Raw genomic sequence first — 71895 nt, 5'->3', positions numbered from 1 at the left:
GAGATATGCCACAAGGCTTCATCCCAGGTATTTCTCTTTGATTCTTCATGCGGAGAAGGAAAGTTTCCACTCTATTGTGGATGCTGCTAGAAAGATGGAGGCCAGTGCCATAAGTCAAGGTGTAGTCAAGGCACAGTCTTCTGGTGTTAAACCAGGTTCCTCCTCACAGAGTACAGCAAGTGCAAGTAAGAAGAGATGGGAGAAATTCAGAGGAAAGAGAGGCAAGTTCTGGAACAGGCTTAAGTCGGGTCTGGGAATGAGTAGTGGCTCCAGTTCTGGCGCAGATTTTCCAGTGTGCAAGAGGTGTGGCAAACAGCATAGAGGAGCTTGTCAGTTGGGATCCACAGCCTGCTATAGATGTGGGCAGGAGGGACATTATGCACGGGAATGTCCTCAGGCGACTTTGGTTGCACCATCCCAGCAGATGAGTACGGGCAGTGTAGTACAGCCAGTAGCTTCAGCCATACCACCAAGCAGTGGCAGAGGAAGAGGAAGAGGGGCAGCCTCTTCATCAGGGATGGGTTCCCGAGGTGCAGGTCCGTCAGCCCCAGCACGGATTTTCACCCTGACTCAGCAGGAGGCAGACACGTCGAACACGGTGGTGTCAGGTAATCTCATCATTGGGTGTTCAGAGGTGTATGCTTTAATGGACCCCGGTGCTTCTCACTCTTTCATTTCTTCTAGAGCTGCAGAGAGGTTGGGTCTGATGGTGTCTGAGTTAGAGTGTCCTCTATGGGTCAGTGGACCCAAATGTGATCCATCTTTGGCAGAGTCAGTCTGTCGGTTCAGTCCAGTGTGCATAGAGGGTAGATACCTTCCAGCTGACCTGGTGGTTCTAGAGTTGACAGATTTTGATGTCATTCTAGGGATGGACTGGTTATCTACGTATGATGCTACCCTGAACTGTAGAGACAAGGTAGTCAGTGTCAGAGACCAGGATGGGTCAGAGTGTGTCTTCAGAGGAGACAGGAGAGGGACACCTAGGGGTTTGATATCAGCCCTCCAGGCTCGTAGAATGTTAAGGAAGGGGTGTCAGGGGTTCCTAGCTTATGTGAGAGAGCTAGACAGTCAGGTTAGGGAACCATCCTCAGTACCAGTTGTTAGAGACTTCCCAGATTTGTTTCCTGAAGAGCTTCCAGGACTACCACCGGATAGGGAAATAGAGTTCGAGATTGAGTTGATGCCCAATGCCAGACCGATCTCTATTCCTCCCTACAGGATGGCACCAGCAGAGTTGCGAGAGTTGAAAGAGCAGTTACAGGATTTGGTAGCTAAGGGTTTCATCCGCCCGAGTACCTCACCCTGGGGTGCTCCAGTATTATTTGTCAGAAAGAAGGATGGACCTCTGAGACTTTGTGTCGACTACAGACAGTTGAACAAAGTCACTATCAAAAACAAGTATCCGTTACCCAGGATCGATGATCTATTCGACCAGCTGGCAGGAGCAGGTTGTTTTTCTAAAATAGATCTGAGATCCGGATACCACCAGTTGAAGATCAGGGAAGGAGATGTATCCAAGACTGCTTTCAGAACCAGATATGGGCATTATGAGTTCCTTGTGATGCCGTTCGGGTTGACTAACGCCCCTGCAGCATTCATGGATCTCATGAACAGGGTTTTCAGGGAGTACTTGGATCGTTTTGTGATCGTCTTTATTGATGATATCTTGGTGTACTCCAGGAATGCAGAGGACCATGCCCAGCATCTGCGGATAGTGCTGCAAACCTTGAGAGAGCATGGCTTGTATGCCAAGTTCTCCAAGTGCGAGTTCTGGCTAAGGAGCATTTCCTTTTTGGGACATGTTGTATCAGAGGACGGTATAGCAGTAGATCCCAAAAAGGTAGAGGCAGTAGCCAACTGGCCTACACCCACTACAGTGACAGAGATCAAGAGTTTTCTGGGTTTGGCAGGCTACTATCGGAGGTTTGTTCAGGACTTCTCGAAGATAGCTGCTCCTATGACCAGACTGACCAGAAAGAATCAGAAGTTTGTGTGGTCAGAGGAATGTGAGGAGAGTTTTGCAGAGTTGAAGAGACGGTTAACTTCAGCACCGGTGTTAGCTCTGCCGATCAGTGATGAAGATTTCACAGTGTTCTGTGATGCATCCCGAGTGGGATTAGGTTGTGTGTTGATGCAGAATGACAGAGTGATAGCTTATGCTTCTAGACAGCTGAAGAAGCACGAGCTGAATTACCCGACACACGATCTTGAGATGGCAGCTGTTATCTTTGCACTTAAGATGTGGAGGCATTACCTCTATGGGGTAAAATGTGAGATCTATACGGATCATAAGAGCCTGCAGCACATCTTAAGTCAGAGAGAGTTAAACTTGAGGCAGAGACGGTGGGTAGAATTGCTCAGTGATTATGATTGTAAGATCCAGTATCATCCGGGCAAGGCTAATGTTGTAGCTGATGCCTTAAGCCGAAAGTCACTTGGCAGTTTATCCCACATTGCAGTAGAGAGAAGACCGGTGGTGAAGGATTTCTACAAGCTCGTGGAAGAAGGGTTACAGTTGCAGTTATCTGGTACAGGTGCTTTGCTCGCACAGATGAGAGTGACACCAGTGTTTCTAGAGCAAGTGGCTCTGAAACAGCACGAAGACCCCGAGTTAGTGAAGATTGCCAGGACTGTTCAGTCGGGCAACAGTGCAGAGTTCAGATTTGATAGTGAGGGGATTCTTCGGCACGGTAAGAGGTTATGTGTACCAGATGATAGCAGTTTGAAGGCAGACATTATGAGGGAAGCTCATAATACGCGGTATAGCATTCACCCGGGAGCCACCAAGATGTATCAAGATCTGAGAAGGGTGTATTGGTGGCCAGCAATGAAGAGAGAAGTGGCACAGTTCGTGTCAGCCTGCGAGACATGTCAAAGGGTGAAGCTAGAGCACCAGAAGCCGGCTGGAATGCTTAACCCACTGCCGATTCCAGAATGGAAATGGGAGAACATAGCGATGGATTTTGTAGTGGGGTTACCGGCGACGTCTAACAGACTAGACTCCATATGGGTGATTGTGGATAGACTCACTAAATCTGCTCACTTCATTCCAGTCAGGAGTAACTACTCTGTGGACAAGTTGGCGCAGGTGTATGTAGACGAGATAGTAAGGTTGCATGGAGTTCCAGTGTCGATAGTATCAGATCGAGGACCTCAGTTCACCTCCAGGTTTTGGCGGAGTCTGCAAACGGAAATGGGCACAAGGTTGGATTTCAGCACTGCTTTCCATCCACAGACAGACGGTCAGTCAGAGAGGACCATCCAGACCATTGAAGATATGCTGAGAATGTGTGTGTTAGACTTTGGCGGTTCTTGGAGGCAGCATCTACCTCTGGTGGAGTTTGCCTACAACAACAGCCATCATGCTAGCATAGGGATGGCTCCTTATGAAGCTTTGTATGGGAGGAAGTGCCGAACACCTGTTTGCTGGGAAGAGGTAGGAGAGAAAACTCTTGCAGGGCCAGAGTTAGTTGAGATAACCAGCAAGTTAGTGCCTATCATCAGAGAGAGGATCAGAACAGCTGTAAGCAGACAGAAAAGCTATGCAGACATCCGTAGGAAGCAGATAGAGTTCCAGGAGGGGGATATGGTATTGCTTAAGGTGTCTCCGATGAAGGGAGTGGTTCGGTTTGGAAAGAAGGGTAAACTGGCCCCACGGTACATTGGTCCCTTTGAGATCTTGCAGAAGATCGGGCCTGTATCGTATAAGCTAGATTTACCGGCTTCTATGGAACGAATTCACCCGGTATTCCATGTTTCTATGTTGAGAAAGTTTGTGTCAGATCCAGAGAAGGTTCTTAGTGAACCTGAGGTGGAAATCTTAAGTGATCTCACCTATGTAGAGCAGCCAGTGCGGATCCTTGACACCCAGATCAGAAAGCTGAGAAACAAGGAGATACCAATGGTGAAAGTTTTGTGGAACCACCACAACCTAGAAGAGTGCACTTGGGAGACTCGGGAGTCCATGCTCCAGCAATACCCATATCTGTTTTAAGGTTAGTTTTTCCCCTTTTCTATGTGTTTATGTTGTGTTAGGGACATTCGGGGACGAATGTTCTTAAGGGGGGGAGAATGTAATACCCGGCTCGAGTCCGGCATCGGAATTCCTGTAGTCCGGTGGAATCTCGGGTGTCGGAACCCTCGAGAAGGGTAATGCATATGTTTTCCAAGGTATTTTCACTTGTTTTCATGTTTTGAAGTGTTAAAAGACTTGAGTTTTGAAAGAAAAGCAACAAGGGAGAAATGCAAAGGTTCGGCCGCCGAAGGTCACTTTCGGCCGCCGAACATTGCATGGTTGCGGCTTCACGTTCGGCTGCCGAAGGTGGTCTGGCCAGCCACCTATAAAAGGGCCAAGGGTCGGTGGAAGGAGGTTATTTCTCCTCCACTTGCAGCCAGAGGTGAGTTTCAGCCTCTCCTACGTTGACTTTCATGTTTTCCATGATTTTCATCAAATCTTTCAAGAGTTTTAAGAGTTTTGGTGATTTATGAAGGTTTTGAGCAAAAGAACCAAGTTTTGAAGCTTGGAGCTTTGGAAGAGCTTTTCTTCATATCTCCACGTTAGGATCCTTCATCCTCAAGTTGTGTAAGAGGTAAGTGAAGATCCTGAGCTTCTTTGATGATTTTGAAAGGTTTTATGAAGTTTGTATGGGTAGTATGCATGTTTAGGTTTAGGTGAGGTTTTTGGTGATTTGTGGTGTTCCAGCATGTTTAAGTGTTATGTGCTATGTTTGTTTGGGGTTTTAGGGTAGTTTTAGACCCCTTTGTGCATATATATGTGTATATGCTAGTTGGGAGTAGTTGATATGCATGTTTGTAGGTTTTTGGGCAAAGTTTGCATGAAACAGAGCAGGGTTCTGTCCTTCGGGCAAAACCAGGTTCGGCCGCCGAAGGAAGGTTCGGCCGCCGAACCCTTTGTGGAGGCAGTTCGGCTGCCAAAGGTTGCCCCCGAAAGCTAGGCTTTCGGTTTAGAAAGGGACTTTCGGCCGCCGAAAGAGGGAGTTCGGCCGCCGAAAGTGTGTGAGTTTCGTCTCTGGACGAGACCTTCGGCCGCCGAAGGTGCCGCCGAACATGCATGAGTTTCGTCTCTGGAGTGGGGTTTCGGCCGCCGAACCTGCCGCCGAAAGTGCCCTGTCCAGCTTTCTTTTGCATGTTTTATGTGATGGTTTGAGGATTGTTTAGAGGGGTTTTGGGGAGTTTCTTAGAGATGTTCTTGAGTGAGTTTAGTCCCTCATTTGAGTCCACCTGTGTAGGTACGGACCAGAGGAATCAGGGAGGTCAGCAGTGAGTCCAGTGTCAGAACCTGCAGAGTCAGTTCAGAGATAACTACAGGTGAGTGGAATTTAACTTAATGTTTTAATATGAGAACTGAATATTTTATCATGCTTCATGCATCATGAATATGCTTAGGGTGAGTGCATTAGTGTACACAAAGATGATGCATTGCATTTATCCTTGTACTTGGCATTGCTCCTTGTACATTGCTTATGTGAGACGGCACGGACTTCGTGAGGATTCATTAGCCCTCAGAGGAAAGACCTGGAACAGCCCTACGGGGACCAGGCATAAAGACCTGGAACAGCCCTACGGGGACCAGGCACATGGTACTTAGGTACCCCAGATGAGATAGAGGGAGTTTTGATCCGTCCGGCCGAGGTTATGTGATTATGTGTTGCATTCCATGAGAGCATGTTTTATCACCTGTATTTGCCTATTCTACTCACTGGGCTATCGTAGCTCATCCCTCTCCCCTAACTTCAGTTGTGCAGGTTCAGAGGTCAGAGAGAACTCAGCAGGGTACAGGAAGAGTACAGAGTTTGTAATAGCTAGTGTGGACATGTAAATGTATAGAGATAATGTATATGTATAGTGTATAGAATGGTGCTTGATTTATAAGACTTGTAATCCCTTTGTGGAGTCACATGATCAGTTTATGTATGTTTCTTTATTGTTGTATGTTTATGAGCAAAACCAGGCTTAACATTATGAGTTTGATCCGCCTAGAGCCATGAGGAGCTCTAGTAGGGATTAGTAGAGCACAGAGAGAGTGCATGCACAGGTTAAGCCTTGGAATGAAGAAAAGTTTTATGTTTTTACAGCAAATGTATGATCATGTATGGGATTTCACAGGTATACAGACAGGATAGCAGGCTTACTACGGGTCCCGGCGACCTTAAGTCGATCTGGATCCTAGTGCCGGTGGCAGTTCGGTTTCCGGGCTGTTACAGATTGGTATCAGAGCCCTAGGTTCATATGGTCGGACCTATAGAGAGAGAGTTGGGCTCATAGAGAGGTTTAGCAGGTCAAGCACCATAGGAAAACATGTCCACTAGGATAGGATGTCAGTCCTGTCCTATATGCTGATGTGCAATGCCATGAGTTATGCATGTGCATGTTTTTGATGTGTTGCTGATGTGTTATGTGATTTGTTGTTTTCCAGAGAGTGAAGATGCGAGGAACTCGTCGATCCGCGAGATTGACTGGAGTCCCACCTGTAAGTGAGGGTACAGCTGCTCGTCCACCTGCCTTGCCAAGGGCAAGATCTCACAGGTCAAGCAGGGAAGGAACGTCACGAGACCCTAGAAGGTCTTCTGACGAGAGCAGGAGAGGAGTAAGCAGAGGGGGAAGGTCAGTAGAAGAAAGAGGTGTGATGGAAGAGGATCAGAGTAGAGATGCAAGCATGGGTGTAGGAAGGTCAGAAGAAGGTATGGGGGAGTCCCAGGGAGGCATGCAGGCCTCGGGGTTTGGCTATCCACCCTTTCCACAGGGCCCAGAGTATCCGATGGGAGGCACGTCGGATTACTCCAGTTTTGCCCCATATCCACCCTACATGCCATATATGCCCTATCCTTCCTTTTATCCACCATATCACATGTATCCACCCCCACCTGTTCATCCAAGTCCAGTACAGCCTGAAGTGAGGGAACCAGTTCCTCCACCACCACCTCCTGAACCAGTAGCCCCTGTTGTGGAAGCACAGCAACCCAGTTCTTCAGGGGGAAGTAAGGTGAAGATGACCGAGTACTTAAAGTTGGATGCTCCGAAATTCAATACAGGAGATGATCCCTTTGAGTATCTCAGTGCAGTCAGAATGATAACAAGTGAGTTGGGAGCAGATGATGGTAGAGCCATTGAGATGGCAGGGTTCACGTTAAAGTGTAAGAAAGCTAGAGAATGGTTCAAGAACTATGTGGACCCGAGACTTGAGAGTATGACATGGGAAGAGTTCGCCAACGAATTTGCTGGATGGGCTTTTCCTGACAGTTCCAGGGAACTAAAGGTTGTGGAGTTTGAGCAGTTGCGACAGACGGAGGAGATGAGCGTTGATGATATACAGATAAGTTCCTGGAATTGTTGCCATATGTCGGTCAGGCATATGATACAGATCAGAAGAAGGCAAAGAGATATGCCACAAGGCTTCATCCCAGGTATTTCTCTTTGATTCTTCATGCGGAGAAGGAAAGTTTCCACTCTATTGTGGATGCTGCTAGAAAGATGGAGGCCAGTGCCATAAGTCAAGGTGTAGTCAAGGCACAGTCTTCTGGTGTTAAACCAGGTTCCTCCTCACAGGGTACAGTAAGTGCAAGTAAGAAGAGATGGGAGAAATTCAGAGGAAAGAGAGGCAAGTTCTGGAACAGGCTTAAGTCGGGTCTGGGAATGAGTAGTGGCTCCAGTTCTGGCGCAGATTTTCCAGTGTGCAAGAGGTGTGGCAAACAGCATAGAGGAGCTTGTCAGTTGGGATCCACAGCCTGCTATAGATGTGGGCAGGAGGGACATTATGCACGGGAATGTCCTCAGGCGACTTTGGTTGCACCATCCCAGCAGATGAGTACGGGCAGTGTAGTACAGCCAGTAGCTTCAGCCATACCACCAAGCAGTGGCAGAGGAAGAGGAAGAGGGGCAGCCTCTTCATCAGGGATGGGTTCCCGAGGTGCAGGTCCGTCAGCCCCAGCACGGATTTTCACCCTGACTCAGCAGGAGGCAGACACGTCGAACACGGTGGTGTCAGGTAATCTCATCATTGGGTGTTCAGAGGTGTATGCTTTAATGGACCCCGGTGCTTCTCACTCTTTCATTTCTTCTAGAGCTGCAGAGAGGTTGGGTCTGATGGTGTCTGAGTTAGAGTGTCCTCTATGGGTCAGTGGACCCAAATGTGATCCATCTTTGGCAGAGTCAGTCTGTCGGTTCAGTCCAGTGTGCATAGAGGGTAGATACCTTCCAGCTGACCTGGTGGTTCTAGAGTTGACAGATTTTGATGTCATTCTAGGGATGGACTGGTTATCTACGTATGATGCTACCCTGAACTGTAGAGACAAGGTAGTCAGTGTCAGAGACCAGGATGGGTCAGAGTGTGTCTTCAGAGGAGACAGGAGAGGGACACCTAGGGGTTTGATATCAGCCCTCCAGGCTCGTAGAATGTTAAGGAAGGGGTGTCAGGGGTTCCTAGCTTATGTGAGAGAGCTAGACAGTCAGGTTAGGGAACCATCCTCAGTACCAGTTGTTAGAGACTTCCCAGATTTGTTTCCTGAAGAGCTTCCAGGACTACCACCGGATAGGGAAATAGAGTTCGAGATTGAGTTGATGCCCAATGCCAGACCGATCTCTATTCCTCCCTACAGGATGGCACCAGCAGAGTTGCGAGAGTTGAAAGAGCAGTTACAGGATTTGGTAGCTAAGGGTTTCATCCGCCCGAGTACCTCACCCTGGGGTGCTCCAGTATTATTTGTCAGAAAGAAGGATGGACCTCTTAGACTTTGTGTCGACTACAGACAGTTGAACAAAGTCACTATCAAAAACAAGTATCCGTTACCCAGGATCGATGATCTATTCGACCAGCTGGCAGGAGCAGGTTGTTTTTCTAAAATAGATCTGAGATCCGGATACCACCAGTTGAAGATCAGGGAAGGAGATGTATCCAAGACTGCTTTCAGAACCAGATATGGGCATTATGAGTTCCTTGTGATGCCGTTCGGGTTGACTAACGCCCCTGCAGCATTCATGGATCTCATGAACAGGGTTTTCAGGGAGTACTTGGATCGTTTTGTGATCGTCTTTATTGATGATATCTTGGTGTACTCCAGGAATGCAGAGGACCATGCCCAGCATCTGCGGATAGTGCTGCAAACCTTGAGAGAGCATGGCTTGTATGCCAAGTTCTCCAAGTGCGAGTTCTGGCTAAGGAGCATTTCCTTTTTGGGACATGTTGTATCAGAGGACGGTATAGCAGTAGATCCCAAAAAGGTAGAGGCAGTAGCCAACTGGCCTACACCCACTACAGTGACAGAGATCAAGAGTTTTCTGGGTTTGGCAGGCTACTATCGGAGGTTTGTTCAGGACTTCTCGAAGATAGCTGCTCCTATGACCAGACTGACCAGAAAGAATCAGAAGTTTGTGTGGTCAGAGGAATGTGAGGAGAGTTTTGCAGAGTTGAAGAGACGGTTAACTTCAGCACCGGTGTTAGCTCTGCCGATCAGTGATGAAGATTTCACAGTGTTCTGTGATGCATCCCGAGTGGGATTAGGTTGTGTGTTGATGCAGAATGACAAAGTGATAGCTTATGCTTCTAGACAGCTGAAGAAGCACGAGCTGAATTACCCGACACACGATCTTGAGATGGCAGCTGTTATCTTTGCACTTAAGATGTGGAGGCATTACCTCTATGGGGTAAAATGTGAGATCTATACGGATCATAAGAGCCTGCAGCACATCTTAAGTCAGAGAGAGTTAAACTTGAGGCAGAGACGGTGGGTAGAATTGCTCAGTGATTATGATTGTAAGATCCAGTATCATCCGGGCAAGGCTAATGTTGTAGCTGATGCCTTAAGCCGAAAGTCACTTGGCAGTTTATCCCACATTGCAGTAGAGAGAAGACCGGTGGTGAAGGATTTCTACAAGCTCGTGGAAGAAGGGTTACAGTTGCAGTTATCTGGTACAGGTGTTTTGCTCGCACAGATGAGAGTGACACCAGTGTTTCTAGAGCAAGTGGCTCTGAAACAGCACGAAGACCCCGAGTTAGTGAAGATTGCCAGGACTGTTCAGTCGGGCAACAGTGCAGAGTTCAGATTTGATAGTGAGGGGATTCTTCGGCACGGTAAGAGGTTATGTGTACCAGATGATAGCAGTTTGAAGGCAGACATTATGAGGGAAGCTCATAATACGCGGTATAGCATTCACCCGGGAGCCACCAAGATGTATCAAGATCTGAGAAGGGTGTATTGGTGGCCAGCAATGAAGAGAGAAGTGGCACAGTTCGTGTCAGCCTGCGAGACATGTCAAAGGGTGAAGCTAGAGCACCAGAAGCCGGCTGGAATGCTTAACCCACTGCCGATTCCAGAATGGAAATGGGAGAACATAGCTATGGATTTTGTAGTGGGCTTACCGGCGACGTCTAACAGACTAGACTCCATATGGGTGATTGTGGATAGACTCACTAAATCTGCTCACTTCATTCCAGTCAGGAGTAACTACTCTGTGGACAAGTTGGCGCAGGTGTATGTAGACGAGATAGTAAGGTTGCATGGAGTTCCAGTGTCGATAGTATCAGATCGAGGACCTCAGTTCACCTCCAGGTTTTGGCGGAGTCTGCAAAATGAAATGGGCACAAGGTTGGATTTCAGCACTGCTTTCCATCCACAGACAGACGGTCAGTCAGAGAGAACCATCCAGACCATTGAAGATATGCTGAGAATGTGTGTGTTAGACTTTGGCGGTTCTTGGAGGCAGCATCTACCTCTGGTGGAGTTTGCCTACAACAACAGCCATCATGCTAGCATAGGGATGGCTCCTTATGAAGCTTTGTATGGGAGGAAGTGCCGAACACCTGTTTGCTGGGAAGAGGTAGGAGAGAAAACTCTTGCAGGGCCAGAGTTAGTTGAGATAACCAGCAAGTTAGTGCCTATCATCAGAGAGAGGATCAGAACAGCTGTAAGCAGACAGAAAAGTTATGCAGACATCCGTAGGAAGCAGATAGAGTTCCAGGAGGGGGATATGGTATTGCTTAAGGTGTCTCCGATGAAGGGAGTGGTTCGGTTTGGAAAGAAGGGTAAACTGGCCCCACGGTACATTGGTCCCTTTGAGATCTTGCAGAAGATCGGGCCTGTATCGTATAAGCTAGATTTACCGGCTTCTATGGAACGAATTCACCCGGTATTCCATGTTTCTATGTTGAGAAAATTTGTGTCAGATCCAGAGAAGGTTCTTAGTGAACCTGAGGTGGAAATCTTAAGTGATCTCACCTATGTAGAGCAGCCAGTGCGGATCCTTGACACCCAGATCAGAAAGCTGAGAAACAAGGAGATACCAATGGTGAAAGTTTTGTGGAACCACCACAACCTAGAAGAGTGCACTTGGGAGACTCGGGAGTCCATGCTCCAGCAATACCCATATCTGTTTTAAGGTTAGTTTTTCCCCTTTTCTATGTGTTTATGTTGTGTTAGGGACATTCGGGGACGAATGTTCTTAAGGGGGGGAGAATGTAATACCCGGCTCGAGTCCGGCATCGGAATTCCTGTAGTCCGGTGGAATCTCGGGTGTCGGAACCCTCGAGAAGGGTAATACATATGTTTTTCAAGGTATTTTCACTTGTTTTCATGTTTTGAAGTGTTAAAAGACTTGAGTTTTGAAAGAAAAGCAACAAGGGAGAAATGCAAAGGTTCGGCCGCCGAAGGTCACTTTCGGCCGCCGAACATTGCATGGTTGCGGCTTCACGTTCGGCTGCCGAAGGTGGTCTGGCCAGCCACCTATAAAAGGGCCAAGGGTCGGTGGAAGGAGGTTATTTCTCCTCCACTTGCAGCCAGAGGTGAGTTTCAGCCTCTCCTACGTTGACTTTCATGTTTTCCATGATTTTCATCAAATCTTTCAAGAGTTTTAAGAGTTTTGGTGATTTATGAAGGTTTTGAGCAAAAGAACCAAGTTTTGAAGCTTGGAGCTTTGGAAGAGCTTTTCTTCATATCTCCACGTTAGGATCCTTCATCCTCAAGTTTTTAAGAGGTAAGTGAAGATCCTGAGCTTCTTTGATGATTTTGAAAGGTTTTATGAAGTTTGTATGGGTAGTATGCATGTTTAGGTTTAGGTGAGGTTTTTGGTGATTTGTGGTGTTCCAGCATGATTAAGTGTTATGTGCTATGTTTGTTTGGGGTTTTAGGATAGTTTTAGACCCCTTTGTGCATATATATGTGTATATGCTAGTTGGGAGTAGTTGATATGCATGTTTGTAGGTTTTTGGGCAAAGTTTGCATGAAACAGAGCAGGGTTCTGCCCTTCGGGCAAAACCAGGTTCGGCCGCCGAAGGAAGGTTCGGCCGCCGAACCCTTTGTGGAGGCAGTTCGGCTGCCAAAGGTTGCCCCCGAAAGCTAGGCTTTCGGTTTAGAAAGGGACTTTCGGCCGCCGAAAGAGGGAGTTCGGCCGCCGAAAGTGTGTGAGTTTCGTCTCTGGACGAGACCTTCGGCCGCCGAAGGTGCCGCCGAACATGCATGAGTTTCGTCTCTGGAGTGGGGTTTCGGCCGCCGAACCTGCCGCCGAAAGTGCCCTGTCCAGCTTTCTTTTGCATGTTTTATGTGATGGTTTGAGGATTGTTTAGAGGGGTTTTGGGGAGTTTCTTAGAGATGTTCTTGAGTGAGTTTAGTCCCTCATTTGAGTCCACCTGTGTAGGTACGGACCAGAGGAATCAGGGACATCAGCAGTGAGTCCAGAGTCAGAACCTGCAGAGTCAGTTCAGAGAGAACTACAGGTGAGTGGAATTTAACTTAATGTTTTAATATGAGAACTGAATATTTTATCATGCTTCATGCATCATGAATATGCTATAGGGTGAGTGCATTAGTGTACACAAAGATGATGCATTGCATTTATCCTTGTACTTGGCACTGCTCCTTGTACATTGCTTATGTGAGACGGCACGGACTTCGTGAGGATTCATTAGCCCTCAGAGGAAGACCTGGAACAGCCCTACGGGGACCAGGCACACACAGAAAGACCTGGAACAGCCCTACGGGGACCAGGCACATGGTACTTAGGTACCCCAGATGAGATAGAGGGAGTTTTGATCCGTCCGGCCGAGGTTATGTGATTATGTGTTGCATTCCATGAGAGCATGTTTTATCACCTGTATTTGCCTATTCTACTCACTGGGCTATCGTAGCTCATCCCTCTCCCCTAACTTCAGTTGTGCAGGTTCAGAGGTCAGAGAGAACTCAGCAGGGTACAGGAAGAGTACAGAGTTTTGTAATAGCTAGTGTGGACATGTAAATGTATAGAGATAATGTATATGTATAGTGTATAGAATGGTGCTTGATTTATAAGACTTGTAATCCCTTTGTGGAGTCACATGATCAGTTTATGTATGCTTCTTTATTGTTGTATGTTTATGAGCAAAACCAGGCTTAACATTATGAGATTGATCCGCCTAGAGCCATGAGGAGCTCTAGTAGGGATTGGTAGAGCACAGAGAGAGTGCATGCACAGGTTAAGCCTTGGAATGAAGAAAAGTTTTATGTTTTTACAGCAAATGTATGATCATGTATGGGATTTTACAGGTAGACAGACAGGATAGCAGGCTTACTACGGGTCCCGGCGACCTTAAGTCGATCTGGATCCTAGTGCCGGTGGCAGTTCGGTTTCCGGGCTGTTACAATACCATCGCTGGAATTTTCAAACAAAACCCATTGAGATTCACATGGCAAACCGAGAAAAGCTAATAGACAAACAACAAGGAAAACCAAGAGAGAGAGAGAGAGAGAGAGAGAGAGAAAAGACCTGAGAATCGCTAATAGCATCTAAAAACTACACGGTGAAAGTCAGAAAGAGGCACATGCCGATGTGAGAAGGGAATGCGATACAAGGGCAATCCACCAGGTGTAGAAGAGAGGTGACATGTGCGAGTTAACCAAGGAGATGAAGACCCCAATGAGGTGGGTGACCAATCTCAAAAATAGACCACCGACACCACAAAATTAGTTAGTAAGATGAAATCTTCAATAAAGTAGGTGATCGGTCTAAAAAAAAGACCGCCTTACCACAAAATCGGTTGAGGAGATGAAGACCCCAATGAGGTGGGTGACCAGTCTCAGAAATAGACTGTCGGCACTACAAAGCCGGTTGGAAAGATGAAGCCCCCAATAAGGTAGGTGACGGTCTCGGAAATAAGACTGCTGGCACTACAAAACTGGTTGAGGAGATGAAGATCCCAATAAGATAGGTGACCGATCTCGGAATAAAACTGCTGGCATCACAAAACTGATTGGGAAGATGAAGCCCTAAATGAGATAGGTGACTGGTCTCGAAAATAAGACCGTCGGTACCACAAAACCAGTTGAGGAGATGAAGCCCTCAATGAGGTAGGTGACCGGTCTCGAAAATAAGATTGCCAACACCATAAAATCGGTTGAGGAGATGAAGACCCCAATGAGGTGGGTGACCGATCTCAGAATAAGATTACTGGCACCACAAAACCAGTTGGAAAGATGAAGCTCTCAATGAGGTAGGTGACCAATCTCGGAAATAAGACCGCCGGCACCACAAAACTGATTGAGGAGATGAAGACCCCAATGAAGTGGGTGATCAGTCTCTGAATAAGACTATCGGCACCATAAAATTAGTTGAGAAGATGAAGCTCTCAATGAGGTAGGTGACCGGTCTTAGAAATAAGACTGCCAACACCATAAAACCAGTTGAGGAGATGAAGACCCCAATGAGGTAGGTGACCGATCTCAAAAATGGATTGCCAGCGCCACAAAACCGGTTGGAAAAATAGAAACCTTAATAAGATGAGTGACCGGTCACAAAAATATGACTACTGGCATCACAAAACCGGTTAAGGAGACAGAGATAATGCTGAAGGCCCACCCTAGCAAGGCTATAGGCCAAAAGAAATAAAATAGAGGCACAATGCCGACTTCAAGAAAAGACCTCGGTGTCTACAAGATCCAAATAAAAATAAAGCTAAGGCATGGTGCCTATATCACAAAAGAGCTCGGCTCAAAGGCAAATAAGGCTAAAAGCCTGGGTTCAACCTCACAAAAGAGCTCGGCATAAAGAAAGCTTGATCCTGACCTCACCAAAGAGCGTGGTTCATAAAGAAACAAGACTAAAACCTGATTCCGACCTCACAAAAGAGTTCAAATGAATAATCAGGACTAAAGAGCTCGGCAAAAAGTTAAAATGCTTGGAAGACGCTTGAAGGCAAATGGCCCGGAAAGTGCTTAAGGGCAAAGAGTCCAGAAGATGAAAAAGTAAAGGCGCTCCGATAACGAGTCAGGGCTAAAGAGCTCGGAAGGAAAAAAAAGCTAAACAGCTCGGATGAAGACTCAGGCTGAAAGCCCACAAGAGAACATAGAGTAAAAGTGCTCGGACTATGGTCCAAGGCTAGAAGAGCCCGGAATGCGACAAAAGCAAGAAGAGCTCGAACAGAAAAAAATCAAGGATAGGAGCATGAAATATATAAAAAAGCAGAAATGCTCATAAGCGGACTAAAGGCAAAAAAGTTCGGAAGCATACTCAGGGCTGAGTACTTAGAAGACGCAAAAGAGCGAAAGGCTCAAAGAAAGGAGTCAGGGTTAAGAACCCGAAAGAGCAAAAGGATTCAAATAAAGAACGCAAAGAGCAAGGAAACACGGAATAAAAAATCAGGGCTTTGAGCTCCAAAATGCTTAAGGCGAGATAGCCCAGAGGAGTAAAAACGCTTAGAAGAAACTTGAGGGCAAATAGCCCGAAAGGCGAATAAGGGCGAAAATAGCCCAGAAAGCGTTTGAGGGTAAAAATATCCGAAAGTTATGAAGAGCCAAAGAGCTCAAAAGAAAGAATTAATGCTAAAAAGCCTGGAGTCGGGCAAAAATCAAGGCTAAAGAGCTCGGAAAAGAGCTAAAATGCTCATAAAAATAGTCAGGACTAAAGAGTCTGGAACGATATAGAAAATCAAAGAACTCGGACGAATGTTCAGGGTTAGAGAGCCTAGCAAAGAGTCAAACCGTTCGTAAAATCAATCGGCTGAAACGCTTATTAAAAGACCTAAGGCTTAAAGACCGAAAGACGCCTTAGAGTAAAATGCTTAGAAGAATACTAAAAAAGATAGACCATTAAGGCCAATTTGGAAAGGCAAGGCTAGAAGGGTAGAACACCCAAGTCGGACCTTCCAAAAGAAAAAACCACCAAGGTCAGACTTTTCATAAAAAAATACCACCATGATCAGATCTCCCTAAGGGATGATTATCAAAATATAAGATTTGCTCTCTCGATTCGGTCTATGTTAAGTTGACCAATTCTATTGATCGCACTTTTCTTCGAAATTCATAAGCATTAAACAAATGAACATGTGGCAGCGAATTAGCAGGACGGGTTTTCTTCTCCAACGGTCATGAATAATCGTCAAAAAAGCAAAAGGGAAACTGATAACATATAAAAAATAAGACCCTCAATATCGTGACACGTGTACACATGAATCGAAAGTCTTTCCATATGGTCGGATTGGATAGTAAAATGCCCGATCTATTGAGTACAGAGAATCAGACTAGCAACACTGCTGAGTTTACCCAAGCCCGGAATGGACAGACCGACCTCCTCAAAGAGCGGAAGGGACGAACAGACCGACCACCTCAAAAGCCCATACTATAATAAGGTTTTGAATGTCGACGTAGCTGACCTCAGTAATCAGAAGGAGCTCATTTTTATGTAGGTCGGATGAGCCCGGCATAACCCGATGAAGTTAGGGTAAAGATGCCGACCTCCTATGAGCTGGTCGCCTCCTTGGTTCAGCACATGGATCATAAGTGCACATGTAGAGTGTATGAACCGGCCAGCTTCACATTTGTTGTCCTATAGCCCATCATTAATGTACTACCTGACACACCTTTACAAAAGCATCTCTATCACATCAGAAGGGGACATGACACCAGAGACATCAATTCAGAGGTATTTATACACTGGATTAACCCTAAAAAAGGATATCTCCTTCTCTGAAAATGGACCTATCTCTCTCTCGGTCACACAAAAAGAACCCAGGACCACTATTCTCTTTTCTTTTCTGTTTTACTTCCTTTAACTCTATAAAATTCTCATATCTGACTTGAATATCGGAGGGTCTCCACCGGAAACTTATCCAGTGGTTTCCTGACTGTCTTTTTCATCTTACAAGTCTCATTCCTTAAAGCCAAGTATAGAAGGATTTAACAGACCGATTACAAAATAATGATCAATCCAGCAAATCAGACTTCTGTCTATGTATCTTCATCTGGACGCTTCGCCAGATCTCAAGATAATTTAGAAGGTAAATTTATTTGAAATTAAATTAATATAAAAAACTCTAAATTATGGGTAAAATTAAAAAAATATATTTAATAATAATATAAATTTTTAATATTATAAATTTTAATTTGATGAAAAAAATTTAAAATTTAAAAAAATTTACAATTATACTCTAATCTTTTAAATTTTTATTAATCATACTCTTTTAAATTTTTATTAATCATACTTTAAAATTCGTTGTTTTTGCAACATCACCTGTCAATTTTATTAGACATAAAAATAACGATCGATAAATTTAGGATAATATATGAAATTTAAAATTTAATTGATAATTAAATTATTACCTATTGCAATTTGAAAAAATTTGTAAAGAATAATTTTTTTTTAATTAAATCTTTAAAATATTAAAAAATATATTAATTTGGATCTATTGATATTGCAGAGTCACTCTGGTGATCCGACGGCCTCAGCATCCTAAATCCTTGCCTCAAAATATTGTTTCTTAAACCCTAAACCCCCATTTTGCGCACTTTCCTCGCCCTTCACTAGTCTTCATTTCGATTCTCCAAAAGCTCGAGCATAATTTTGACACAAAATGGCTTGGCGCAGTGGAGGATCGCTCTCGCGTGCTCTCATCTCCGCTTCCAGGGCTCCATCTCGCCTCTCCTCGCCGCCGCTCCCCCGCATTCGTCCCCCGCCCACTGCCTCCCCTCGGCTCCAGTCCCGCCGCCCGTCCTTTGCTACCTCCAGGTACTGGTTTCTGTTAATCCCTGACTTCTATCACGGAAATGCTGAATCATGGGAGAAAAGTTTCAATTTTGGTGTTTGAAGATCTAAACCATTATCGATTATTTTCTACTATGTGCTCCTGTTAATTTTTAGTATGGTTTATTATTTGGATGGGTGGTCCTTTAAAAGTTAGACTTTCATTTTGAACTTATAAATTCTATCTCCATTTCCAATGATTTTTTTCTTGTAATTTCTTTATTGTCTATGAATACGCAGCAATAAGATTGTTTAGATTAAGTTATAATTTTTTGGATTTGGAATCGATTAAGTATTAATTCTACTGAATTCAGTTTCACGCTGTCTTCAATGGAGGTTTCTATTTAGTTTGACGGATCAATACATTCTTTTGTATCCTGGAAAAAACATTTTCTTTCTCTCTTTCCTTTGCTGTCCATCTTAGCATAACTTCTCACTCTCTATTGGTGTTCTGCATATAATAATCTATAGGTATATGCTTCTGATTATGACTACTTCTTGTATTCCTTGTAGGAATATGGGAGAACTAGGATGTATGCAATCATTCTTGCCTCTGCATAGCATGGTGTCTACCAACCACCTCACATCACGCCTCAATGCTAACTTGCGGGCTTTTTGCGAGCTGTCTCATGGTACCTTCTACCGTACTTGTCAGGATCGCTAGTGGTCTCTTTGTGAGTTACCATTTCTAGGGCACACAAAAAAAATGAAGACAGAATGTTTTTGAATTGTTGTTATTCATAAGGTGTTACTCTGAATAACTTCAATTGCAAACTGGAAATTCTCTCATTGTTTTTTCAGTAACTTAAAAATTTATGGCTGATTGATCAAATGAGCAAGAAAGTGGTTAGGTTTTTGTTTGTTTTCATAAAACTTTGTTAATGAGAAGACTTGGGATTGGGATTGATAGGGAGGAATGGAAAAGACGGGTGATGCACGTGGACTTTCAGTCAGCTAAAGATGCAGGATTTTTGCAACGATAGTATGTTTCTTTTTTTTTTTTGTTCTTTGTTACTTGTTATTTAAAAATGATTAGAAAAAAAGTTACTGAATCATTAATCTTGTAGAGTATTGGATAAGAAGATGAACTTTAGTCATTAAACTTTGAGGCATTTGGTAACAAGCTTTGTATGTCTAACATAAAATGTTGACAATGTATAATGAATCTAAATTCTTGTGCTGGAAGATCTAGTTTTGGTTTATGCATGTCCATAAAGAACTAGAATGTGGAAAATTAAGGGGGAAAAAGAGCTCTTTTTTCTCATGGGTTTTTAGTTGGATATGCATTGATTTAATATAAACTTGCTAATGCTTGATTATTCATGATACTTTTATTTCCTTTGCACAGTGTTAGACTTGGTTTAGCACTCCTCCCCCTCCTTTTGGCCTATATTTCCACTTTGGCTTTTTGCTAATTACTGGGGGAGAAATAAGAGATTGTCGCATTTTGTGTAATTCTAATTTATGCATTTAGGACACTACCTTTTAATGTGAAAGAAAGGGCGTTTTACTTGTGTCTTCCTATTTCTTCTTTAAAATGTGTAGTTCCTCTTCAAATTGATAGAAGTGTAACATATGGTGTATATGCTTATCTAGTGCTATTCTTTGAAAATTTTATCTCAAATGAATGCACATGTATATGTGTAGATATAGATTGAGGAGTTCACACACCCATGCATCAGCACACATTATTGTGTGCTTGTGGTCAGGTACATGTCTTCTATCCAACTACAGCTGAAAATATGAATGAGACTTGAATCTCTTCATCCTGAAGAAGCAATCAATGCTGTTATCTGGTCCTTGTTGGTGTTGGTGAATAAATAGTAATTAGGAAGTTGCATTCAATCCATTTGTGCACTTCTTGGCTTGTGTATTGCTTTGCTTATCTTTTGCAGTGCTTCCCTTGAGGTCACTTCCATTTTAAACCTAAAGGGTTCTAATGTATATCCTCCTTCTGCTCTTAAGAATTATTAGTAAATGATCTATGTTTATGAGGGAAAATGCACTTTCTGTGGTTAATAATCTGAATCAAGCATTTTTAAGTGCAATATTCATTACAGTTTTTTTGCAAGAACATTGTGGTTGGACAAAATCTTTACATCTTTTCTGTTGGAATTATGTCTAATACATTAAGTTTCTTTTTATTCTAAATAAGAAGCACTGGTGACATAGAGCTTCATTATTGTCTAGTGATTCATTTTTCACCAGTCATATTTATGTTTCGCCTCCTCTTTCAGTATTTGGAAATGACTCTTAAAATTAAGGAACTTTGTTGAACCACTGAGAGACTATTTCATATGGGAATTTTACGCCAGGTGGTTTGACTTGTATGAGAGCTGTGATGGAAATAAACGCTGCTCATATGTAGTTGCATTGACCCCATTCAAAAAGGCATACATCTTCTTGTATGAGTATTATGATGAGCTCTGTGATTAGACAAATGCATTGATATTAGCTCAATCTTTAAAGTATTTTACAAGAGATTATTGAAATCTTACTCTAATTATGAAAATTCGCATGTGATTAATATTTGATTCATATCATTTGTCCCGTTTCAGCATGCCTAACAAAATACCATAGCCTGGGCCATCACATGAAATTCCAGTTCTCTTGTTTAATTTTCTTATATTTTTTCTCTTACGGCTATTTTCTTGTGCAATTCACCTCAAAAGACTTTGTTTTGGTATGATTCTGATCAAATTGCTCATTCAGAGTGCATCACTTTGAGCATCTTTCCAAGTTTCTGATTGTGGACCCTTTTTTTTTGTATGGCTACTGTGCAAGGCTGACAAGATTGAATTCCGTTTTTTTAGTGCTTCAATACATTATTTATTGCACCAATCATTTTTTTTTTCTATTTTGCTGAGAAATTAAGATTAAGACATGCTGCTTTTCAGTCACCATATATCTGGTGACAGGTACATTTCACCTTATATTTCTGTTTCATTTTCCTTTATGGGCATGAATGTTTTTCTGCAATATCCTTTATGCATGTTCAAATTCATCATCGTTAAGGATGGTCAAATATGGAGTATCATGACACATGATTATTCAGATCTAGAATTTCATACACAGATTTTTTAACCATTTATTACATTGTTTCAGGTACTTGAAGGGCCGTTGGATATGTGCATGAAAGTGCAATGACATACTGAGGGAGTCAACAGAGTGGGTGCACCATTGGGGTCTTAGGATTCTTAAGTAGGAATGCTTTAATAAATCTGTCATGTTTTTGTTATACTTCAGAGATTGATCTTGTAATTTTCTCACATTTGGGACGACCAAACGTCATCTGGGAAATTTTCTTTGTTTCTGCTTGTTATCTGTAAGATTATGCAGCTGACAACCTGGTCAAAATTGGGATTTCTATATCTTTTTTCTGTCTTCCGTCCTATTTGTTTGTTTATTTAACTTTTTTATCCGACAGTATGAATATGATGAATGATGAGTGCTTTAAAATGTGGTTGCCAGAGGGATTGCCCTGCAGCTGTCCCCCTCAAAAAATTTTATAATTCATTCTTAATTTTTTACTTATTTGCTTTGATTTGGTGGACTGCCCTGCAAGGGCAAGGTCAAGAGACTACAAGATTTTCCCCAAGTTGGGCATGGAAAAGAACAACTGAAGACTATGAGATGCTGCATCTCAATTTTTGGCTATTCCTGATTTTAGAGTTTTCTTCTGTTGAGTTGCATCTTCTTGAAAATAGATTTCCTTATGATGGAAGCAGTAGTGTTGGGGCCATTGTCCTACATGTGACCATTGACTTGTTTGAGGAAAATTTTCCACCATTGAACTTTAGAGTAAAAGAACGAATGGTGGCATTCCAGACGTCTAAAATGTCTCCTTGCCTAAATTTAAAATCTATAATTAAGATTTTGAATTTTTTTTTATTTTTTTTCTCTCATATTACTTCTACTGGGACAGTTCTTAACCCCTTCATCCATCATTTACAGGAACAAGTATGGGAGGCTAAATCATAAAAGTGTTTCTTTATAAAATTGGAGGATAATTTTCAGCCGCAGCTCCTAATCTTTGATCACGATTCTAATTTGATTATTCAATTTTAATTTCTTTTATGATCAAATTCTAATTTAATTACTCAATTTTAATTTCTTTTCTTAAATTTTTTTGACTTGGATTTCATTATCATAAAACTCCTTTTTTACATGTTATTCTAGATTTTTCAGGTTAATAAAAATAAAATAAAATATTTCTTTCTCTTTTCTCCAATCTCTCTAAATTTATTATTTATTTTATCTTTTTGTTTTATTAAAAAAGTACATATTAATAAGTTTAACATAAAAATTTTCAAAGTTTATATTTTAAATTTAAACATTATTTATTTATTATAGTTTTTAGGAATTATTATTATTATTATAAAGAGAGATTTGATCATTCTGATTATTGTTGTACAATTATATGGTTTATTCCCTCAAAAAATTTCATTCTAGACAGATTTTTATAATCATGTTAATTGATAATTTTTAATAAAATATATAAATAAAAAAAAGAAAGGGAATTGAACTAGTTAATTTTATTATTTAATTTCATAAAAAAATAAATAGATAAGGATTGTAAAAAAAATTCCTAACTTTATTTTACAGAATTAGTCTCTATTTAATAATAATAAATGAATTTTATATATGACGTAAGTAGCTAAATAAATTTTTATTAGTAAAAACTTTTATTATTTAGTATTTATGTTATAAGGAACACATTAGTTGACTACTCTATCTCAAAAAATACATTAAAATATCTTAATATTTTAATAAAATTTACTAATTAGCCCTCTATTATTCTAATTGTCAAGTATTGTGAAAAAAATTAAGCTGTTTTTGAATTAATTATTAGATTTTTTTATAAATTTTAGAAATCAATTAATAAATTTTTCTAAATTATAGAAATTAAATAATAAAATATTTAATAATTAAAATTAATAAAATGATTAATTAGTAAACTTTTTAAAATATCAGATCCATTTTAGTATATTTTTTAAAAAATAATGAACTAACTAATAAGCTCTTATATGATATAGGGATTAAATAATAATATACTCGTATAGTATAAATATCTAAAATTTAATAACTTTTAATTAGAAAAGATGGATATAAGGAGAGAAAAATAATATTTTAATTGAATTAATATGAAAATAAATTTTAAAAAAACTCATTAGTTAATATTTTGTATTTGTAAAAGGTCTGCTAATTAATATTTTTATATTAGATGTATTTTAATTTTTTTATAATATTTAACCGTTAAAATTAATAAAATAACTAATTAATAAAATTTCTAAAATGTAAAAAAATATTTTAATGTAATATTTAAAATAAAAAAAATCAACTGATAAATTTTTTTATAATATAAATAAATAATAAATTTTTTAAAGATAAATGAGTTATTTTGAGCTAGATGTAGTTCAAGAAGATGAAGTTGAGAAAGGGAAAAGGAGCTTGATTAAAGGTGTAATTCAACAATGCATTGTTTTTTCAGCTGGAGATGATTTATCAATAAGAAGACTATTTTGAAACTAAACCGAAACAGTTCTGACTCATACAATTTTCATCAATTAGGGTTTAAAACAACTCTTACAAACTTCAAGATGCAGCACTGGAGCAGCGCTATGCTATAACTTTCCTTATGCTGTGGCTTTGCATAAATGGAAGGTTTTTCTTCCTTCTAGGCTAATTATTCCTTCATCTTTATCATATCACTCAACTTTAATTTCTTTTTTAACACTCTTTCAACTTTAATGTAAATTAATTTCATAAGACTCAACATTTAAGCGAATTTATATTTTAATTTTAATTTAAAAACAGACGATTATCATAACTTAGGGTTGATGAAACACTCCAAAAGCATTGTTATTTCCTCAATATCCCAATGTTAATCCTCTAGGACTTTCCTTTTCAACCTCTCCTTCTTGTAACAGAAAAACCATCTTATGCTTCTTCACACATGTTCTTAATTCCAATTTCCCTTCCAACATTACTTTTTCTCAGATGTTCTCCAAATGCTTCTCATGCAATTCAGTCTTAAGTCACATTATGCATTCCTACTTTTTTCTTATCCTATATTTCTGCCAATGCCATGAAACCATGAAATAAATATAAACATAAAAATAAGGCACTAAACACCTCTGTCAAATAGCCTAATGAACTTGCATGAGCAATAATAAATCTTGCTTCAAACAATAGCACAATTACACCTAAAATCTTTTGTCTTAACAATGTGAAAGCCCACAATGGGGGGGGAGGGGGGCGCTAGAGAGAGAGGGAGGGAGAGGCTTACAGCAGAGATGGACTGAAAGGTGGCTTCTCTCCAGCAGCTTTCTCGAAGAATGACAGGGTTAGTGCTGTCACCAAAAGTGCAATGCATGCGGGTGTCCCTTAATCTCATCAAAGCTCCATCAACTCTAAGCTATGATACAAAAGAGAACAGCAGGGGAAAAAAAATCAGTCAAAAAAGGGGTGCGAGGGGAACTCAAAATGTCATTCGGACCATCAAAAGCAAGAAGATAACCCTCTCTTCACAAGGGGGAAATAGGACTCGTGATTTTTAGCATTCAGGAAAAATGAATGTGGGAATCAGAATTTAAAAATCAGGTCAAATAACTCACCCAGAATCGCAAAAGAAGAAACCAACAACTGGGCATGACCCTCTGCAACATAAGAAATTTAAAAAAGAAAAAAAAAAAAAAAAGGAAAAGAGAAGATGTCCTCATTGCATAGATGTCCTAATTTCTTCAATGAAGTGCGTCAAGCATATAGCCATCAAGGAATTAGCATCTACCACTTTCACAATTAAAAGCGACACTCCATAATCAGCAAGCTCATCTTCAGTAATGTTAAACAGAGTACTTTCATCAAGGCAGGTACATATGTGCTGAGAAGATTGGAACTTTATAATGACTACCTCATCATAGTCTAATATAAGTTGACTACCTCATCATAGAAAAGAATAGGCTCTTTTGATGCTAGGGAGACCACATCAATTTGCTCCTTGCAGTCCACCCAACAGAGGCTTGAGCTTGTCTCCAAGCTTTCCCCACTTTCATTCTGATCACAAGACAAAGGTTGATAGCCTCATTTTCTAAAATAAGAAAAAGTTGATATAGGCAACAATAACAAAACCCCCTACATTCTTACATCAGCCCCCGTTTACGTTCAAGGAAACCTAATTATATTCTGGCAAGGGACAGATTAGAAGGAAATGCAAGGTGGGGATCTTATGTTACAATCTAATGCATCCATCTTATTGCAGAACCTTTACATGAAGTGCTAAGGCAACCCAAGAATGAACTGAACCAAAAACCAAAATATTTTGGTTCAGTTCAGTTCATCAAATTTTCTATATATAATATTTTCATAAAAAATATATAAATATACACGGGTTCGTTTGTTTAATAATAAAGAAATAGAAAATTTAAAATCCAAAACTGAATTGAACTAAAAAGAATTGCTTCGGTTTGGTTTTTCTGTTTAAACTGCACACGACCTTGAGCATTCTACTGCTCAGAAAATTTGCTTATTCTGTTCCATCTTGCTAAATAGGAGAAGAATGAGAAACAAGACGAACCTTCTTTGAGTCCACCTCAATTGTTTCACTTCCACAATATGGTGTTGTGAATGTATAGTCATAATCTAGAATCACCTGCTGGGACAGTTTGCTGCAAATTCACATTAGGTGCTATGTGAGGAAAGGACACTCTCTTTCATTTGGTATGTGCTGCTATATCAATTTAAACACTTAAACTGCAACAGAAAGGTGGGGAAAAAAGGGGAAAAGTTCAGAATGAATGACAAATTGCCAGAGGCTCAAGTTGTACAAGTGAAGGGTACAGTTTGATAGTCAATATGAAACTAAGCCACATTATCCAGGTCTCCGATGAGAACTGGTCCACCTACCTTCCTCTGGATGTACTGACTGTTTGACTGCCAGTGAAAGACAAGAAATTGATCCAATCAAAGGACATAATTACAGAAGGATGGGAAGTTCGCAGAGAACTTTATTGTTAAAAAAAGTTAGTTCATATTCTCTGCTGCAAACGGTAGAAGGTCCTATAAGGAAGTTTACTTTATTCCATTTCATCAACTACAAGATGCCAGCCAATGAAATGCTGCATCTATTCCTTCAATTTCGAGAAACAATGCAAATAGGAGTTAGGTTCAAGCAATTGACTAACTTTCAGCATCATCAGTGAGTTGACTTGGGCCATCTGGAATCATCTCTTCAGACGTCACAACACTTCAAATCTGCCAATTAGTTCATAATGGAAGAATTTTGGAGGTAGAAACGAAGCCAAGGTTCTTTGAAATTGCAGCTCCTTTGCAGTAATAAGGAGCATATGGTTGGAGAATAATGCAAACATTTCAAGGGCGTAATGTTGCCATTTTATCTAGGACTATCGTGGGGTGGGTTGTTTGTATTTGAAAGTTTATATTTCCAGGGCTTTCACAAGTGTGATGCAATTCAATTGGAGGTCTCAAGCACATTAGTTGTTTGTTTTGTTGGTTGCTCCCTTCAGGAGAATAATTTATCTACTAAGTTTTGGCTTTAGTTCTTTCTCAAGATATTTTTTCCTATAAAGAAAAGGAATAATGAAAAAAAAAAAGATCTAAGTAGAATTGATGGCCTGATGCTTAAAATGTCATGTTTTGAATGTAGAACGATTTAAGAATTTCAACCAAATCCTGATATAATTTTCCTAAATTCTTCTAAATAATAAAATATTGCCACTTAAAAGGAAACTTGCGGTCTTTTATAAATGTTTATTTTTGCGAACCATTGCCCGGACTATATGTGAGACCCATGCCCAACGGAATTGCGGTCTCTTATAAATGTTTATTTCCACGATCCAATGTCCAGATTATATAGGAGACCCATGCCCAATGTGGTCTCTTATGAATGTTTGTTTCCACGGTCTATTGCTCAAATTTATATGCGAGACCCATGCCCATCAGAGCTGTGGCCTTTTATGAATATTTATTTCCAGAGTCCAAAGTCCATATTTATATGCAAGTCCCATGCCCATCGTAGCTGCGGCCTCTTATGAATGTTTATTTCCACGGTGCAATGCCTGGATTTCTATATAAGATACATGCCCATTAGAGCTACAGTCTCTTATGAATATTTGTTTCCACAGTTCATTGCCTATATTTATATGCGACACCCATTTCCATAGCAGTTGCGATCTCTTATGAATGTTTGTTTCCACAGTTCAATGCTCGAATTTATATGCAAGAACCATGCCCATTGGAGTTACGGTCTCTTATGAATGTTTGTTTCCACAGTCTAATGCCCGGATTTATATGCGAGATCTATATCCATCGAAGTTGCAGTCTCTTATGAATGTTTGTTTTTGCGGATCAACGCTCGGATTATATGCATTTGTTCTTGTCTCCATACTTTGATCCATGCAATCATTTCTAATTTTCCTAAAAAAGAAGCTTGAAGAAAGTATCCTATAACATTTCCATAAATCACAAATATTTTCTAAGGATAAAATAAAAGACTCGGTCGTCTGACTTGACCTATTTCAAAATTCGGAATTTGACCCACGAGCTGGACATCTGTGACATTCTCCTTATTGTCACCCCTTGTAACACTTGGTGTAATACCCGGCTAGACTCCGATACCGGAATTCCTACCGTCCGGTGGGATCTCGGATGACGGAGACCTCTAGAAGGGGTAAGATCATGTTTTATAAAATGTTTTCATGTTTTTAATGGTTTTAAGTATGAAATTAAATGAGTTTTTCCATGAAAATAGCATTGGAGGAAAACCCAGGTTCGGCCGCCGAAAGTCAAGTTCGGCCGCCGAACATGCATGCGTTTTGGAGGCACGTTAGGCCCCCGAAAGCATGAGTGAGGGAAGTCCAGGTTCGGCCACCGAACCTCATGTTCGGCCGCCGAACATGGCATGCATGCGGAGGCACATTCGGCCCCCGAACGTGGTCTGGCCAGCCACTATAAAAGGGTCCCTTAGCCGAAAACGGGCGAGCTTTTCCCCATTTTCGGCCAAGGTGAGCTTTCCGCCGTCCCTCACCCATTTTTGATGTTCTTCCTCTAAATCTTTCAAGATTTTCACTTGTTTTCCCTTGGTTTTGAAGATTTAAGCTTTTGAAACGAGTTTTGGAGCTTTGGGAACTCAGGAGCTCATTTTCGAGGATCTCCAAGTTTAGGTCGTCTCCCTCTCGATCTTCAAGAGGTAAGAGCCGATCTTAAGCTCCTTATGTGTTTTAAGTAAGTTTTATGCAAGATCTAAGGGTAGAAATGCATGTTAGGGTATATGTTGAGTTATGGGTTATTTTGATGCTTTGATGGACAATGTAGCTTGTTTTTGTTGATGAAAGTGTTGTAGATGGGGTATATGATAGTTTGAGACCCCTAGGTGTGATGTATGTGAAGTATGCATGTTGTAGAGCAAGTTTTTGCATGATTTGAGCTTGGGAGGCGAAATGGGCATAGAAAAGCTGAGTTTCTGCCCTTCGGGAGAAGCTCAGGTTCGGCCGCCGAAGTGACTTTCGGCCGCCGAACCCCCTTTGTGGAGGCAGCATTCGGCTGCCGAAGTTGCCCCCGAAAAGAGACTTTCGTCTCTGTCTGGGACTTTCGGCCGCCGAAGGTGCAGCCGAAAGTGCCTGACTTTCGGATCTGTCCAGGACTTTCGGCAGCCGAAGGTGCCGCCGAAAGTGCCCTGTTCAGCCATTTCATGCATATTTCTATGTGATGTTTTCCTGATGTTTTAGGGGGTCTTTGGGGAGTTTATTAGAGTTATGTTTATGTATGATTGGTCCCTCATTGGAGTCCACCCGTGTAGGTTCGGACCCGAGGAACCGAGGACCTCAGCAGTGAGATAGCTGCTTCAGAGTCTGTAGAGTTTCAGCCAGAGGTGAGTGGAATGAACCTTAAGTTTTTAAATAAATGAAATATAACTTTTTGGAGCATGTTCATGCATCATATATGCCATGTGATATCTTAGGTTGTTTGCATTAGTATTCACGAATATGTTGCATTGCATAATATGATGTGGATGCGGATTGGCTATTGGATGATCCTCTAGTCCTCCTATGGTATGATATGATGATGATACGGTATGGATTGCCAGTGAGGCCCATTCTACGCCCCTGGACTATGTTAAGAGAAAGACCAGTGAGGCTCATTCTACGCCCCTGGCATATTGGAATGTTATGTTATGTTATGTATGTAAGAGAAAGACCAGTGAGGCCCATTCTACGCCCCTGGCACGATTGGACTATGTTGAGGACTATAGGTGACAATACCATCCTTATGTGATATGTTTGTGATGTGTTACATTTCATGGAAGCATGAACTATTTAATATATGTTTTCTCTATTCTGCTCACTGGGCTTTATAGCTCACCCCTCTCCCCTAACCCCAGATGTGCAGGTGCAGGGTAGACCAGGAGGTTAGCCAGAGTATGAAGTGATGTTATGTAATAGTTAGATTGTGGACATGAAAATTGTATTATGATGTAATGTAAAAGAGTTTTAAGTTATGTTATGTAATTTGAATATTGAGGATAGAGTTGTGCTTGACCAATACAGATTGTTAATCCCACTTGTATGTACATGGTCTTTATGATATGAGATACGAGGCTATGTTCAACCAAGCTTATGTATGATGAGATACCCCATTGGAGCATTTGATGAGGGCTCCAGTGGAGGTTTATGTTATGTTTATGTTTATGTACAGGTTGAGCTTGGTTGTTTTATGAGAATGTTTACAGGTTTATGAGTACTGTTGATCATGTATGGGATTAAGCAGGATTACAGGTTATGTCAGGCTTGCTACGGTTCCCGGCGGCCTTATGCCGATCTGGATCCTAGCGCCGGTAGCGGTCCGGATTTTCGGGCTGTTACACTTGGTCCTCCTGTAATCACATGAATAACACCCACAGGTTCACTGTCAGGGGCGGTTTCGGGAATTGTTACCTCAAGCACGAGCCTCCTATCCTTTTTATTCTTTCTAATGAACTTTCAAAGTGTGAAGTTTCTTATTAACCTCTCGATCTCGTCTTTCAAATGCCGACACTCCTCCGTTGTATGTTCTTAGTCTTTATGAAAACGGTAGTACTTGGTCTTATCTCACCTTCCAGCTTTCTTAGGGTTGAGTTTAGGAGGCCATCTAATATCCTTGTCATTTTTCCTGATCCATACTAAAATATGTGTTTATGAGTCATTCAGTAGGGTGTAATTCTTATACTTATTTTGGCCGTCCCTTCCTCGGGAGACTAGGTAACTTTTGTGTTCTCCCTATATCCTTGCTTCTCCATCTTTTGATCTTATTTTTTGCTCATTCTTTTGTCCTCTTCCTATCCTCCTTGGTATCTTGGAACAGCTCGTACTAGCTTCTATTCAACGTCCTTTGAAGCATCGTCTGATGACTCTTCTTCCTCAAACTTGTCCTTTTCTTTGGATCGCATCTGGATTGCTCCTATCTGAGGTCTTAAGGTATCAACAGAGACTTCCTCCCTTTCTCTAGGAGTCATAAGTCATGCCTCCTCCCGAGCATTGCATTGCTCAAAAGTAACCTGCAACCTTCTAACGTACTGGAGCATTTGCTCAATGCTCAAATTATTGAGATCTGCTTTATTGACTATTGAGGGCGTGTCTTGTCCACTGCTAGGGGTGGAAAAAATTATATCAGTAGTCTGAGAATCTCTAGTCATGTCGAGAGAGAAATGCGAGATTTCTTTTTAAAAGAAAAGGGGATAAGAGATCGGTTTTAATCCAAATGAACAGAGAAATTTCAATGGATATTTCTGGTAAGGGAACCAGATGATAATGCATAAAATAAATTGATGGCATAGTCGGAATGAAGCTATACTGTGATTGATCCAACAGAGTGTACATTTGTCTATGTGATCTTTCTCCTTTTATAATGTAAGAAGATAGAGATAAATATAACATTTTCTAATAATCCAACGATGATGTAGCCGGCTGCCTGACAAGAGATATTACCAGCGGATAGGTCGGTAATCTCGCGATTATAGGTATAATGGGGATACGCTAGACTGTGCTTGATAATGGTAATTTTGTGCCGAGACTCGATCCATCCAAGGAAGGGTGAGTCTTGGTGATGAACCATGCGTTATGGTGTCCGGGTGTCCGGGTCTTCTTTTCCTCAGGTGGGACCCCATTACCCAATTATTAGATCCTTGCCACATAGATTTATCCTGTGGTGACAACTTACTGCTTACTTTAGGCGAGTCTCATGTAGCATCAAATAGTATATGATATTATAATTAAAAAAATATTATTTGATTCTTATGATATAGAAAAACTTATTAGTTAGTTCTTTAGTTTTGAAAATTATATTAAAACGTCCCTAAGATTTTAAAAAGTTTACCGATTAGTCCCTCTGTTAAATTTAGTTGTCAAGTATTATAAAAATAAAAATTACCATTTAGTCCATGTGGTATAGAAAAACTCACTAATTAATCTATTGATTTTAAAAAATACATTAAAACGTCCCTAAAATTTAAAAAAAATCTACTAATTAATCCCTCCATCAATTTTAGTTGTTCAATCTTACAAAAAAGTTTCAAATGTTCTCAATATGAAGGAACTAATTAGTACACATTCTTATAAAATTGAGAGATCAACTAATTAATTTTCTCTTACTATAGGGACTAAATAGTAAAATATTTAATAGTTAAAATTAATGAAAAGACTAATTAATATACTTTTAATATCTTAAGGACACTTTAATATATTTTTCAAAATAAAATATCAACTAATAAGTTTTTTCATATTATAAGGACTATATAATAAATTTTTTTTATAAAAAAATCTAAAATACTTCTGATACAAAATAGCTAATTAGTAGGCATTTTTACAAAATGAAGGACTAACTAATTAGTTTTTCATATTATAAGGATTAAATAGTAAAGTATTTAACAATTAAAACTAATAAAATAATTAATTAGTATATCTTTTAAAATTTAAAGCATATTTTAATTTATTTTTTAAAATTGAAAAACCAATTCATATGCTTTGCTTTATTATAAAAATTAAATAGTAAATTTATTTTATAATAATAAAATAAAATTATATTTTATAAATTAATTAAATAAATATTTGTTTAAAAATATGAATCTGATTGATAAAATAAAATTTTAAAATTTTTAGTGATAATTTAAAAAAATGTAGAGAAAAACAATAGTTTGATAGAATATGTAATAAAAAATTAATATTTGTAATTTTAAATTTTTTAATTTTTAAAATATTTTTTTAATAAGTAGTAAAAATAAAAATACAGTATTATCAAACAAATAAGTTTAATATTTTTATAAAACACAAGAAACTGCAACAATAACCAACGCAATCTAAATAAGTCTAATTTAATTTTTTAAGCCACTTAAATCCATGTAAGTTTGTTAATGGCCAAATCATTAGTTATGTGGTCTTTAATAGTAATAAAAGATTTTATTGGAAAAAAAAATTAAATTAATCTTATTTAAACATATAGTAATTTAATTTGGTTTATTTCCAAAACTTTTTTTATTATAACTTTAAGATTTGATAATGAAGATGTGCAATGAATACTAATTATTTTATATTTCAATGGTGATTTTAGGTGATGTTTATTTATGTTTATATACTTGTGACGGTTTTTATACGTGGCTATTACATTTTCTTTTCATGTGTTATTAACAAATTTATTTTTAATGTTGCCGAAACGAAACTGTAATATGATTAATTTATAAGAAAAAAAATGTGAGTTGGTTGACGTCTACGACGGTTAGGCCAATACTCGAAGTCAATAAACTAAATAAAAAGGTAAATATAAGTAATTATCTAGAAATCAAGAGTGGTTATGTAACCATATCTTTTTATTTTTGCGATTATTAATTTTTATATTATAAGCAGATGAAATTAATTATAGTATTTTTTAGAAATTCGGTAAGTGTCGGTTAATTGATCCAAAATTTCATAATTACATGCATAATGAGAATCTGTTGAATTGTGCCTACTAACGATAACTTTCTGTGATAATTCGTTCTCTTTAGAGGAGGGCAACTCTTGATAAAGAATTGGATGTTATGGTGTCTGAATCTTTCTTTTCACCAGTAGAACTACGTATTGGCTTATCAAACTATTACCAGACCATATCTTATAATAACAACTTATAACTTATTTATATATTATAATAACAACTTATAATTTATTTTGGGATTATTATATTACATTAATTTTGTCGTTATAGCTCACATTTATATTGTGATTTTATTTAATAATAAATATGTTTTATGATATTTATGTAGATATAGGTTTATATAGATATTATGTTAAGAAGTATGAAATTAAATAATAAGTTACTAATTAAGCGTGCTAAGTGATAAAATATGACAATAAAATTTAGTAGAAGTATTAAATTTTATTTGGTGTATATGTAAATATATAATTAATAAAAAAGATATGTATTATTGATTTATAATTTTTTTTTTACAATATATAGTATGTTATTCATTATTAAAATATTATTAGTTTATTATTTGAATGATCATATATAGTAAGATTTTCTTAATTCAAGAGATATGCATAAAGTAAAGAGTTTTTTTTTTGAAGATCGAAAGGATTCAATTGATTATAAAAAATTACAATACCTAAAGGATACATAATAAATATAGTTTAAACCTACAAATAAGTTATACAAACTCAGTTGCTATAAATTTCGCCGCAATTAATGGTAGCCATAAAGGTTGTGGATATAAATTTCCACTCCATACAAATACTCATGAACAAGATTGAGAGGAGACATGCAAAACTAGATTCATCCAAGATGAACAGGCTGCACAGGAAGAAAAACGAAGAAACAAGAGAGTTTTTTTTGTGCTAAGTGTGTATGCATAAGTAAGTTTGAATGATAATATTATTCCAGGAAGTTTGAGTAGCAAATTTATTTATTTCAACGCTTTTAAAGTTTTATATTTTTAAATATTTTATTAAGTAATTTGAATTAAATTAATTATATAAAATAATGAATAATATTTATATTTCGGGATCAATTAAAATATTTAATAACATAATATTTATACTTAGTATAAATAAAGTATATTAAATTTATGCTTAAATTAATTATAATTAGATTTAATAAAAAAATATAATTCTAATTTTTTGAATTAAAATGCATTCAATTTTTATTTAATTAGAATAAAAATTATTTTTTAAAATAAAAAGGTTAAATATAATAATATAGTAAAAACAAATTCATATTTATCTCGTATTTTTTTTATGAGTTAGAAATTGAAAATTGAAGGAATAGAATTTGAAATCTCTCATATTACTCAATATATTTATTATCAGATTAAATCTGTGATGCTAATTTAATTGACTCTCCGCATATTTTAAACTTTTCAAAATAATATAACTTTATATTAGGAAAGGCTGACTGAGTATAATGTTTACGTGTTTTCAATTTTAATTCAAAATTTTCAAAATTTGTATAAGTTTCACTAATAAAATTTCCAGAATACCTATTACTTATTGCAATTGATTTTTTTCTTTTAAAATTTAAAGAAGGCTAACAAATTGAATATAAATGATGGGATGTATTTCTCCAAATGATAGTGATTATTTAGATTTTATTTTTTTGGATAATTTAATTAGAAAATTTAAAATTTTTAATAATTGTAAAAATTATTTTTATATATTTTTTTATTTATCGAAGCTGAGAGTTTTTATTTTTTTAGTGGATGAAAAATAATTTACTTTTTTATTCTAATTAAATTACTTTATGAAAAGTAATAAATTTGAAGCAAACAAAATTAAATTTCTTCATTCCTATCCTCAAAAGTATCCCGATTCACTACAATTATTTTTTTTTTAAATATGGATAAGTCATGATAAAAAATTTAAAGGATATCTAATATAAAATATGTCAATTAAAATAAAAAATACTTAAATTTTTTTAAAAAATACAAAAAAAATTATTTACTTTTCTTGAGTTTTTCACTTCAAATTATATAATTTATTTTAAATTTATAGTATCAATTTTATATTAAAATAATATCTTATAATATAATTCTCAAAATAAATGATATTTTAGAAATTGTGACTGTTTGCTAATGATAAAATATTACGAAATATTATTTTAATATAATTAATAGCTTAAAAATTTAATAAAATCACATTATAATTTTTTTATTTAATTTAATTTTTTTAAATGACCTTAACAGGAAAGCGTCTATAGCTGATCCAAAACAAAAAAGGCGGTAACAAACACATTTCAAATGGTGAAAGAAGCGGCATACTCTTGCGCCCTAGTGGTTGGAGACCTTTAATTAAACCCAAATTTTCCCTAAAATCAACTTCTATTTCGACTTCCGGCAACCCAAATCCAAATGAGAGAGATTCAGACCACCGTCAACTCCGCCCGCTCATCCTCCAAGAAGCGCCCCTCTTCTGTGGCTTCCGCTCCCTCCCTGCAATTCTCCAAGAAGCGAGTTCCTCTCGGTGATCTCACCAACTCTCCTAGTCTCATCACGCCGTCCACTCGGAACTCGGATCACCAGACAACCTGCAATAGTGAATGCATATTTAAGGTTGTAACTCAGAACTCTAACGTTGAAACCAGCGCGAGGCCTAAAGCCCGACTGAAGAAGAGGAATAAAAAAGATCCAGAGAACTCGTTAACCTCTGAGTCTACTCAGAATTCAGATGTTGAGGTCAATCGGAAGACTGAATGTAAATTAAAGATCAGTACTAAAAGCAACCCAGAGAACTCGCCCAGTAAGGGGTCGACTAAGGACTTGGGGTTGAGGAAATGTTCTTACTCGTCTTCTATATATGAGTATCTTCATTCCTTAGAGGTACAAGTTAATAAATTTCTGCTGTTATTGGTAATTTGGTTTTGGATGGTATTCATTGTTTGATTCGTAAGAAACTGAAAAAAGCAAAGGGAAGTTTTTTCGATAATTTTCTTTTCCGACTTGCTTACCTATCAGAGAAATTGGGACATACTGTTTTCCTTTCAAAATGGATCTTTTTCTGGCCTTTGTTTGCTTTTGAATATGTCGATTTTATCTGCTTTCTAATTGTACATCTAGGTTGGTTATACACACCTACACATTTATGAATGTGTGTCCAATATATTTGATTGATTCAGAGCATTTCAATATAAAAATTGAAAGATACATTAAACTGTAATGTGGAATTCTCATGGACTGTAAATGATGGTTGATTATTTAGATGGAGGACAAAAGAAGGTGCTTGTCAAATTACATGACGGAGGTGCAGACTGATATTTCAGTGAAAATGCGAGAAGTTCTAGTGGACTGGTTGGTGGAAGTTGCTGAGGAATACAAGCTTGTCTCTGACACCCTTTATCTCACTGTATCTTATATTGACAGATTCCTCTCTTGGCAAGTTCTGAGCAGGAACAATCTACAGCTTCTTGGCGTTTCTTGCATGCTTATTGCCTCGTAAATGAATATCACCTATTTCTGTTTTGTTTTTTTCTTTGGTCGTTGCTCATCACCCTTCCATTCAAGATTGTGATTATTGCCTGGTTTGATGCAACAGGAAATATGAAGAGATTAATCCTCCACATGTTGAAGATTTTTGCTATATAACAGATAACACTTACACCAAGGAAGAGGTATGCATGTTTCTGTTCTCAGAAGGGGGGAAGTGGAACAATCTAAGTACCCAGTAGTTGTGTCGGTTAGTTTGAGTAAAAATTCAGTGTTTAAGAATTATTCATTATTAGAAATTGTAGAAAATTTCTATTTATTCAATTTTTTGGAAACTAAACCAAGTAATTGGTTAAGCGATTGATTGTAGTAAATTTGCAGGTAGTCAATATGGAGAAACATGTACTTGAATTCTTGAACTATGAAATGAGTACTCCTACAACAAAAAATTTTCTCCGGTAAGATCTTTTGACAATTCAGTAGTAGTTTTTTGCATCTTACTTCTTCCTGGTGTATGCTTACTATTAATCAATGCAGCTAACTGCAAATTTCATGTTGGATTTCCAGGATCTTAACGAAAGCTGCTCAACAGAATTGCAAAGTAAGCCATCTTTTTTCCTTTTTTTTTTTCTAGACCTCAAGCGATTTTTTATTTTTAATTCCTATTCTTGTTTATATTTCCTCTATATTTCTGTTAACTCCATACTGCATGTATTTCCAGTCTCCTGATTTGCAATTTGAGTTCTTGAGTTGTTATCTTGGGGAGCTAAGTTTGTTGGATTATCGCTGTCTTCGCTTCTTACCATCAAGAGTTGCTGCATCAGCTGTTTTTCTGTCAAGGTTCACAATCCAACCAAAGATGCATCCCTGGGTAAGAAATTTATTCCATTATAATTTTACCCAAAAGTTTTTTTAAAAAAAGGGTAATCATGCCCTCATTTGGAGATTTTGATCTTGAAAGAAACCATGAGAAGTTTTATGAACATAGCCAACGCTAAACTCCGAATTTTTATGGTAAATTTTGTTTGCATTGGTTAAGCATGTAATATCGACACAAGGGTATACATCAAGAGATATTTCATATGAGACCTACAAATTTTTGTATGTAATCAGTTCCTAAATGTTACCTCAGTCTAAATAAGAATGACTAGTTAACATGCATGCGATGGTAACTTGGTGGCCAAGATTTAATGAATTTCAGTATCTGGAAGAGGAGCAAATTGTTTGCGACAAACTGACAATTAAGAGTGGCTAAGTTATAGGGTACGGAAATGACACGTGAGAAAGATATAAACTTTTTAAAACTGCTTTATTTTGGAAAAATTTCCAGTGTAATTAATTTGCTTGTTTGGCAGAGTGCAGCATTGCGAATCTGTTCAGGTTACAAACCATATGACTTGAAGGAATGTGTTCTTGCCATCCATAACCTGCAATTAAATAGAGAAGCATGTGCTTCCCAAGCAATAAGAGATAAATACTCACAACACAAGGTAATCTAGCATACAGTCCTTTCAAACTTTCATCTTGTAAGCATCTCGTTTCTTTGTGTGCTTCACACTGTGGATGTATGAGAAGTTGAGTTATTCATGGAGAAAATTAATGAAATAAATAAATAAGAAAAGCAAAACACACAAGACAAGAATTTTAGTGTCACTACGAGAGAATTCAAGTATACAAGAAATAGTTAGAATTAACACCCTAAACCCAATCCCACAACCCTGTGTACACAATATACCGGCTGTCGCAACGGTTGAAGATTACCTCTATAACCTTTTCCCTTTTATTGCCGTCGGTTGGGGCCAATGGGCACTCCAAGCCACTCTTATCCATAGAGTAACTTGGACACCAAATTTCATCCCCAATATGAATTATTTCTAAATAGGTCTTAACTTCCCTAGGATTTGGAGACACTTAAACCGATTTGATGACCCCATGAATTTGAGGCAGGATGAAAATCTTTTTTTTATCTTCTAATGCCAAGAATTGGTTTTGCTGCAACATTAGCTCATTGAATTTAGTCAAATTTGCATTGTCTGCGCAAAAATTGATGTGACATTTTCCTCCCTGCTATTTTCTTTTTTGGAAGCAGTTTAAGTGTGTGGCAACATTGTCTTCTCCGGTAGGAATCCCTGAGCTTTACTTTCAGGACATTGAGGAATAATGGTTCAGAAGTCTCAAAAACGGTTCACTTTGAAGTTTGAAGTAGCGTTTGTTCCTTCTTTCCATGGATCTGAAAATTTAATGTCATCCTGTTCTGGCTAAACTTGAGGCTGTCACATGTTACTTCTGGTTGAAATTGAGGGAATGAAGACTTTGGCATTAGAATGAAATACTGTGGCAATCATTATTAGCCAGAATTACAATTTTTATTGGTTGAATTTGATCTTAGAATTCTAAAAGCCTCCTGTAGATCTTGTTAATTAGGTTGAGGCACTCAGTATATTGCAATTGGAAACCCCAGATCCTTGTATCAACATTTTTGGACATAGAATTTCTTCAGATGTATAGCTTTCCATTATTACTATGATTATCATTATTATTAGTTTGATTCTGAATGAGATTCAAATTCACAACCTTAATGAGGACAGCTTCAATACTGAACTGAACTTCACTGGTATTTGTCCAAATTAATCTAAAATGCTTTGATTTATGCTTTAATCACTCCCAATTTTTGGCTACAACATTTAAAACATATCTTTATTTTAATTGTTAATTATATATATATATATATATATATATATATATATATATATATACACAACAATTACTATGGAGTGTAACAATAAAATTGATTTATACTTTCAAGGAAATATAAAAAAAATAATGATTTTTATAAAAAATCAGTTGATATTTTTTAATTATTAACATTGACGTACAATAAGAATTTTACTTACTGTTAAGGTTTTTAAATGTGAATTAAAAGAGTAATAAATATATTAAATTATAATAAAAAAAGAGATAAAAATATTATATTTCCCTTCAATAAAAATACCTATACAAATAATATAAACCTAATTAATACTCTATTAAAAAGTGGAAGAATAACTCTTAAAACCACTATTAATCTATTAATAAAAAATAGAGTGTATTAAGTATTAGCTATTTAATTCCTGTGTATAAACTGTTAATTATTTTTTTTTTTTTCTTTCACACGTGGAGATAAATAGTTATATTTTATAAATTTCATATTTCTTAACAAGTAGCACAGCCTAACTATACTAGTAATTCTCATTCCTTTCTGAATCCAAGGGAGCTTTCAGATCACAATAGTAGTAGCATGCCTCTCCCTCCCTCCCAATCACTAGATTTTGACTAGCTAGACCATATTTAGCATTGTTGGAAATGTGATTAATAAAACAAAATATTAAAATAATAAAACAAATTTTCCTAATGATTATTTTTAACATGATTTTTTCTTTGATCTCGTAACCTCAATGCAAACATATCTTAGTGGACCATGACGCAATTGGTCATTGTTGGCTATGTAATAGTTAGGGCTGATTTTTTATTATTAGGTTAGATATTGTCTAAAACTAGAGAATTTCAGTGTTACGTGTAGACTAATATATATTTTTATTTATTCAATATAATATTTTTAATTTTAATTTATTTTCTAAATAAGGATAAATTTTTTAATGAACTTTTATCTATTTTTTTAATTAGTATATCTACTTTATTTAAAATAATGTAAAATAATTATTATAGCAATTTAAACTTTATTACTTCAGCACTTAGCACTCATATGTTTAGTTGGTGGTAAATATATCTGAGTAAATTTGAGAGATCTCAAGTTTTTACTCCCTAATTTTTATTCCAAAAGAAAAAAACTTCATTATTTCAAAAATAGCTTAAATATAACGTAGTACATTAACTTATATTTTCATTATATAGAGCTATCAAAGAATTATATTTAGCCTGTAATACTACTTCGCAACAATTAATGGATTTTTTTTTTAAACAAACACTAATTTTATATATAAACACTATCAAGGAAGAGAACATCAAGTAGAAATAATAAGAAACAATACCTGATATAAGAGTATGAGCGATTTGCAGACTTCCTGACATAAGAGACATACAATTTGAAGCTCATGTAAAAGAGTTTTGATATTTTTTACTATACTACCAACATAAGAACAATCTATAATAGAAGCATTAATAGCCTGAACAACATGAAAAACATCAGATTCCAGTAAAATGGGGTCATAACCACCATCTTTAAGCCAACTCAATGCTTCCCTAATTGCCATAGCCTCAGCAACAGCAATATGATTGATACTTGTGTGAAACTGCACACTACCTCCAAAGAAAGTTACTGCATTATCACTAATCAACCAATCCAAACCACACCTAGAAACTCTAGCAACCTCAGAGGCATCAATATTACAATTAATGAGTATTAGAGGAGGGGCACCATTTTACCACAACATTATCATGCACTAAAAAAGGTTGCAATTGTTCCCCACGATGAGCATTGTATCCCATTCATATAAGTTTGTCAATGCATGAGAACAAAGTTGAGTTGATAGAAAAGGCAAAGATCTGTGATGCCAAACCAACTGACTTCTAAGCTACCATAGAGACCAAAGTAGCATAAAAAATTTGTAAATCATGTCCATATCATAGGTAGAGAAAATAGCATCTGTCCAATCCAAAAGAGTAGGAAAATTGCTCCAATTAAATTGGCCAAGTTCCATCAAGTATTGCACTGCAAATGGACAATGAAGAAAAGCATGACTAGCATCCACAAACTGGGCATAAGAGAGAAACATGAACTCCACGTGTAACTAAGTTAAGATGGACAGGAAGGGCACCAACACATGAACGCTATCCCAGATTCTTCACCTTACTTGGAACATTAATTTTTCAAAACTTTTTCCAAACAGAAGATGATAGAAGGGTAGTATTTGATGGAGCAGGATGTTGAGACATTAACATGTAATAACCACTTTAACAGTGTAGTAACCACGAGGACTATTAATTCACATCCAAGAGTCATGCTTGCCTAGATGGCACAAAGGAATTTGTTATATAAGATTAACCTCATTAGCAGTAAATAATGATTGGAGAAAATCTAAATTCCAGCATTGCAGGTTAAGATGAAAAAGATTCCTCACCATTACATCTTCCATCCCAGTACTATTTGCAGATTGAATAAAAGGATTATGACATCAGGTAACCAAGGATCAACCTATACACGAGTGGTCATACCATCTCCAATCATTTGTCGAACACCAAGCTGTAAGGCAGACTTAGCCTCTCATATACTCCGCCAGGAATAATTAGGATTAGAATCCAAATTGGATTCTACAAATGCATTATTAGGAAAATACCTGGCTTTATAAATATGACCAACCAATGAATCCAGATCTGTAATGAGCCTCCACCCTTGCTCAGCCACCATTGCCAAATTGAATTCATGAACTTTCTGAGAGGAAAGTCCACATTCATTTTTATGAGCACACAATTTATCCCAACGCAGCCATCTAATACCACCATTGGTCGACCCATTGCTCCATCAATACTGATTCATCATTTTTTCTAGAGAAGCATAAATATCTAGAGGGAGTAGAAAGGCACTCACAATATAGAAAGGACTAGCTTGAGCTACTGATTTCAGCAGAATTTCCTTACCTTCAGAGTCGACGCTTCCAACCTTGCATTCTATTCTAACTTTATCAATAACAAACTGGAAAACATATTTTTTCTTTCGACCAACGAGGGAAGGCAAGCCAAGATAAGAATCCGATTATTCTAACACTAGAGAATTGAACATACCAGGATAACTTTTATAGAACCAGCCAATTAGTTGTCTAAGAGAGTTCATCGCAATTCTTGCCACTGCCCTAATCCTATTGATTTTATTAACTGCGACATTCAAGTTTACTTTCACTGAATTTAAGCATGGCGGGGACCAAGATCAAGAAAGAGGAATATTCCGGCTCCGATGAGTGATGTTCTTCCTACTTGTTTGAAAGAAGTCTTTGGAAGCTTTGATGGCCTAGGAGATGATCTCTGGAAAAGGACGAACTTCGTTGTCGAAGACTATGGCATTTTGGGGCTTCCAGATGTACCAGAACATGAAGGAAAATAAAATGACTAGATTATCACTATCATCATATCCATTCGCCTGTATAAGTCACTAATTGAATCAAGAAATCTGCCATTAAAAGACCTTGAATGAAGGAAAATCGCAATCTGAAAGGGGAATGAATCCAGATCTCCATAGCCTTTGGAGTCTCTCGTTCATCATGAAATTTACAAGCGTCCGCTATATACAGCAAGCACATGTGCAATAACTCTCGGGTCGACAGTTTTCCTTTGGTCATTTTCCATAAGAAGACAACTATCTTTGGTGGTAAGAAGAGTCTCCAAAAGTTTCACCAGAAAACCCGAGAATTCTTTTGTGTATTGGGTTCAGGCCCTGCAACGTTTCTCATCGTCGTACTGTTATGGATTTCCTTTTCTACATAGTATCCAGATTTCACTATGTAGAACCCCTGTTTATTGTGATGCCAAACAAAGAAATCATCCTAACCAAACAAGGGAACGAGAATGTATAAAATGTTTTGGATTTTTCGTTCCTTAAAATTTTCAGTAAGAACACACAGGTCCGAAGAGTATGAGTTCTGATGCACAAGTTGGCGAAGTCATGCAACCGACAGGTTATGATTCACTTTAACTTTTGGCAGGGGCTTTAAAAAAAAAAATTAAAACCTTAGGAAAAAATTTCTCCGAATCAGGTAAAATTTGAATTTATTGGGCTTAAAAAAAATATAACAAATTTTATTTTTTTAAAATAAAAAAATTAAAATTTTATCACACTCACACTTATAAACACTTATAAAGTGTAGTAAATTCACTGTTAAATCAGAAATTTCTAATCTAGCAGAGTTCGACAACATCTTAACAGAAAACCGACATACTTTTTGTTGACAGAACAAGACCTCTTCTACAGTATTAAAGCTTTTACCAACCAATTACTTTTTTCACTAAAAAGTCATTGCTAACTCGTAATATTTTTCTCTTCTCTTTAAAAACTCCTCCCTTTTCCTTTTTCTCTTTTCCTTACTCCCTTCTCTTATATTTCTCTTAAATTACTATCTCATAATTCTTTTTCCTTCTCTCATATTTCTCTCAAATTACTCTTTCATAATTCTTCTTTACCCTCTCATATTTCTTCTCTACTCTATCATATTTCTTACCTTTTGATTCAAAAATTTATTTATCATTTAATCTTCTATCGGTGAAGTAGATTTTTTGATCACAATAAATATGTTTTTTTAAAAAAATTATATTTGATTAAATTGATATAAATAAAAAGAGTAATAACAAAAAAAATTGTTTTATAGATTTATTTATTTAATCGGACGAGATAATCTGTAGACACGGAAAGTTGTAATCGTCGTCCTTTATACAAGTAAGTCATTAAAAAATATTTATAAATTAATGTATGTTATATTATTATTTGAAATTAGTTAATAAGTTTATGCTTATAAAAAAATTGTAGTTTGTCATAAAATAGTAGAATCAATTAAATTTTAGATTTGTAGTTGGAAAAAATTAAAGTTGTATTTATTTGAGAAATATAAAAAAAATTAATAATATTTGTAATATATTTATATTATTTATAATAATGTGATAAATAATAGAAAAATGCCTTAAAATTATATATATTATTGGAAAAATTTTTTATAGGAATAAATTCTATAACCATAAAAGAATGCTAGATGCTCTTTATTTATATACAATATAGATCACAAGCATTACATATGAATTATTTACTGAACTTGCAACTTAACTTTCCTACAAAGTTGCATGTGATCTATTCTGTACTATTATAATTATGATATGTAATACGACTATGCATGTGACATGTTCTGATACATACTACAAAAGTGTGACATGTTCTGATACATACTACAAAAGTATGACATGTGCTTTGACCTTGCATGTGATTTGTTCTTATACATAATATAAAATTATGACATGTACTTCAACCTTGCATGTGACTTTCTAATACATACTACAAAATTATGACATGTACTTCGACATTGCATGTGACTTATTCTGTTCTAATACATATTACAAAATTCGACCTTGCATGTGACATCTTCTGATACATACAATATAATAATGACATGTACTTCAAACTTGCATGTGAAATATTTTGATACATGCAACACAATAATGACATGTACTTTGACTTTGAATGTGAACTATTATGCAAATATTGAATGTGACTCATAAATACATAAATTGCATGCAAACTATTATGCTATTATTTGGAAGCATATGCTAACATTGCATATTACTCATATCTACAAAGGTTGCTTGTGAGTTTTTTTCCCTTACAATTTATAAATGCTACACAATACTTACTTTTTTAATGATATTTATTGTAAATTTATGACTTATTTGTTCACATTTTATTTTACAGTTATGACGAGCAGATAAAATTACCGTGATTACACAAGTCCGGGACCTCATGATCAATCTTTGTTGACGCAACAACAGTCTCATACATTGCAATCAGTTTGGAATGAGGAAATTGCAAATGAACCACTATATTGTAGGCAATCTGCGAATATTCTAAAGTAGAATTTCCACCCTCGTATTGAAGCATATCTTAAAATTTTGGATTTTATGGTGCTGTCAGATTATGATTCTTTTCGTTTGATCATCATTTAATAACAACATTGGTTGAGAGATGGCGTCCAGATATGCACACATTTATGATGCTGGTGGGAGAGTATATAATTACTCTCTAGGACATAAGTGTTATTTCAGGCCTACCTATAGATGGAGATGTTGTTGTCGGTAACTCGATTACAAATTGGATGATACATTATCAACAACTTTTAGGTCTCATACCTCCCGCTAATATAATGCGTGGTAACTCTTTGCCATTAAGTTGGTTAATGAAAAATTTTAATGAGCTACTAGATAATGCTGATGAAGAAGTGGTTCAGAGATATGCCCGTACTTATATTTTAAGAATCATTGGAGGTTCTTTTTTCATTGATAGAAATCCTAGTAAGGTCAACATAATGTTTTTGCCTCTTATTGTCAATTTACATAGAGCTATATGTTGGGGTTCAGCATGCCTTGCTTGGTTATATAGGGAACTTTGTTGGGCCATAGATCCGAGAGTATCTCAATTAGGTGGAGCACTACACATTTTCCAGATATAGGAATGGGACTGATTTATTTTAATAGTATCATCTATAAATATATGAGATCCACACAATGATACTCCACTTAGAAGTCGGTTAGTATTTTTTGCTTATTATGACATTATTTTACCTTGCATGTGATGCATTCACATCAAATTCTTAAGTTTTATTTTATATTAATTTCAGGTGGAGTACTGCACGACATATCACTCAATTTGTTATACATATTTTGATAGAGATATGCTATAAATTTGATAGAATGGGCGATCCAAAGGTATAATATAAAATATTTAATGTACTTTGATTAGTAAGACATTTCTTATGTTATTGTATATCTTTTTTTTTTTCCAAATGGTATGGGAGTCACATTCAGATGGACTCCTGCATCATTACCATTGTATTGTATGCAAAGCCGCGATATTTGAAGAGCAGTGGTTCCTTTAATATGCTTTCACGTGATAGAATGGCATCAACAAGATAGAGTGTTACGCCAATTCGACATGCAATAACTAATACCAAATCTACCATGCCAGCCAGTTAATCTTCATTGCACATTGTTATTCTCATCTGATAGTAATTGGATTACAGTTTATGCGCATTAGATTGTCATATGAGAAGATAGATGACAGAGATTGGTTGAAGCAGCACCATTAGTCATTCAGAATACCTAGAATGGTATAGAAGAGTATCTCATCGATGGATATTGCATTGTGGTGCAGCTATTGGTATAGTGGTAATATTTTATTATTCAATATATTTTCATATGTATATATTTATTTAAAATATTATTGTTTAATTATATAATGTCAATAGGAGGACGATATTGAGAATAGTCATCTGATAAATCAACAATTTCTTAATCCAGACACAAATCTTATTGAAATACAGACAACAGCCATATTCTATGCCATAGAGGAAGAGAAACGAATAACTGAGATGCCTCTACCATGGTCTGCTCCTCGAGTGCATCCTATGCCAGATGATGCTGACGAGCCAATTGACCCGCCGAGGAGACCTAAGAGTACATGTAGCTCATGCCGAAGCCAATGTTGATGCACATATCACTATTCTGGCAATGTCATAATTTTGGCACCCGTTTCATTCTATACTCATCGATCATTTGGTATGATTGGACAATCATCAGCAGAACCTAGTGTTCCATAAGACAGTGGAGCACAATATACTATGTGGACATATGGTAGTTATATGCCACCACCTCATACAATCTTGATGCAGTAGTCCTTCCAGTAAGTTGGTATTCAAGATCATCCATTTCAGATGCAGACCCCGGTAGGTAGTATTTTTGATACTTTTGCTCGAGATGCCAACTCCATTAATGCATTTTCTACTAGACATTCTGTGGATATTTCTTCATCTGGTCTAAGAGTACAACTATTCTCTGACCATTTTGTACAGTACACGTCGGGCTAGCTTGCATCTGATGATATCTTTTTACCATCACAATATATTGCAACACAACATCCAAAGTCGGGGGCTCTTGATCTTAATATTCTCATGACCTCCACAAATATTGATCCTGCTGCTGCTGAAAGTAAGGATACAAGTGGTGACCATCGGTCACATAGAACTCGATGTCTATATGAAAGAAGAGGACGTCTATGTGCCACGGAAGGACATTTGTATCATCCTTAGCATTATTTTTTAACTTTATCATTTCTAAATATATTATCTTATTTTTATTACCTTCCACCGTTCCTAAATACTTAGATGTATTCTTTCATTTTATTTTTTATACTTTCTACTTTCATAAATATGTATATTAAATATTTATAAATCAATTGTAATATTTGAACAAAATAAACTATGCCATATAATACTTTTCCAAGCCCAAAAATGAATTATTACCAATGTAACGACCCGGAAATCCGGACCGCTACCGGCGCTAGGATTCAGGTCGGCTTAAGGCCGCCGGAACCCGTAGCAAGCCTACATGCATCCTGTATACCTGTTTAATCCCATACATGATCAACAAACATACATAAGAATTAAAAACTTTTCTTCATACACCAAACTCAACCTGTGCATGCACTGTATTCATCATATACATAAACATTAATCCCTCTGTGGGATTTCATCAAAGCCTCAATGGCAATATATATCCTGTGCTGAGTTGGTTCACATATACATCATAAAATAAGATCATGTACATACCAAGGGATTAACACATACTATGGTCAAGCACAACTCTATCCTCAATAACATAGTTACATAAACATAACTGCCAAACTTTACATTACATTCTTATCATATGTCATGTCCACATACTCTAGCTATTACATACATATGACTTGACTTCACTCTAGCTGACTTCTTGATCTCTCCTGTACCTGCAACTCTGGGGATAATGGGAGAGGGGTGAGCTAAAAGCCCAGTGAGCAGAAACTAAAAACATTTGTTTTAATTCCTCCATTTTTAGGTATATTATTATTCATTTTTATTTTTATTATCAAATAACTTTTATTTTCATTTCTTTTCTTATTCATGCTTTCATGTATGCGTCATAACACAAACATTTCACAACAAGGATGAACTTGTCACCATTTAGCCCCTATCCTTCTTACTTATACATGCCGGGGGCGTAGAGCCGTAGCAGGCACACCCGGACTTCCATAATCAATCATAGTGCCAGGGGCGTAGAGCCGTAGCAGGCACACCTGGACTCACATAGGCTATCATGACATACGAGGGCTAATGGATCATCCAATGTTCATCCACATCAACAACAAATTATGCAATGCAACATATTCGTGCATTCTAATGCGAACAACCTAATATTGCATGGCAGAATGATGCATGGGCAATGCTTTATGATTCATTCATTTATTTATTTACTTTAAAACTTAAGGGGTGTTCCACTCACCTGGTAACTGAAGCTTGACAACGAACTCTGAACAACTATCTCACAACCGGGGGTCTCGGTTCCTCGGGTCCGAACCTACACAGGTGGACTCAAATGAGGCACCAAACATACATGAACGTGACTCTTAAAAGCTCCCCAAAAACCCCCTAAAACATCCTGAAAACATCACATGAGAACATGCAAGAAATGGCTGAACAGGGCACTTTCGGCGGCAGGTTCGGCGGCCGAAAGTCCCTCTGCAGCCGAAAGTCATGCAGGTTCGGCGGCACTTTCGGCGGCCGAACCTCCCAGACAGAGACGAACCTTGAGTTTCGGGGGCAGGCTTCGGCAGCCGAAACTGCCTCCACAAGGGGGTTCGGCGGCCGAAAGTCACTTTCGGCGGCCGAACCTGAGTTTCTGCCGAAGGGCAGAAACTTGGCTCCCTTGTGTCCACAGCCTCCAAAACGCCTCAAAACCTGCATAAACGTGCTTCTACTCATGCATACACATCATACAAGTTCCTAGGGGCCTCAAACAAACATATACCCCATCTACAACACTTCAAACACACATCAAACATGCAACATTGTTCAAAAATCACATAAACCTAACATATGCTCAACTAATTCTAACATGCTTCTCTACCCCTTAAAACTTCATGAAACTCATTTAAAACATACATTGAGCTTAAGATCGGCTCTTACCTCTTGAAGATCGAGAAAGAGACGACTCAACTCGGAGATCCAAGCACGAGAGCTCCTGAGTTTCCAAAGCTCCAAAACTTGCCTTTAAAGCTTAAAACTTGCAATGTGGGTTTAAAACTCAAGAAAGATGGAGGAGATCTAGTGAAAGAACACAAGATTTGAGGAGAGGGAGATCGGAAGCTTGTTGTGGCCGAAAATGGGAGAAAACCTCGCCCATTTCGGCTAAGGGTCCCTTTTTATAGTGGCTGGCCAGGCCACGTTCGGGGGCCGAAGGTGCCTCCGCATGCATGCAAGGTTCGGCGGCCGAACTTGGAGTTCGGCGGCCGAACCTGCATTTCCCTCACTCAAAACTTTCGGGCGCCTAAAGTCCCTCCGAAAGCATGCATGTTCGGCGGCCGAACCTCAAAGTTCGGCGGCCGAACCTGGGTTTTCCTCCAAAGATTTTTCATGCAAAAACTCATTTAATTCTTACTTAAAAACATGAAATACATGAAAACATTTCATAAAATCATAGTTTTACCCTTCTAGAGGTTTCCGACATCCGAGGTCCCACCGGACGGTAGGGATTCCGATACCGGAGTCTAGCCGGGTATTACATTCTCCCCCCCTTAAGAACATTCGTCCCCGAATGTTCCTCAACTAACATATAAAGCATGGCATTAATCATAACATACAACATATCATACATGCAACACATAGAACAACTAACACTCACCTCAAAACAGATGGGGGTACTGCTGGAGCATGGACTCCCGTGTCTCCCATGTGCATTCCTCTAAGTTGTGGTGGTTCCAAAGGACCTTTACCATCGGGATTTCCTTGTTCCTCAACTTTCTGATCTGAGTGTCTAAGACCCGCACTGGCTGTTCTACATAGGTGAGATCCTCATGGATCTCCATATCAGGCTCACTAAGAACCTTGCCCGGATCTGACACGAACTTCCTCAACATGGAAACATGGAAAACCGGATGGATTCTCTCCATAGAAGCAGGCAAGTCCAGCTTGTACGATACATTCCCAATCCTTTGCAGGACTTCAAAGGGTCCAATATACCGCGGAGCTAGCTTACCCTTCTTACCAAACCGAACCACCCCTTTCATCGGAGACACCTTGAGCAATACTAGATCCCCCTCCTGAAACTCTACCTGTTTCCTGCGGATGTCTGCATAACTTTTCTGCCTGCTGGTGGCAGTCTTTATCCTTTCTCTGATCATGGGCACCACCCTGCTGGTAATCTCTACAAGCTCAGGCCCTGCTAAGGACCTCTCTCCTACCTCTTCCCAGCAAACGGGTGACCTGCACTTCCTCCCATATAAAGCTTCATATGGAGCCATCCCTATGCTAGCATGATAGCTGTTATTGTAGGCAAACTCCACCAAAGGTAGATGTTGCTTCCAAGAACCGCCAAAATCTAGCACGCACATTCTGAGCATATCTTCTACGGTCTGGATGGTCCTCTCTGACTGTCCATCAGTCTGGGGGTGGAAGGCAGTACTGAAATCTAACCTGGTGCCCATAGCACTCTGCAGACTCCGCCAAAACCTGGAGGTGAACTGGGGCCCTCTATCTGACACTATAGATACCGGGACCCCATGTAGTCTGACGACTTCATCCACATAAACCTGTGCTAACTTATCCACAGAGTAGTTGCTCCTAACTGGAATGAAGTGAGCAGATTTGGTGAGTCTGTCCACAATCACCCATATGGAGTCTAGTCTGTTGGATGTTGCCGGTAACCCCACTACGAAGTCCATAGCTATGTTCTCCCATTTCCATTCTGGAATAGGTAGCGGGTTAAGCATTCCAGCCGGCTTCTGATGCTCTAGTTTCACCCTCTGACACACATCGCAGGCTGACACGAACAGTGCCACGTCCTTCTTCATAGCTGGCCACCAATACACTCTCTTCAGATCCTGATACATCTTGGTGGCTCCAGGGTGAACACTATACCTGGTATTATGGGCTTCCCCCATAATATCTCCCTTCAGACCAATGTCATCTGGCACACATAATCTGTTCCCGTAGCGGAGGATCCCCTTATCATCGAATCTGAACTCACTATCTTTGCCTGACTGAACAGTCCTGGCAATCTTCACTAACTCTGGGTCCTCATGCTGTTTCTGAGCCACTTGCTCCAGAAACACTGGTGTTACCTTCATCTGTGCAATCAAAGCACCTGTGCCAGACAACTCCAACTGTAATCCCTCGCTCATAAGTCTGTGGAACTCCTTCACCACCGGCCTCCTCTCTGCTGAAATGTGGGATAGACTGCCGAGTGATTTCCGGCTTAGGGCGTCTGCCACAACATTCGCCTTACCCGGATGGTACTGAATCTTGCAATCATAGTCACTCAACAGCTCTACCCATCTCCTCTGCCTCAAATTCAGATCTCTCTGACTCAAGATGTGCTGCAGGCTCTTATGATCTGTGAAGATCTCACATTTTACCCCATAGAGGTAATGCCTCCACATCTTGAGTGCAAAGATGACTGCTGCCATCTCAAGATCGTGTGTGGGGTAATTCAGCTCATGCTTCTTCAGCTGCCTCGAAGCATAAGCGATCACCCTCTCATTTTGCATTAGCACACAACCCAGTCCCACACGGGACGCATCACAATATACTGAGAAGTCATCATCACCTTTTGGCAGAGCTAACACCGGTGCTGAAGTCAACCTCCTCTTAAGCTCCTCAAAGCTTTCCTCACACTGATCGGTCCATATGAACTTCTGATTCTTCTTTGTCAATTTGGTCATAGGAGCAGCAATCTTTGAGAAGTCCTGAACGAACCTCCTGTAGTAACCTGCTAAACCCAAAAAACTTTTGATCTCGGTCACTGTGGTGGGTCTAGGCCAGTTAGCTACAGCCTCTACCTTCTTGGGGTCTACTTCAATACCCTGTTCTGACACAATGTGCCCCAAGAATGAAATGCTCCTAAGCCAAAACTCACACTTGGAGAACTTGGCATACAAGCCATGCTCTCTCAAGGTCTGCAAAACTATCCTCAGGTGATGGGCATGCTCCTCTGCATTTCTGGAATACACTAAGATATCATCTATGAAGACAATAACGAAGTGATCCAGATACTGACTGAATACTCTGTTCATGAGGTCCATGAATGCTGCAGGGGCGTTGGTCAACCCAAACGGCATCACAAGGAACTCATAGTGCCCATACCTGGTCCTGAAAGCTGTCTTCGGTACATCTTCATTCCTTATCCTCAACTGATGGTACCCTGATCTCAGATCTATTTTGGAGAGACAACCTGCTCCTGCTAGCTGGTCGAATAGATCGTCGATCCTCGGCAAAGGGTACTTGTTCTTGGTAGTGACCTTGTTCAACTGTCTGTAGTCGATACAAAGTCTAAGGGATCCATCCTTCTTCCTCACAAACAAAACCGGAGCACCCCAAGGTGAGGTACTCGGTCGGATGAAACCCTTGTCCACCAGCTCTTGCAACTGTTCCTTCAGTTCCTTCAATTCAGCTGGTGCCATCCTGTAGGGAGGGATAGAGATCGGTCTGGTACCAGGCATTAACTCAATCTCGAACTCTATCTCCCTAGCAGGTGGTAACCCTGGCAGCTCGTCTGGGAAAACATCTAAGAACTCACTCACCACAGGCACTGAGGCGGGCTCTCTGACATGACTATCTAACTCCCTCACATGAGCTAGAAACCCCTGACATCCCCTCCTAAGCAACCTACGAGCCTGAAGAGCTGAGATCAGACCTCTAGGTGTACCCCTCTTGTCTCCTCTGAAGACGACCTCTGACCCATCCTGATCTCTGAATCTGACTACCTTGTCTCTACAGTCCAAGGTAGCACCATGGGTCGATAACCAATCCATCCCTAGAATGACGTCAAAATCTGTCAAATCTAGAACCACAAGGTCGGCGGAAAGGCATCTTCCCTCTATGAAAACTGGACTACATTGGCAGACTGCCTCTGCCACCGACGGGTCACATTTGGGTCCACTGACCCATAGGGGACACTCTAATCCAGAGACCATCAATCCTACCCTCTCCACGACTCTCGGAGCAACAAAAGAATGAGATGCACCCGGGTCCATTAAGGCATACACATCAGAACAACCAATGATGAGAGTACCTGCCACCACGGTGTTGGACGTGCTGGCCTCCTGCTGAGTCATAGTGAAGATCCGTGCCGGAGCTGATGGACCTTCACCTCTGTATCCTGCTGATGAAGAGGCTAACCCTCTCCCTCTGCCTCTGCCACTGGCCTGTGTTGCGGGTGGAGCTACTGGCTGCACCACACTGCCGGAGGTTGTCTGCTGAGACGGTGCTGTAAAGGCTCCTCTAGGACAATCTCGAGCCAAATGACCCGCTTGTCCGCACCTGAAACATGTGTTTGTCCCTGCCAGACATACTCCCTTGTGTGGTCTCCCACATCTCATACATGCTGTAACCTCTGCGCCAGAGCTTGAGCCACTGCCTAAACCCAGACCTGACTTAATCTTGCTCCAGAACTTATTCTTCTTAGATTTTCTGTGGCCTCTGTCCCACTTCTTACTGCCTGCAACTGCTGCACTCAGAGAAGAAGAGTCTAACCTTTCCCCACCTGGGGTCTTGGATCCAGAAGACTGTGCCTCTGACTGTTTTACCTTCCCCTCAACGATAGCACTAGCCTCCATTCTCCTAGCCATATCCACTATGGCATGGAAACTCTCCCTCTCTGCTGACTGTACCAAAGAGGAATACCTGGAGTGCAGCCTCATAATATATCTCCTTGACTTCTTTTGATCTGTGTCCAAATTCAGCCCAGCATATGGCAACAACTCCAGGAACCTGTCTGTGTACTCGTCTACACTCATGTCATCAGTTTGCCTCAACTGCTCGAATTCTATCATCTTCAATTCCCTTGAACTATCAGGGAAAGCCCAACCTGCAAACTCGTTTGCAAACTCCTCCCAATTCATGCTGTCCACTCTCGGGTTCACATAATTCTTGAACCATTCTCGTGCTTTCTTGCACTTAAACGTGAACCCGGCCATCTGAATGGCTCTACTGTCGTCAGCCCCTATCTCATCTGTAATTGCCTTGACCCGCTCCAAGTACACGAACGGATCATCACCGGTTTCAAACTGGGGAGCACCCAGCTTCATATAATCGGTCATCTTGACCTTGCTCCCTCCAGATGAGGTAGGTTTGGGTACTTGGGTTTCCGGGACAGTAGATACTGGTGGTGGTGGAGGTACAACATCCCCTGGGGTAGGGTTTGCTGCACTGGTATAGGGAGGTGGAGGTGGGTACATGGGGTACTGAGAGTATGGTGGGTAGTAAGGTGGGTATGGCATATGTGGAGGATAAGGGCTAAAACTGGGGTAATCCGATGTACCTCCCATCGAATACCCTGGATGGTGTGAATAGGGTGGGTAGTGATGTGGCTGGACATAACTCGAGGCCTGAGTGCCTCCTTCTGATTCTCCCATGCCCTCTTCCGGCATGCTCACACCGAGACTGCCATCCCTCCTCTGGTCTACTTCCATATCCTCAGACATTCCTCCCTGCACTGTTCCCCTTACTGATCTACTTCTTCCCAGATCCAAAGACCTTCTAGGGTCTCTAGCTACTCTGTCTCTGTTGGACCTACTGGACATTGCCCTAGGCAAAGCTGGAGGACGGGCATCAGCGCCCTCGTCCTGAGGTGGCACTCCAGTCAATCGTGCAGATCGACGAGTTCCTCTCATTCTATCTTCTGAAAAACAGCACATAGCATAAACAATCATTAGCATCATATGGTTCATGTGGAAACACATGAACCCTCATCACATACATAGCATCACATCATAGCATTTATGCACATGCATATCATCATGGCATATCATATCATCATATAGACAGGACTCTACATCCTATCCTAGTGGACATGATTTTCCTAGTGTGCTTGACCTTCTAGAACATCTATGAGCCCGACACTCTAGGTCCGATCATATGAACCTAGGGCTCTGATACCACTCTGTAACGACCCGGAAATCCGGACCGCTACCGGCGCTAGGATTCAGGTCGGCTTAAGGCCGCCGGAACCCGTAGCAAGCCTACATGCATCCTGTATACCTGTTTAATCCCATACATGATCAACAAACATACATAAGAATTAAAAACTTTTCTTCATACACCAAACTCAACCTGTGCATGCACTGTATTCATCATATACATAAACATTAATCCCTCTGTGGGATTTCATCAAAGCCTCAATGGCAATATATATCCTGTGCTGAGTTGGTTCACATATACATCATAAAATAAGATCATGTACATACCAAGGGATTAACACATACTATGGTCAAGCACAACTCTATCCTCAATAACATAGTTACATAAACATAACTGCCAAACTTTACATTACATTCTTATCATATGTCATGTCCACATACTCTAGCTATTACATACATATGACTTGACTTCACTCTAGCTGACTTCTTGATCTCTCCTGTACCTGCAACTCTGGGGATAATGGGAGAGGGGTGAGCTAAAAGCCCAGTGAGCAGAAACTAAAAACATTTGTTTTAATTCCTCCATTTTTAGGTATATTATTATTCATTTTTATTTTTATTATCAAATAACTTTTATTTTCATTTCTTTTCTTATTCATGCTTTCATGTATGCGTCATAACACAAACATTTCACAACAAGGATGAACTTGTCACCATTTAGCCCCTATCCTTCTTACTTATACATGCCGGGGGCGTAGAGCCGTAGCAGGCACACCCGGACTTCCATAATCAATCATAGTGCCAGGGGCGTAGAGCCGTAGCAGGCACACCTGGACTCACATAGGCTATCATGACATACGAGGGCTAATGGATCATCCAATGTTCATCCACATCAACAACAAATTATGCAATGCAACATATTCGTGCATTCTAATGCGAACAACCTAATATTGCATGGCAGAATGATGCATGGGCAATGCTTTATGATTCATTCATTTATTTATTTACTTTAAAACTTAAGGGGTGTTCCACTCACCTGGTAACTGAAGCTTGACAACGAACTCTGAACAACTATCTCACAACCGGGGGTCTCGGTTCCTCGGGTCCGAACCTACACAGGTGGACTCAAATGAGGCACCAAACATACATGAACGTGACTCTTAAAAGCTCCCCAAAAACCCCCTAAAACATCCTGAAAACATCACATGAGAACATGCAAGAAATGGCTGAACAGGGCACTTTCGGCGGCAGGTTCGGCGGCCGAAAGTCCCTCTGCAGCCGAAAGTCATGCAGGTTCGGCGGCACTTTCGGCGGCCGAACCTCCCAGACAGAGACGAACCTTGAGTTTCGGGGGCAGGCTTCGGCAGCCGAAACTGCCTCCACAAGGGGGTTCGGCGGCCGAAAGTCACTTTCGGCGGCCGAACCTGAGTTTCTGCCGAAGGGCAGAAACTTGGCTCCCTTGTGTCCACAGCCTCCAAAACGCCTCAAAACCTGCATAAACGTGCTTCTACTCATGCATACACATCATACAAGTTCCTAGGGGCCTCAAACAAACATATACCCCATCTACAACACTTCAAACACACATCAAACATGCAACATTGTTCAAAAATCACATAAACCTAACATATGCTCAACTAATTCTAACATGCTTCTCTACCCCTTAAAACTTCATGAAACTCATTTAAAACATACATTGAGCTTAAGATCGGCTCTTACCTCTTGAAGATCGAGAAAGAGACGACTCAACTCGGAGATCCAAGCACGAGAGCTCCTGAGTTTCCAAAGCTCCAAAACTTGCCTTTAAAGCTTAAAACTTGCAATGTGGGTTTAAAACTCAAGAAAGATGGAGGAGATCTAGTGAAAGAACACAAGATTTGAGGAGAGGGAGATCGGAAGCTTGTTGTGGCCGAAAATGGGAGAAAACCTCGCCCATTTCGGCTAAGGGTCCCTTTTTATAGTGGCTGGCCAGGCCACGTTCGGGGGCCGAAGGTGCCTCCGCATGCATGCAAGGTTCGGCGGCCGAACTTGGAGTTCGGCGGCCGAACCTGCATTTCCCTCACTCAAAACTTTCGGGCGCCTAAAGTCCCTCCGAAAGCATGCATGTTCGGCGGCCGAACCTCAAAGTTCGGCGGCCGAACCTGGGTTTTCCTCCAAAGATTTTTCATGCAAAAACTCATTTAATTCTTACTTAAAAACATGAAATACATGAAAACATTTCATAAAATCATAGTTTTACCCTTCTAGAGGTTTCCGACATCCGAGGTCCCACCGGACGGTAGGGATTCCGATACCGGAGTCTAGCCGGGTATTACAACCAACATATGCATTAAGGAAGGACGTATAAGGGATGTACTTCCCTTCTGAAATACAGACCATGAGATAATTCGAGTTTGTGAGAATGTGCTGCCCTTGCTTTGCTATTAAAGCTATATTAAAAACTTATAATTCCTTAAACTCAAACCTCTTAAACTTTTGGGGTTGTACATACGTTGCCTTTAGTTGTTCTCATAAGAAGTTGGATATTATGCTATCAATGCTTTTGCAAAGAGAAGTAGGAAGGCAAAAGCATACCATTGCATAGGAAAGTAACCCCTAAGTGATTGCTTTTATGAGAACGTCCTTACTCTCTTAGGAGAGAAATTTCTCTTTTCACCCCATGATTTTACTCTAAATTTTATCCTTAATTATAGAGAAAGCTTGAGTTCTGGAATGAGGAATAGTAGCTGGGAGGCCGATAAACCTACCTTCTCCCCCCCTATATTGCTTATCCTTATGATAAAAGTTATGCTTTCTCTAACTTATTCGGGTATGTTAGGGCTAAAAGCAATGGTGGATTTATTAAAATTTGCACATTGGCCGTTTACACTAGCATATAGATCAAGGATGTGCATAATCTTGTCCTTTATATTACCCTCAGAGAAAATGATTGAATCATAAGTGAAAAAGAGGTAGGTGACAACTGAACTATATCTAAAGATAGAAAGTCTTCTTATCTCGTATTGTTTAATCTTGTACGAGAATCCTTTCATACAAATCAAGAAAATATACAGAATAAGAGTTTCCCTACTTAAAACCCCTAGATAGTCTGATAAAGTCTTGTTTGTTACCATTCAGTTGAAGGGAATAAGTCATCGTTATCACACATTCCGTGATCCAATCTATCTATATATCTTATGAAAGCCAAACACCTGTAGCATATGCCTAAGATAGTTCCACTCTATATATTCATATGCCTTGTTAATGTCTAATTTCAATGTCATACCATAATTTTTGTTTGTTCTTCTGTTTGTGACTAATTAAAATATTGTCTGAAATAAACCTCCCTTTAATGAAAGTGTTCTGATTTTCTCTTAAGATACTATTCATCAAAGGTTGTAGATGATGAACTGATACTTCAAAGATGATTTTGAAGAACACCGAGCAAAGATCAATAGTTCTAAAGTCTTTTCATGTATTGGACCTGCTTAATCTTAGGTATTAAGGTGACGAGAATACAGTGAACTGCGAAGCATACTTCCTCTGAAAAATTAGTGATCAAATGGATCACTTCAACATCTTAATTTAGCCAACCATTACAACTTTAATTCATTGATACTGTAATCATCTCCATAACTGAGAGGTTTTGAACTAAAACCTCAATTGAAACCAATTGTTCAAAAAATAAAATAAAATTAGCCTTTAGACAAAAAAAAAAAAAAAGAAATATAAATTTAGCACCCTATGAAAACTATCTAATTACCACCTAATTTCAGACAAAACATTTACATTCAAGAGAAACCAACATAGAAATTATATTTAAGGAACTAAAGTATTCATTAAACAATAAATACACATAGAAAAACCAGCATAAAATTACAAGAAACAAAATATACACTTATCAAGTTTCTTTCAATAAACTAGCTAGAACTGAATTTCATTATTAATTTAATTTATTTAAATTCATTAAATTTTTATTTAATTAAACTCATAAAAAATAATATTAAATAAAGTGGCTAAAAGTAACAATCTCTTAAAAACAGCTCCATATTTAATATCCTCATTTTAAAAATTAAAAATTTCTGAAAATCATGAATAATTGATAGAAAAAAACTCATTAGATAGAGCCGTTAAAAGAGAAAGTCTCAAACTCATAATTTTAAAAATAAATTTACTTATTTTATTGAGTAATATTAAATGTAACTCTTTAACCCTTCAAGACTCAAAAACAAAAAAAGTTTCAAACTCATAATTCTTAAAATAAATCTACTTATAAACCCTTTTATAACGGTGGTTCTAATACTTGATTAGAAGTTTAATATAAATAATTATTAAATTTAAAATAAAATAATAAATAATTTTTTTAAAAAAACTACTAAATAAATAAAATCTAGAAAAAAATATAAAAAAAAATCTTATACTATTCCATCAATTTTTCATTTTGAATATATAATTTATTTTAAAATTTATAATTTAATTTTATGTTAAATTAATATTTTATAATATAAGCTCCATATTAGCATGAAATTTAGAAGTTGTTTAAAACACAAAAATGAGTTACATCCCCTGAATTAAATCACCTGAAGTGAAAATCCAATAAAACTACAAAATATTTTTTTATATTTTTCCTAAAATTTATTTATTATGAATTTCACTTATCTATTATCCATAACAACAGTGCTCCGTGGCTGCCCCAAGTCCCTCTCTCATGTCATCCATAGGATCACTTTATAGGCAGAAGCTGATCCCTCTTATCAAATTACAAGAAACAATTTCACCCATTTAATCACTTTCTTGGCAGAAGCTGATCCGTCAGAACGCCAACGGCAGAAATTCTTCATAAACCTTGCTTCCCCCAGTAGAATATGATCTCTTATCATCCAGTAGGAGGATGTAAAGAAGAAAAATCTTCAAGCAACAGATTTACTTCTCGTCATTTTGCCACTTGCTCGTGTTTCTTGAACTGATGGCAAGTTAGATGGAAGCTTTATTGTTTCCTCAGCTATAGAATCTGTTCCTGAAAATGTCTGATCTCATGTATGCTTTCTCTTCCTAGATTTTTGGGTTTTAGAATTTTGTTTGCTGCCTTCCTGGCTACCATCATCGACCGCGGGTGATTCCCCACTTCGAGATCTATTGCAAGTAGCATCTCTATCAACAGTTTCAGGCCCTTGTGCATGTGGCTTAGAATTTGTTTTAGGAACTGGAGATATCTTTTCTGAAGATTTTCTGACCAGTGCATCCATAGATGATGAGTGGTTGAAGCTCCATCGAGCATTCTCAAACCACTTATTCACCTGCAAAATAATAATAAGCAACAATAAAAGAAAATGAAACTTTGTTCACTAAAAGAGAAGAAAAAGAAAAGGGTTAGTTTAAGAACTCAAGAACAACATGAATTCACAGTTAGCAACAAGTGAATGTATGACCTGCTTGAATGTAATCCCTAGTTCTTTGGCCAGACTTTCTTTTGCAGTACGGTTAGGATATTGATTTTCCCTAAAAGATTTGTGAAGTCCCTGCAAAGCAAAATCGCCATTAACTTATCTACATCGCAAGCACATGAAGCATATCTTTAACACAAAAGAACCGCATGATATGATAGTTTTTATTTTTCAACACTATCCATGCTACAACAACGAGTGAGGCTCAACTCATGATATCAGAAAATTTTAATTTTCGCAATTATAACATTCTGATGTTCTTATCTGGAAGGAACAGTTGCTAATCAAGTTCAAATGTCAGGTTCTTTTTTCCAAGTTTACAAAGTAAATAATAGTTCTCTTTGCCAATAAAATAAGATTTCACAAAATAGATAGTTTGCAATTTGCATAGGTTAAAAGTAAAATTAGAATCATTTTGTACAAGGAATCTCAACAAATCATCTTAAGAAGATCTCAAAATGTAATTGTTTCACCAATAATGCGGTTTATTGTGAAGTTTTTAGGCAAAGGACTAAGAAAAAATCATATTAATAGGAAAAACGAATAAAATTATCCGCTTTTGTGCTGGGGAAATATCTAAATTGTAAAATTGCTTTGTAAGCAATTTACTATGAGAAAACAATTCAACCTTACAAGAACAAACTGGATATGAACCAAGAGAGGAGCCAAACAACATCCTCAATATGGACTAATAAGGAGGCAACTATGGAATAGAGTCTGTAGGCACAATCCAGGCAAATTAAGATTCAACTAAAATATTTTATTAATATTCAGATTCAAATGGATGGTCCAAATGGGAAACACCATTTCCTGATGGTTAGTTCTGGCCCGTCTGGTACAACACTAGTATAATTTGCTTATTGGCAATTAGATCTTAGAGTCAAAACAATTGTAGTAATTTGCAGTTATATTACAAACATTTCTGTTTTGGAACGCATAACCCAAAAGAAAATGATTTAAGAGAAATTTAAATTTTGTCCATTAAACTTACAATCATAACAATCAAATGCTCTAAACTTGTAATTATGGTAATCAAACGCCTTGAAAGAGATTTTGTACTTTGGTAATTAAGCTAATTGATTGTTTTAAAAAATTATGGAGAACAAAAACCAACTCATTTAACTCATTCCTATGGATTTGGGTAATAAAATTTAAAATTTAGAGTGTTTAGTTATCGTAATTGTACAAGTAGTAGATAAAATCTAAACTTTCCAAAATCAATTTTGCGGGCTGCAATTGCATCCAACTCAAAGGTTGATATACACGGTCCAAAATTAGAACGTTCAAATACAATGGCAAACTACCACAAACATTTGGTCTATGTCCAACTGGCCTATATCTATTTAAAGGCCACATCCATCTAATGAATTGTTCTATTTGATCATATGAAGTCAAGAAAATTACATTCGTAATATCATTATGATCTAATTTTTCACCGTAAATTAAGGGTTCTAGGTTTCTATTAATCTGGAAGTTTATATTATTTATAATTTCATTACGATTTAGAAAATAGAATTTTATTTTATTTTATTTCAGAAGTTGAGTTGATATGAAATTCTTAATTAGAATTTGCTTGGTATTTTTCTTGTTTAGAATTCCAAATGCCAATTTTAGCAGGATTAGGTAGGAACTCCACTCTAAATACCTATTTCCTCTAGGTAATTTGGTAGACCTTTTTATGATTGACAATTGATTTGAGAATTAATAAAATAGAGATTTTTTTTTATAATTTATTTATATTTTCCTTCATAACATATAAATTAGACCATCCATATTTAATAAATTATAAACTATGGTGCGTTATCAAGAAAAAAAAAAAAAAAAAAAAAAAAAAAAAAGAGCATAGCCACCATTACTTTTTTTTTTTCACCTTAGGAAAGAGAATCTTTTATGAAACAAGGATGAGACTGCAATTTGGTGGATGAAATTTCCTAGATTACTTGAAGAGGCATAGTGACATGGAAACCATAAATCTTTCATTCTTTATTTAATGGATATTAATTATTTACTTGACATAACAAACAAATTCAGGAGCTAGAATGACAAGAAAGTACCTGAGTTGCAGCTTCCCCAAGTCTTCTATACTCTGATGGCCTAACTGTTTTACCGTAAGACCTGGAAGGAGAAGAGCCTTTATGTGCTTTAGCCGGTGATATACTTGTATTTTCAAAGTTAGACTGTTGACAACTTCTCTTAGGATTATGTTCCGTCTCTTTTAGGTCTTGCTTTCCAATCTTGGTCACAGAAGCATCTCCATTCATTGTTGCTGGAGAAACCTCAGTACTTTCCCTCCTCTTCTTTGGTCCAACAGTATCAGTGAAATCTTCATCATCACTCGAGTTAGATGAAATATTTCCGTACGTTTCCTTCACAAATAGGGACACAAACATTAAGTTAACTACATAGAATAAAAGAACATTAGAATGCACAAAGGATATTGTCTTGAACATGTTAGGATTAAAAGGTCATTGCAAGAAAACATTATACTACATATAAAACGATACATCTTTCTCCAAGTGCAAAAGGGTGGCTGAGAATTTCAAATGAAATATAATACTGCAATTTTTTTTTAATTTAAATCTAAGCAAAGAGCTTAACAGAATCCCTCTTTCTTTTATCAATTACAGACATGAGATATTTTTATAGCCAGAATCTAACAGAAAATCTGTCTTCCCTGATAGGACACTAAAAATAGGACCAAACGTAACGATAATGTCCTCCGCAGTGTAAAACAATTCATAATACATGTAAAATGCACCACATTGACTAGCGAATTGCTAGTGAATCTTTAGCAGTCATTATTTTTTGTACAAAAATTTTAAAATATTCTGTGTAAACACATTACATAAGAGTAAAAAGGTTGGCTCTAATAACAACTCTAATGCCATGAGAGAGAGAGAGAGAGAGAGCGAGAGGAGCAGAAAAAAAATAGCTCTTGTTTAAGCTGAACACTACATTTCCACACTTTTCAACAATAAGCAAATGAACCACCATTTTTCACAGAAAAGTAAATTGTTCATGTTAGCAAAAAAAATGTTCATGTTAAGAAAAAAGGTGGAACATGACCAAAGAAGAGAACCTTGATCAATATATAGGATGAAAGAAAACTTACATTGTACACTCTTTGGTAGTCTAATCTCTCCATATTTCTTTTCCCAGAAATGGGCACAGACCCATCTTGGTTACTTGCCTCTAATATGGATAACAGCTCACTACGTAAAGGTTGCTTTTTGTTTCCACCATGTTTAGATCCTTCTCTTGCAGTATCTCCTTGAGGTCCAATATACACACGGTTTTCATCTTCTCTAGACAACTCTTTACCATCAAATGTAGCAGCAAGATCCTCAGAGTCAGATGTAAAATGAGAACTTGAACTCTCCTCCAACTTCTCATCAAGATCTGGAGCATCAGGATTATAGTCATCATCCTCTGAATCATCAGAGGGAAGGCCCAAATGTTGCTCATCAACTGGTGGAGCCTCCAACTCATCAGATGCAGAAATGAAATCAGATTCATCAGAGCTTGATTCATTGCCTGGACTCTCCTCATCAATTTCTGGCTCATCCGGGTCATAATCATTATCATCAGAATCATCTGAAGGAAGTCCAACATTCTGATCTGGATTTTGCCCAGCTGCTGCAGCCTCAGGGAAAACCTTCTGCACATGAGATGCGAGCTTTGATAGAATGAGAATATCAATGAGTTTGTAAGTAACAAATGAACCAGGACAGGGGACTACGTCATACCTCCCAGCTATCACTGATAGAAATATTTGTTCCTTGAGTCTCATTAAGCAACTCAATGCAATCAACTTTGCAATCACATCCAGGGCATAACCAACCTTCATCATCAGGAGGAACTGTATGACATCAGAGGAAAACAAAAGGGTCAAGAAAACATAGCTGATAAGTAGATACCTCAGGAACATTATTAAATTTATTTCTATCAGGCAGGCGGATAGGATTTACTGTCTTCTTTTGACAATGGTGGTACTAAACAGAACTGATGGAACCCCCTGTCACATCTACCATCGCATAGTATAATATCGTTATCAGAAGTCACGTCTTTGGAACCACAGTTTGCACAGAATATCTGCAAATAAAATATTTTCTTGTGTAAGCATCACTATTTCCTATTGAGATCCATTATCTTAGAGAGAGAGAGAGAAGAAGCTGAAGAAAAGAAGAAAGAAGAAGAAGCCCAACCAAAAAAGTAGAAATTAGTGCAAATAGGAGTCTGTCAAGAGTATCAATGAGAAAATAATAACAATAAGGATAACAGATTCTCCTACATCCTCACTGCTAATCTGTCCTTCGGAATCAAATAACGATTCTGGGAGCTTTCCTTCAGTACACAGTGAATCAATACGTTGAAATAAATCTCTTATTTTCAATTTACATCGAGAAACTTCAGAGGTGGCTCTTATCAGTTCCTTCTCTGGCTTTAGCTTTTCTAGGCTGCAAAATTATGAAAATGAACAATGCAGCATTAGACATAAGCTGTCCAGTAGGAAATGACCATCACGCATACAATGGACAGATACACACACATGAGAAGAGGAAGAAGATGAACAACCCAGACAAGGCGAAACTAGATTCAGTTGAAACTTTCCTTTCCAAGTATACCATACTACAGCTCATAAAAAGATATTTTGGACGAACGGTACAGCTCATGTGAAAAAAGAAATTAGGAAACTGGTGGTGGGGGTAACAATTAAAGTTGATACTCAAGAATAACAAGCAGACAAGTTTATTAGTGCTAACCTTGTCCTAACATGATGACATCTCAACTGTTTTTTTTTTATGCATCCCTAGGCTCAACTATTATGATGTGCCATCCATGGACTTAATTCAAAAGGCTAGTGTCATGATCTCATTAACTGAACCCCATGAAGGAAATTTATAAGAATTCCTAACTCCAAATTGTATGCCATGCCAAGTTTGTCCACTGGACACAAGCAGTATCTGCAGAAACTAGAGATCTATATGGTGACTTACTTGAGGTCTCAAGAAAATCACTTTGCAAACGGCTCATTTGATGAATTCAATATTTTGATTGGCTTTTATACTGAGCAAGGAGAGTGAAAGCAACAGCCCAAAATTGATTGTGGAAGATTAATTGACCCTTGATTGTTGGAATTGATTAATATCAAAATCTTATCCTCTAAGCTGCCTTTCAAGCATTAACAAATATTCCAGAGCAGCAATAAGTTGATGTACAGTGCAATCATCAGGCAGAAAAACTAAATTCAATTAGTGAAAGATTAGTGGAGGCTCCATTTGTTTCACATGAAACATTTCTGGAGAATACGTTTTGTATTTTGGAATTTGAGGCATGCAAAAAAAGAAAATAATTTCTTAAATCAAAGGGAAAACTGACCCATCCTTGAAATGTACTTCGCCTTTTGAAACATTGTCCAAATTTTGAAACTACTCATTAGAACGGAAGAAACCCATAAAAGGAACCATATGAACACATGCCTATTAGTCTACTAACTATTACAACTACACTAACCATTTTTTTTTTTTTGCCTTCTTTTTTTTTTCCTACAGATTGAACAACAAATTTTTTAAAAAGAAGAGTTTATATCTATTACCTATTGAAAGAAATTAGAGCTTGTTTACTTGTGGAAATCAGGTCACAGTTTTTCATTTTCCATGGAAAAAGGATAAACATAGAAAACGCGTCCAAATATCAATAATATACAACAGTTTTCTAATTTATTTTTTCAAAAAAAGCCATCTGCCATAATTTAAAAAATATACAGTATAGTTAGAAACTTATTTTACTTTTAAAATTATTTTAATATGTGTTTTCTATTTTATAATAATACAATTATTTTGTTATTGTAAATAAATATTCTTCTACATAATTATTCAAATTTAGTGAAATAAAAGTTGTAGTATAACTTCAGTTATAGAAAATAGTCAGAAAATAACTTTTTGCCATGAAGGACAACAGTGGAAAGAGCTTGAAGTTGTTGCTATTATTATTATTATTATTTAAGAAACGAAAGCTAATTTCTAGTTCTCCCATTTGCGAAACTGGTATATGTAAACATGAAACTCTATTTTTCAATTTCCTTAGAGAACTTCCCAAAATACTTCCCCAGTTTTCGACAAGTAAACAAGCCCTCTTATTTATTTTTCCCCCTCTTATTTCTTTTTCTTTATTTATTTATTTATTTTCAATCATTCCAAATGCCAGAAATAATTTCTAACAGATTTTTAGTGTTGCACTTTACAAACAAATGACAGAATAAACCTTTTTTTCACCAAGTTATTTTCTACAAAACACTTGCAAGTTTGCATTGGAGGCTTCAGCTACTTTCCAATTTGCCCACAACTCATTAATATGGTAAAAGTTGCACCATAGTGAGTATTAATTTACAGTGCAAACAGAATTTAAAAGGATGAGTGAGGATTGGTAGCAAAATTAAACTAAGCTGAAACCATACTATTAAAAAAATTACATGGTGGAAGAAATTTGGTTCATCACGTCAGATCCAAATTATATATGAATCTTTGCATCTGATCTAATCTCATTTCAATGATTTTCTTCTTCTTCCCTAAATATGGTTATTTACTTATCAAGTAGGACAATGAGCAAGGCAATTACAAAGCAATTAGAACAGTCATATTGGATAACATGGAAATGTAAAACAAGCCACTAATGAATATTTTTATTGAATTTTACACTAGAAACATTCAAACAAATGAAACGAAAAGTTATCTTGATATATATATATATATATATATATATATATATATATATATATATATATAGGAAAGAAATAATGAACTTAAAAATCGAAAATTTGAGAAAGTACACACCTTAGTCCTTTCCAGCCTTCTGCACAATAAGCTGTGATAAGGGTTTGTTCATAGCTCATCCGAGTCAACAAATATCTCAAACGTTTCCTGATTCTTGAATATTCATCAGACTCAATTATCTTTCCTTGTCTCTTTTTCTTATTTTTCCTTGTTTTCTCTATTTTGGAGCTAATATTAGCCAATTTTGCACTCAAATCAGGAGCTTTAGACTTTTCTTGTGATCTTGACCGCAGAACTCTACCACTTCCTACCAAAGATCTTAATATATAATTTTTTCTTGATGGTTTTGCAGCTGTTTTAACCCTCTGGCCCACCCAACTAGAATTGCTTACTGCACCTTTAGATAGTGTTTCTGATTGTTCAAGATTCCAGTGTTTATCCACTTCATCGTGAGGTGGTGGTAGTTTTTCAGCAGCAGGAATGTCAACTAAATTGTCAGAGGCCGGGCCTAAATACTTACTAGGAGAACTCTTGCTCAAAAGAACAGGAGGTGACTCCAAATGCCCAGTAGCAGTACAGCTAGATAATGTCATGCTGATTTCCACCAATTCACCTTTTACACTGTCACAGCAATCCTTTGTTCTTTCTAACGATGGTTCACAAAAAACAATATCAGAAGAAAACTCAAGTGTCCTTCCAGACATGGATTGCTGAGGGCATGGACTTTCACCTATTTGGCTACTTTTGCTAGCATCTTGACATGGTAGCTTCAAATCTTCAGTGAGAGAATTCTTGGCTGCATCTGCAGACAACGGTTGTGAGGTTTCATCAATAGTGAAGGTTGATGGTTCATTATCATCTTGTATGAGTCCAGAGCCAAGTAAATAATATTCTTTTGATGGTCCACTACATGTATCCTCTGAACCAAACTCAAGTTTCTGATCTATCACTGTAAGTTTAGGGCCTAAATTTTTAACAGTCAAACTACTCTTGCATGCATCTTCAGGTTGTGGCTCCAATTTTTCAGCAAGAGTAAATGTTGTTGCATCTTCAGAATATTGTTGCAATTCTTTGCTAGCAAGGAGTTGGGGAACTGCAGTACTAGTATCACCGGGTTCAGTTTGTACAGTTTCTGACATAGTCCAAAGTTTCTGTTCTGATATTTCACTACATTCACATTCAGCATCAGACATTTCTTCTGGTCTGCTATGTTTAGGGCATGCGTAACTTTTTGTTTGACAACTAACTAGTGATGGAGAAATGCCCATGTGCTTGGCCTTGAACATAAAGGCTAATGGCAACACTACAATGAGTTTACCTCAATCTTTTTTTTATTTGATATTGGCAAAACCTTTCTTTATGGCTATTATAACTAGTAATTAACATATATCACAGCATCAAGCCATCAATAACACAACTGGTATTTTTATACAAAATAATTAGAATATACAATTCAAAATCCAGCCTTGTCTATAATGTTTTTCTCAAAAATACTGTCAAAGGAACAAGTCTCACTTGATTCAACTAGTCTGCTGTTGCGACATCAACTCTCCATGCACCTGCAACATACACTAAACATTCAGATTGCTATTTCTTTAGCTAGAGGAAACATGATGGCGATGCTTGAGAAAGAGTAAGAGATTGCTATATCAAATGTCAACAGGCCAAGCCAATTAAGCAATGCATAGACAGATAAAAGTTGCACAAATAATGACTGCTAAAGCATAGTTGTTAAAGGCTCAAGGTGCATTAAGGCACAAAGAGGTCCGAGGCCCAAGCGCAGGGAGCAGGCGTGTGCCTAAATGAAGTGAGGCATAAATAATAAAATTCAATAAAAGCACTTTTAGATAACAAAGAAACCTAATAGCGGTTATGATGAAAAAGATGATAAGAGAATATTAAAAACAGCATATCAGGAGAGAGATTAAAAGTGACTAGTTATCACTAGTGATGCTAAGTCTGAAAACCTCTTAATCATCAACATTAGATTCTAGTATATTTGCACATGTCAAGTCAAAGAGTTTTCTCTTTGGTAATGGAAGTACTTGCCGAAGGTGGAAATAAAGGTGCACCTTTCTACACCCTTGCGCCTAGAATCCAATACAATGTGTTCTCATCCAACCAAAATTTTACCAAGGTAAGCAATTCAGATGTAGCACCAACATAATGGGTTGTTTAGACACATTTTAAGAGGGTGAGATTTATTTGGCTTTAGGTTCTCTTGCAACCCCGAAATTTTCTTCACATTATTGTGTAGGGAGTCTTGAGAGGAATAAGAGAGGCACCAGAATGTGATGGAAGTTATGGTGGTTAAAACACAAAAACATCCCTGTTAAAAGAAATATTAATATTGATAGACAATGTCCAAGTATGAAAGAAAGAAATGAAAATAGCTACATACATATTTTTTAATATATGCTTGAGCAAACGAGGATTAAAAAGGTACCAATGGATTTTTGCACCATATGGGCAAAATTAGTCCAACCAAGTAGTTGTCTCATTGGCTACACAAGGCTTTACACAAAATATATTGTAAAACTTAGGGTTGATGAAAAAATGTGTCTAACACACATATATAAATATAACATCTAACCTTTGGCTGATTATAAATATAAACATTGGAACCTTAACAATGTACCCCTGGATTCTATATTACCGCATAACTTTACTAAGCAGACGCTACAGCAAAAACCAACAACTAACTTAAGCAAAGAATTTCAGGTAGAACAAAAAAAAACAATATCTTCACTTCCATTTTTCTCAGGCCCCTTTAGCGAACCAAACACAAGCATAGATAAATTTTCAAGAATATGAACAAGTAAAAGAAGAAACAAATTCTCTGAAACTCGAACAAACGCATGAGATTAACATTTTCCTGCTCCACAAACAAAAAATTAGAGATTGTTTTTCCCTTTTCCTTTTCCTTTTCCTTCCCATAGTTTTCTCGAGAGATAAATGTTTACAAAAATCAAGCAGATGAAAAACAAAAAAGGGAAATGGCTGTAGAGAACTGACCTTAGCTTCTGCTCAAGAAGACTCTCGTATCATAAGTAAGGCGGAGGAATGTTTTGCAGATAGAATTGTGCGACGGAGGAGAAGAGAAGAGAAGAAGGGGAAAAGAGAGAACAAAAAAGGCAGAGAGGAAGAAAAAAAAGGCGGTTGACACCGAGAGTATGAGCCTTTAAATCTGGGCCACCGTCTGCTGAGGAAGGATTCAGTTCCCGCTATTGTGCGCTTGCGGTGTAGCTTTTTTTTTTTTTTTTTTGTTACCCTTTTTAAAATTGGGATGCTCTGGGCCGTGATGGCCATGGTCGTATTAAAGTCCAATGGGTCTATGAGAGAAATTATATGATGGAACTAATATTACGTAAACTTTTACTGTTTATATGGTATTATAAACTAATAAAAGTAAAATAAATAAATTATTAAAATAAATTTTAAAAATATAATAATTAATTAATAATTTTTAATTATAAAAAAAATAATTACTTTTACATAAACATCTTGCTCTTATTTATTTGTTATATCATATAAGCATTTCACATTATACCCATCTTACTTTATATGTTTTCACTCATTAAATAGCAAATATTTTTTGAATTAATTAATTAATATAATTTATTACACTACTTTCAGCGTGAAACTAAAAAAAATAGGTATTAAAATAAATTATTAATTTCCATCACATAAAAAAAACTATACTAATAATAATAACGATAATAATATAAATGGATGAAATAATATTTAGCACTTAAATATGAGTAATTATTTTATTTTTTATTAGTCGCTTTCAATTAGAAACTTTTTAAAATAAAATTTTGATTAATTATTTTTTTATTAACTTTTGAAATATATACTAATAGTAATATTTTAAAAATATATATTTAAATATTTAAATATTGTGGATGATTTTGCATGTGGTTGAAATGAATCGTGTTGTGATTGGTCAATCTGTAAGAAAAAAAGTGAAATGGTTAGTACCTATGACAATCACTTTGACGTTCAAGTCAGTAAACTGAAAAATAAGGTGAGTATAAGAAATTGTTAAGAATTCAAGAGTAATTGTATAAGAATTGTGTATTTTTATTTCCGCGATGATTAGATTTTTTATATTGTAAAAAAAATAGAGTTAATTATAGTATCTCCTGAAAATCTGGTTAGTATCAGCTAATTATTAAGGGATCCCGTGATTATAGGCGTAATGGAGATCTGCTGGATGATATCCGCTAACAGTAACTTTATATGAAGACTCGACTTGTTTAGGAGAGGACGAGTTTTGATGAAGAACTGGGTGTTACGATGTCTGGATATTCTTTTCCACATGTAGGAACGCGTATCAATTTATGAGACCTTTGCCACATAATCTTGTCTTATGGTGATAGCTCATTATTTATTTTGGGTGATTGTTGTATTATATTAGAGCTCCCTCCATAGTCTTCGATTTTTTAAATTCGAAGGTGACAGTTATCTTCACGATCTCCGGCATGTGGCACATTTAGATCGGCCTCCCCCACCTGCGTTGCTTTTGCCTACGCCAGTTCTTCAATGATGACTGCCTGATTCCTCGAGTCACATTTA

At 37.8% G+C, this 71895-nt stretch overlaps 4 protein-coding genes across 9 annotated transcripts; 2 read left to right on the top strand and 2 right to left on the bottom strand.

Annotated features, from left to right (window-relative positions):
- The first annotated feature begins 17674 nt into the window (after positions 1–17674).
- Positions 17675–21384, top strand: LOC110623945. 4 transcript variants are annotated; one of them, XR_002489349.2, is made up of 4 exons: positions 17675–17982; positions 18511–18671; positions 18908–18979; positions 21103–21384. XR_002489349.2 is itself a non-coding variant. In XM_021768973.2 (4 exons), the coding sequence occupies exons 1-3, from the start codon at positions 17828–17830 to the stop codon at positions 18928–18930; spliced, it is 297 nt and encodes a 98-aa protein (XP_021624665.1). In that variant the 5' UTR covers positions 17676–17827; the 3' UTR covers positions 18931–18979; positions 21103–21384. The 4 variants fall into 4 exon arrangements, 3 of the variants coding, with proteins under 3 accessions (XP_021624666.1, XP_021624664.1, XP_021624665.1); XM_021768973.2 differs by having other exon boundaries at positions 17676–17982; positions 18511–18629; XM_021768974.2 differs by lacking the exon at positions 18908–18979 and having other exon boundaries at positions 18511–18629.
- A 2758-nt stretch (positions 21385–24142) lies between these two features.
- Positions 24143–25970, bottom strand: LOC110624193 (TIP41-like protein). Its single transcript, XM_021769309.2, has 6 exons — positions 25903–25970; positions 25574–25664; positions 24929–25053; positions 24788–24836; positions 24615–24656; positions 24143–24415 (listed from the first exon to the last, which is right to left on the bottom strand). The coding sequence occupies exons 1-6, from the start codon at positions 25968–25970 to the stop codon at positions 24182–24184; spliced, it is 609 nt and encodes a 202-aa protein (XP_021625001.2). The 3' UTR covers positions 24143–24181.
- Positions 25971–35251: 9281 nt separating this feature from the next.
- Positions 35252–38966, top strand: LOC110624623 (G2/mitotic-specific cyclin C13-1). Of its 3 annotated transcripts, none has more exons than XR_002489449.2 (8): positions 35252–35830; positions 36210–36442; positions 36543–36618; positions 36815–36891; positions 37001–37034; positions 37155–37304; positions 37796–37923; positions 38523–38966. XR_002489449.2 is itself a non-coding variant. In XM_021769832.2 (8 exons), the coding sequence occupies exons 1-8, from the start codon at positions 35363–35365 to the stop codon at positions 38592–38594; spliced, it is 1245 nt and encodes a 414-aa protein (XP_021625524.1). In that variant the 5' UTR covers positions 35255–35362; the 3' UTR covers positions 38595–38966. The 3 variants fall into 3 exon arrangements, 2 of the variants coding, with proteins under 2 accessions (XP_021625526.1, XP_021625524.1); XM_021769832.2 differs by having other exon boundaries at positions 35255–35830; positions 37789–37923; XM_021769834.2 differs by lacking the exon at positions 37796–37923.
- A 20649-nt stretch (positions 38967–59615) lies between these two features.
- LOC110624070 (homeobox protein HAT3.1) lies at positions 59616–70554 on the bottom strand. Its single transcript, XM_021769144.2, has 9 exons — positions 70333–70554; positions 67378–68876; positions 64836–65001; positions 64513–64636; positions 64291–64403; positions 63657–64202; positions 62599–62910; positions 60530–60619; positions 59616–60397 (listed from the first exon to the last, which is right to left on the bottom strand). The coding sequence occupies exons 2-9, from the start codon at positions 68601–68603 to the stop codon at positions 60134–60136; spliced, it is 2841 nt and encodes a 946-aa protein (XP_021624836.1). The 5' UTR covers positions 68604–68876; positions 70333–70554; the 3' UTR covers positions 59616–60133.
- Positions 70555–71895: the final 1341 nt, after the last annotated feature.

The sequence above is a fragment of the Manihot esculenta genome, chromosome 10 (assembly GCF_001659605.2).
Source record: "Manihot esculenta cultivar AM560-2 chromosome 10, M.esculenta_v8, whole genome shotgun sequence".
Lineage (NCBI taxonomy): Eukaryota > Viridiplantae > Streptophyta > Magnoliopsida > Malpighiales > Euphorbiaceae > Manihot > Manihot esculenta.
Note: the sequence above shows the minus strand (reverse complement) of the source record. Positions and strands in the feature narration are given on the sequence as shown.

Bases quoted from the DNA above. Each gene is read 5' to 3' on its own strand.
- LOC110623945 (XM_021768972.2), top strand. From the start codon at position 17,828: ATGGCTTGGCGCAGTGGAGGATCGCTCTCGCGTGCTCTCATCTCCGCT. The intron at 17,983-18,510 runs GTACTGGTTTCT...TATTCCTTGTAG, and splicing joins CCGTCCTTTGCTACCTCCAG to GAATATGGGAGAACTAGGAT.
- LOC110624193 (XM_021769309.2), bottom strand. From the start codon at position 25,970: ATGTCCTTTGATTGGATCAATTTCTTGTCTTTCACTGGCAGTCAAACA. The intron at 25,054-25,573 runs GTTCGTCTTGTT...TCTTGTGATCAG, and splicing joins TTGAGGTGGACTCAAAGAAG to AATGAAAGTGGGGAAAGCTT. The intron at 24,657-24,787 runs GTAGATGCTAAT...CTTATGTTGCAG, and splicing joins CGCTTTTAATTGTGAAAGTG to AGGGTCATGCCCAGTTGTTG.
- LOC110624623 (XM_021769832.2), top strand. From the start codon at position 35,363: ATGAGAGAGATTCAGACCACCGTCAACTCCGCCCGCTCATCCTCCAAG. The intron at 35,831-36,209 runs GTACAAGTTAAT...TTGATTATTTAG, and splicing joins AGTATCTTCATTCCTTAGAG to ATGGAGGACAAAAGAAGGTG. The intron at 36,892-37,000 runs GTAAGATCTTTT...TTGGATTTCCAG, and splicing joins ACAACAAAAAATTTTCTCCG to GATCTTAACGAAAGCTGCTC.
- LOC110624070 (XM_021769144.2), bottom strand. From the start codon at position 68,603: ATGTTCAAGGCCAAGCACATGGGCATTTCTCCATCACTAGTTAGTTGT. The intron at 64,404-64,512 runs GTAAATCCTATC...GATGTCATACAG, and splicing joins ACCATTGTCAAAAGAAGACA to TTCCTCCTGATGATGAAGGT. The intron at 64,203-64,290 runs GTATGACGTAGT...TCTCATGTGCAG, and splicing joins CTATCAGTGATAGCTGGGAG to AAGGTTTTCCCTGAGGCTGC.